Source organism: Euprymna scolopes, chromosome 19, assembly GCF_053919585.1.
Source record: "Euprymna scolopes isolate OS-2025 chromosome 19, ASM5391958v1, whole genome shotgun sequence".
Lineage (NCBI taxonomy): Eukaryota > Metazoa > Mollusca > Cephalopoda > Sepiida > Sepiolidae > Euprymna > Euprymna scolopes.
Genome location: NC_136500.1, coordinates 14,431,800 through 14,503,888, shown reverse-complemented (window position 1 = coordinate 14,503,888; position 72,089 = coordinate 14,431,800). Strand labels below are relative to the sequence as shown.

Here is a 72,089-nt window from a genome sequence, read left to right as displayed (position 1 = left end):
AAAAATAAATAAAAACAATTATGAGTTGGTTTTCTTCATGGACTAGCAAAATATCATTGTGAACCCCCAGTTTGTTATATTTTGTCTGTGGACCCCCAAAAATATTCCATGGATTACTAGGGTTCATGTGGACCCCTGTTGAGAACCCCTGCTCTAGGCTATATTGAAAATGTTGACTCCCAAATATTGGTGTCTTTTATTTTTGTCGTTTCGTATTGTCTTCTTAACAGTGATGAGGTAAAGACGTTTCCTAAAAATTGAAATCATAGGTTTTTTTATGTTTTTGAAGGCAATTAATTTTTCTTTTTTTTAGATATTGTTCAGGAACCCACCCGTGTGCCCGACAATGACGGCCAGTATGCGAGCCTACTAGACCTTTTTCTCACAACTTGCCCTGAACTATGTTCAGTTTCTGTTCTGTCGCCTCTTGGATCTTCCGACCACTCTGTTGTATCAATTAAGATAAAAATGAAATGTAATATGTCCCCAGACGTACCTCTCCATCGTACAGTATATCGATACACTAAGGCTGACTGGGATAGCTTCCGTACATTTATATCTGATCTACCTCTGCATTCCATGTTTAAAAAGGATGTGTCCTCTATAGTATTAGACCTGACTGAATGGTTAATTGTAGGTATTGACCGTTTCATACCCTCGAAAAAGTTTCAGCAAAAACCTAACAGCCAGCCATGGTTCTCTCCAGAATGTGCTGCTGCCATTGCACACAGAAATCACGTTTTCCACTGCTTTAAACGTAATAGATGTATGGAAACTAAAGCCGCTTTCAGGACTGCCAGCAACCATTGTAAGAAAGTAATAAAGAACGCAAGAGAGTTGTATGCTCAATCTGTTAAGTCCAAAGTAGCTGAGCAGCGGCTTGGTTCCCACCAGTTTTGGCAAATAGCAAACAGAATCCTGAACAGAAGCGTGTGCTCCATCCCAACTATTATCAATGGACCTGAGGTAATCTCGTCAGCATCAGACAAAGCCAAACTCTTTGTCAAGAACTTTGCAGCTAATTCTACCCTTTGCGACCAAGGCCGCCAACCCCCAATATTTCCTCCTGTATCAGAAAACACGCTATGTGATATACATATATCTGTACGTGATGTTGCCAAGCTAATCAAAAATCTTGATTCCAGTGAAGCAACTGGCCCTGACGGTATTCCAATTATAGTACTCAAAAAACTTCAACCTGAACTAGCACCCATACTTACAAAACTGTTTAAACGTTGTCTTAAGGAGAATAGTTTCCCATCTCCCTGGAAAATTTCATCAGTATGCCCTGTATTTAAGAATTCAGGCGATCGCTCATCCTCCTCTCAGTACAGGCCAATAAGTCTCCTGTTCGTCATGAGTAAGTTGCTAGAATCTGTGTTAAATACAGAAGTAATCAACCATCTCAACAAAAATAACCTTCTTAGTGACACTCAATATGGTTTCCGTTCTGCTAGATCTACAGCAGATGTGCTTACAGTTATATCTCATAGGATTAGCAAATCTCTCGACGGAGGCAATCTTTCTAGGGCAATTGCTCTTGGCATATCTAAGGCCTTTGATAGGGTATGGCATAAAGGTTTACTTCATAAGATCTCTAGCTATGGTATAGCTGGAAATGTCTTCTCAATTATTAAATCATTTCTTTCTGATAGGTTCATAAGAGTAGTAGTTGAGGGACAAAAATCAGAAGCTCACAGTATTAATGCCGGGCCCAACTCTTTTCCTGATCTACATTAATGATCTTCCAAATCACATCCTTACATCATTTGTAGACATTTATGCTGACGACACTACCATTTATGGTAGCACATCTAAGACAGTAAAGGACCAAGTTCTCTCCAATTCTCTCTCCTCTGATCTTGATCACGTAGTACAATGGGGAAAGGAGTGGCTGGTTACTTTTAATGCATCTAAAACTAAGCTTCTCTCTTTACATCATCAACATTCTGATCCACATCTGGCATCAATTGAAATGAATGGCTCTCGTCTTCAGGAGGCCTCAAGTTTTGACAAGCTTCTGGGCTTGACCGTTACTCCTGATCTTAAATGGAATACGTACATCAAATCTGTTGCCAAGGCCGCTGGAAAAATGGTGGGATCTTTCTATCGATCCAGTAAATATCTCACTGCTGATGCTATTCTCTATCTATATAAGAGCCAGGTACATCCAAGGATGGAATACTGTTGCCACATTTGGGCAGGAGCTGCTAGAAAGGACTTGTCCTGCCTTGATAGAGTTCAAAATAGACTTTGTAGCCTCGTAGGAGATGTCCTTTTCTCCTCCTTGCAACCTCTATCTCACAGAAGAGATGTTGCGAGTTTGTCTCTGATGTATCGTTATTTTCATGGAAAGTGTTCGACTGAGCTTCAATCTATGGTCCCCCCTCGCCAAATTTTCGCAAGAAACACTCGTCTAGCTGTAAAACTATCAATAATTCCCCCCACTCTTTATCTGTGCCTAAACCTAAACATAGATTCCATGAACAAAGCTTCTTTCTTAGAACTGCACGCCTGTGGAATTGTCTTCCGTTTTCCTGCTTTCCGGCTGACTACAATATGGTTGTGTTCAAGTCTAACGTAAATAAGTTCTTGATGAGCCGTTCCATATAAGTTATCAAATTTACCAAATTTTCATTACTAATGATTACTGTACACTCTTTAACCCTTATCCTTGAGTGTCCTCTTGGCCTTGATAATGTGGTGATGCCTATGTAAAAAAAAAACAAAAAAAAAAAAAAACAAACACTTTCGCTAAGAATTTCTACTGTTTTTATATTTTTTAAAGTGAGTCCTCTCAGCTAATACTCCCTCCAATATAGGATTAATTGGGGGGGGGGTAATTACGCGTTGGATAAAAGAAAGCAATTATTTCAGAATTTAGAGTGTGTGTTAGGGCTGTTTTTTAATATATAAAACTAATTTTTAAAAAAGGTCTAATACAATTTTTCAAGGCCAAACTACCTCAAAAACTGGACAAATTTGCGAAATTTAGCTTTAAAAAGGCAAAAAAAAAAAAATTGGAAATCTATTTTCATTAATAATTAATTTCCTACCTTATCGTTTTCCATAATTTTTGGATATGTTGCAAATTTGCATATGACGATTAAGTAGATACCATTAGTTTTAATTGGAATTCAATATTTCTATTCTTGAATTCTGAAGAAGCGCCAAAAAGGTTTTGTAAAATAATTAGACTTTCAAAATAAATTACAACAAGCATTTTTGTATTTATATGAAAATGCATGACTAAAAGAAAACAAGCTTTTTTGGAAATGGACTTTTTGAGGAGCAGTCCGAATAAAAGTGGTCATTATATGAACATGTGGTAAACACACATATTAACCTATTCGATCGTAGCCTGCCTAAATAGAAGGCCGTTTCACTAAAGTCATACAACCTGCACCAAATTTGAATGCGATGTTCGTTTTCAGCATACCCGAAAACTTGTAAAAGTCGTCATTCTAAAGGTGAGTGTTCAGGTTGAAAGAAAGTAAAAAAATTACCAAATTTAATGCGAAATGATTTCTTATTTCCAAGCCATTCTATCTTTATAAGGCAATTAACTAAAAAATTAACTATTAACCCAAAGTCCTAAGTCGTAAGTCACTTACGTAATACGTAATGGACGCCAAAAAAGTCAATCGCACCCTCCCCACCTCACCCCCCCCCAAAAAAAAACGAAAGAACGCGCAGGATTTACCCTCCCCCCCCCACACACACACACAACCACACCAGTAATTTGTTGGTGCTTGTTAAGATACAGTCGACAGATCGTTTTTATTTTGATTTGTCGTTTTAAGCAAAAACATTACAGACTTAATTGTTATGCTGAAAATAGTAATATATCCAAAAGTTACGAAAAATCATCGAGTAGAAAGTTATTTATAGTTAAAAGTTATTTTTATAGAAAATTGGGTAAAAATTGCATTTTTCTTAGACGTTATAAAGTAGACAGTACGAGTCTCCACGCAGGAGACATAACTCCGAAACGAATATTTTTATTACTTGTTCAATGGCTGTAATATTTGTTGTCTATAATGTCAGATAAATTCAAGGCAAAAATAACGACCTGGAAAAAATAAAGCTTAAATAAAAGGGCAGTGGGTAAAGAATAAAATATAAAGGTCTTGTTTCAAAACGAAGAAGAGATTTTATTTACAATAAAATTAGTTGCAAATTTTTCCCTTTGCGGGCATTAAATTCAAAGAACGCCAAAGTAACCACATATAATGAAAAAAATACACTGGTTCTTATATTGAAAATGTCGTATCAATGAACGAACACAATATTAAGATTCAAAATAGTAGTTCCTAATCACACTCTCATATGTAATAAATTTTAGGAACGTATTCACAAATTGAAAGCCAGTCAGGCACATGCTTTTTTCTTTTTTTTTCTCAATTTAAAGTCCTTTTAACAAATTATACTCCTTCCAATTACATGCAGACCGAAGCCACATGAATAGTCTTCAGAAGTACGCCTCGTCGCATGTCCTATGTATTCTTGCCGGGTTTTCTTCTTTGAAGGAGGCTCGTCAAAATTCCATATTCTGCGCTGGGCAATGAAACCACGTCCAGTATCCTCGTCACCGAAATTTCAAAAGAGGCCTAATTTCATGCTGGGCTCATGACGTAATCAAGGAGCTAGCATTTCCCTTTTCTTCAAATTAAAGGGAGTTTCATACAAACCCAAAATATACGAAACTAAGAATCATAAGATACGAAATACAGAAAATCAAATATAAGAACCAGAATAAAAATAATAAATGTATAAACAGGGGGGATGCACTATTATTGGTATAAATAATTCCAACGATAGCGATATACTTTGGTATTTTTTTTTTTTTTTACAACATAACCCAGCTTCGTTTAACCCCTAAAAATCGAAAATCTACTTTTTTTTAATATGTATAAACGGCCTGTAAAAATAATATGAAAGAAGAAATTTTGAAAAAAAAAAAAATTTAATTTTAGAGTGAGGGTCCCTTTCCTATATAAATTTAATGTAAAATGAGCACCCAGTTCTTGGCCATCTAGCATGTAACGAGATATGTTACCCTTAGCATTTTTTTAAATTTGGTGATTGATAAGGGCGGCAAAACATAACAAATTCAAATTTGGGGGTGTGGGGGAGAGGATTACATTTGAAACATAGAATAACAATTAATTTAATTAAATTTGAGGGGGATTAAATTTGAAACATAAAATCTATATTCCTATAAATTTGGGTTTTTTGTGTATTGATATTCATGGGTCGCAGAATTTCATTCATCTGCAAAAGATCTAGCTAATTTGCATATTCTTTTAAACATTAATTTTAATAAATTCCCTATATTAGTTTTTTGTGTGGGGCGATTATTTTTAGTTAACTATTATGTGTAATTATGTTTATGCAGATATTCTACATGATTTGCGTAATATTTGTGTAAAAAGGTTATAGTAAATACAAACCTCTTTCTATATATATTTATGTATGCGTATATATATTTGTTTAAAAAATTTTGCCTACCAAACTCCTCTGTCAGTTTTTGGTCTACAGGCATGAAACTTAATATTTAAACCCATGCAAAACTTTATATTTGGGCTTTAGCTGGGAAAAATTGGTGCAAAAGTGGGAAAATTAAAAAAAAAAGGAATTTGCTAGGTGAAGATCGAACAACGGCATTACAAATATGTATGCGTAACGTAATAACTATTAGTTCATGTTTTTAATTTTATTCTCACATAATTTAGAACTCTAGCAGAGCAAAAAATAGACATGATATCGAAAAGGGCACTTACTCGCTTTATTAAGGCAGGTCGTCTCATCTTCTCAATTGCAAAATTATGTTGCGTCATTTTGCTGCTCAGCTGAGCTTGGAAGTTAAGACTTCTTAAGAAGTGGTAGGAAAAAATCTTCTGTGAAGATTATCATTATTCCATGGTTTTAGATCGATTTAAACGATGTTCCAATAGAAAAATCAGATAATTCTGTCAAGAAGGTAAAACCAAAATCAACATTCTTAGCTGATTAGAAAGACAATATTATGTCAAGAAAAGAACACCTAACTTAACAGGTTAAATTGTTTCAAAGGTACTATTAGAATATTAGATGCCAAAGCCTTTTAAATTACTGAGATTATTAAAAATGAGTCCATCATGCATGCAAGATTTACTCAGACTGAAGTTTTCAGCTTAAACATGCCACGCTTGCAGGTTGAAAATTCAAATCAACCAATGAAAAAGGCTGTAATTAAAATGATATGTTAAACCAATAAACCAATGAAGTGACACGATTCAAGTCTTGTAATTTCTCACACACTGCCAAATGGAACAAAGAAAAAGTAATGGATATTGATTACTTTTTTCCAATTATTGAATCCAAGGATACCTAACTTATATTAGACTGTCAATTAAGTGACAAGTAAATAATTCTGGTGATAATGTCCTTTTTAATCACTTCGAGGAGTGTAACTTTTTAGTAGATATATAACCTACTAAAAAACTGATTAACATTGACTACCCATGCAGGATCTCAGAAATACCTGGTTTAGGACACAGGCACGAGGTGAACCCTCTCAGTGCTGATGGACCCACATATCTTCCCAGGTCATCCGTCTAGGAGAAGGAAAATTCTGAAGCTAAACCTAGGGGAGGGAGTCCTCTTCAGTCCCAGATGACAACTTTCCTAGAGCTGGTGATTCAAACAAATTACCGGTTGGCAAACCTAAACTGCTTAAGGAGGAGATAGGCTCTGTCTATTGCCCAGCTTTCATACTCCTTCTTTGCCTATCACAGGGACTCAACAGAATCACCCAGTGGTCGACCTTATTTCCTGACTAGGGCAATGAACGCCGTTTTCCCCACTCCCACCACATCTCATACCCCTAAACTGGACACTGTGGGGATACTTCAGTACTAATGCCAGTACAGTTGGACTGGGATGACTTTTGTCTGATGGGTTGAGGGTACCGGATTGACAGTTCCTGGCGGCTGTTTCCGACTGATAGTACAGGCGCCCTAACTCTTTGGTAGCACTTAGAGCGCCTACTCTATAAACACTTGTATAATATCGGGATGTTTGTAGTGCCATGTTGTGCATGGAAAGGGACTTGCACTCATCCCCAGTGGTCTTTCTTGAGACCACAATCCTGTAAGTGAGGAGACAGCTGATGCATGTCTGATATTCTGTGCAATCACTTGTCCAGCACCCCTCACTCACTCTAACTGAAACTTTTAAATGAAATGACAGTTCAATCAAAAATTACGTTTAAACCATGAGACAACTTAAAGAAAACCAACCTGCCTCCTCCCTCAACGCTTGCATTTACAAATATCCGCGGGTTTAGAACTAACTTAGATGATGTTGAATCATTTCTCCTAGTAAACACCCCTTAGCATTAGGTGAAACTAACCTTCACTCCTCCATTCCCTCTAACCATTTTAACAGGCCTGGTTATCTCCCACTCTGTTGTAAGGACTGAGACAGATATATGCATGGGTTTGGAGTCTATATTCGTAACACCTTCCCCCTGAAACAAAACTAGAATCAGGCGACCAGGTCTTTACGTGGTTCAGATTAAACATGCAACATAATATTAGCTATTTGTATTTTTTCTACTGCTTTCCCTCAACCCAGGACTGTGCCCTAATAAACAAAGTCTCTGACAGCATAGATATAGCACTCTCCCTCGATACTAGTGCACAAGTACATGTATTTGGTGACTTCAATGTCCACCACAGTAACTGGCTTGGATTCTCTACTTACACAGACGTAGCTGGTAGCACAACACATAGCTTCTCTATGTCTTATTCTCTATCACAGACGGTTACATTTCCAACACGTTTCCAAGACCAGCAAGATCAACATGCCTCACTTCTAAGATCTGTTTCTGACCACAGTTCCCAATGATTTTATAACGAATGCCCACACCCCACTAGGGCATGCTGATTACGTTGTGATAATGGTAGAAATTATCCTAAATTCTCGACCCAAAACTGAAGACCCACTGCTCAAAATAACGAGGTATTACAAAAAGGCTGACTGGGAAGTCATCAGGGATCTCATCAGAGATGCCCCATCAGGAAATATCTTTTCTCTTCCAGCTGAGCAGTGTGCAAATGAGACTACTGACTAGTTCAAAACTGCAATTGAAGCACATGTTCCTTTACAGAAATTCTATAGCAAGCCCCACCCTCCCTACTTGGTTTACTTCTACTTGTGCAGCTACAATTGCTCAAAGGCAGCATGCATATCGCATATTAAGCCTACATAAGTCCAGTTCAAATAGACAGAAGTATATAGAAACTAGAAGTAATTGTATGAGAGAAATAGCGACAGTTAAGACAGAATACACTGAAACCACCAGAAAATGCATCAAAGCACAAAAATTAGGAATCTCGGATTTTTGGAAAATCTACAACAGTGTAGTAAATAATGGGCAGTCAACGATTACTCCACTATCACACAATCATGAGGTTGTTTGCACAGCAACCAAGAAGGCTAACCTGCTTGCCAGTCGGTTTGCCTCAAACTCCACATTGGACCCGGCACACCACTCCCTCCCTGACTTTCCTTTGCGGACAGATGCCACATTAGATGATTTGAAAATCACCCCCTCTCAGGTACATGTTATCATAAAAAACCTAAACACCTCAAAAGCATGTGGACCCGATCTCATCCCGGCTGTGCTATTAAAAAAATGCTCTGCTGAAGTTGCTCCAATTCTCTCCAAAGTTTACAAATGCTTTAATGAATCTTGCTTTCCTGACTGCTTGAAAACCGCTTCTGTGGTACCAGTTTTCAAGAATTTTGGTGAAAGAACTGACCAATTAAATTATCGCCCCATTAGCCTTCTCCCGCTTTTCGCCAAAATATTTGAGTCCATAATTAATCAAGCTCAGCAGAAATATAATAATACGTTATTATAAATTTATAATTGCAAATTGGCGATGTTTTATTGTGAAATACAAGATTTCCATTGAACCTATAACAATATCCAAACAAAACACAATTTTCATCAGCAGGAGTGAAGACACCCAAACACCAGGAGCAGCCACTGATATGACAACAGCTAAGGTATTTATTTACAAATTTATCAGCAATTCTTTTACTATAACACTGTCAAACATTCTTTAAAGTTCTCCAATATGCTTTAAAAAATAATGTGTGAACTGTAGAATGTATTATTAATGTTCCTTAGAACAAATGTATTTATCTAAAAAAATTAATTTCTCCCAAAAGCATAGATAAAAAATTAATTTCTCCCAAAAGCATAGATAAAAAATTAATTTCTCCCAAAAGCATAGATAAAAAATTAATTTCTCCCAAAAGCATAGATAAAAAATTAATTTCTCCCAAAAGCATAGATAAAAAATTAATTTCTCCCAAAAGCATAGATAAAAAATTAATTTCTCCCAAAAGCATAGATAAAAAATTAATTTCTCCCAAAAGCATAGATAAAAAATTAATTTCTCCCAAAAGCATAGATAAAAAATTAATTTCTCCCAAAAGCATAGATAAAAAATTAATTTCTCCCAAAAGCATAGATAAAAAATTAATTTCTCCCAAAAGCATAGATAAAAAATTAATTTCTCCCAAAAGCATAGATAAAAAATTAATTTCTCCCAAAAGCATAGATAAAAAATTAATTTCTCCCAAAAGCATAGATAAAAAATTAATTTCTCCCAAAAGCATAGATAAAAAATTAATTTCTCCCAAAAGCATAGATAAAAAATTAATTTCTCCCAAAAGCATAGATAAAAAATTAATTTCTCCCAAAAGCATAGATAAAAAATTAATTTCTCCCAAAAGCATAGATAAAAAGCCCATAATTTCGATTTCATAGGGAACATCTTAAATTTACTCTTATGAAAGCAATAAAAATTAATTTAAAAACACAAATATTTGGAAGCTAACATCATCAGTATGGCCCCGTTAACATCTTCAATAATACCCCTTTTTACTTTACTAGCAGTTCCGCCCGGCTTTGCTCTGGCCTTATGTACTGTTCATACCTTTACATGCATATGTATATATTAAAAAGTGTGAATATGTACGGTAATGCCTCTCTATATAATAGTTTTCCTTAGCTACTATAGAGAAAGTTGGTAGAGACCACAGACGTCAATCTTTTTTTAATTTTGACCCCAATTTTGACCCCTTAGTATTTATTGTTTTAGGCTCAAATAGAATTATAAAGTTAGATCCCTGTCCAAGTAATCTATATAAAAAATTTCAAGTGTTTAGACCCAAAATTGGCGGAGGAGTTGGGTAGAGTTCTCAAAGGTCAAATCATTGAACTTTGACCCCTTAACAGCAAAATTTCTGGTTGAAAACCAATTAAAAAGATTTTCCCAAATCTCAATACCCCTTATGCCAAATTTCGAGTCTGTAGATCGAAAATTGACAGAGTTATTTGATAGGAAAACGTAAACAGATACACAGATAGACACTTTCACTTTTATAGATACGAGCATGGAATCCCGGCATTGCCCGGGTGTTTGGAGGTGTGTGTTGAGCAAAAAAAAAAAGTGGTATTAGGAAGGCAGGCTCGAACCCATACCGCGAAGAAGGAAAAGAACGGTGGAAAAAAGTGCTGTCTTTGCTGTTACGACCACCGCCAAACCGGAAGTGACATAGGTTTAAATTAAGGCTCGACAATCGAAAAGAGGGGATGACTTTCGAAAATATCGGCGAAAAAAAGCGACCTCTCCCTGTAGAAAAGTACTCAGTTGAGGGTGAAGAAATTAATGTTTTTAGCCAATTTTTTGGTATTTGTCATCTGAAGCGTCGAGCTTCAGTACGATACTGATCTTGCGAAAATCGGTCGTCTTTATCGAAAGTGTTAGGCAGATTTGAAGCATACATACATACATTTATATATTGGTAGCTCAAATTTTTGACCCAAACCGATTAAAAAGCTTGCCCTATCTCTGAATACCCTTTATGTAAATTTCAAATGTTTAGACCAGAAATTGTCTGAGTAATTTGGCAGACTGCAGAAGTCAATTTTTTTTTTAACTTTGACTCCAATTATGGCCCCTTAACATTTATCATTTTGGGCTCAAATCAAGCTATATCTACTTCAGTGTTTTCTTTAAAGTTCTGTTTCTGAGCGTTTATCGAGATTCCCGGGAGGCTCATGTTGAACATTTTTTTTGTTCTAATGTTACGCTTGACACTCTTTTTTTAAAAACTAAATAAACGTTTTAAAATAAGTTGAACCATTAAAAACTTACAAAGCTAGGTAGAAAATGAACACTTTGAAAATCGGTTTTATATATTTTAAAACAACAGTAAACAAGTAAATATATTTTTAAAAAATATGATGGGGTGTAGTCCTTTTTAAAAACAATACCCTCTTTAAGAACGGTCCTAAAAAGTGTTTTCAATCAATATGTATTCAATAATGGAGTGTTTTCCTACTTATTAAAAACGGACGAGTCTTTTTAAATGTTACACTGTATCCAATTTACAATTAATTTTAAATATAATCTTTGTTAAGTTTAGCTATTTAAATTTAATACGGACAGTGAGTAAAACTTTGTTTCATCTAAAGGTAAATTTATTTGTTTATTATTATTATTAGAAGCAAAGTTTATTATCTGTTTTGAGACTACACCACCTTTTCTGTCCTCGTTTAGTTGGGGATATATCCTTTTTGACTTGTTTTTCTTACTAAATAAACACTTTAAAATAAGTTAAACTATGGCGTTACCATAAATTTTAACGACGTTTGAAAAAGGGTCACCATTTTGGTCGGTCCCCTTTTTGGGGCACTTCCGACATAAGAGAACGAACAAGAGCGCTGAAAAAGAACGGTTGTGGAAAAGAAAACATCGGTTACAATTAAGTGCGATGAGACTTTAGGATTGATGATGTTTTATAAAGGGGTACATTTTCTTCAATAAAAGTCTTTACCCAGGGAAACTGGTCCGTCACGTGTTGATGCTTCTATTATTTCCGCATGTCTGAGAGAGATTTCTTCTTTGTATATCCCTCCGAGAGAGTCCTCAATTCCGATTGGCTGAAACCTCTGGTGACGTTGAGAGAAGAAAGGAAGGGAAAAATAGAAGAGTAGGGAGAAAGAGAGAAATAAGGGAAGCATACCGTAGCAGCATCATAGTAGTAGTTCACTACAAAACCGCTAACAACTTAGCAAGCTAGGCAAAAAAAATCGATGTTGCCTCTTTTTAAACAATAGTAAATAAGTATATATATTTAAAAAATATTGTGCGGTCTGTAGTTTCGTTTTTGAACTGAATAAACGCTTTAAAATAAGTTGAACCACTAACAACTTAGCCAGCGAGGTAGAAAACGAACACTTAGAACAACCATTTTACCTTTTTTAAAACAACAGTAATTAACTAAAGATATTCTTTAAAAATATTAGGGGCGGGGTAGTCTCTTTTAAAAACAATATACCCTTCAAGAGTGATCCTAAAATGTGCGTATGCATTTTTGGTACCACGCTACTCGACAATAGTGTTTTCATGTGCAATTCAAGTTTTAACGATATCTGGTTTTTATTCAACTAGTATTTCAGCCTGGTGTTGCCCGGGTGTTTGGAGGTGTATGTTGAGCAAAAAAAAAAAAAGCGGTCAATTTTTTTAACTTTGACCCTTATTATGACCTCTTAACATTTAGTTTTGGGCTCAAATCAAGTTAATAAGTTAGATCCTTGTCCAAGGAACCTATATCTAAAATTTCAATTGTTTAAACCCAAAATTGTCGGAGGAGTTTGGTAGAGTTCTCAAAGGTCAAATCGTTGAACTTTGACCCCTTAACAACCAAATTTCTAGCCGAAAATTGATCACAAAGATTTTCCTAAATCTTAGTATCCTGTATATCAAATTTCGAGTCTGTAAACTAAAAATTGACAGAGTTATTGCGTAGGAAAATGTACAACGCCACACAGACACACAGACACGTTCACTTTTATAGATATACTAGCATTTCAGCCCGGCGTTGCCCGGGTGTTTGGATGTGTCTGTTAAGCAAAAAAAAAGAAAAAAAAAAAGTGGTAGTAGGAAGGCAGGCTCGAGCCCGTACCGCGAAAAAGGAAAAGAACAGGGAAAAAACCTGACGTCTATGCTGTTACAACCACCGCCAAACCGGAAGTGACATTTTTTAAAATTAAGGCTAGACACTCGAAAGGAGAGGATGACTTTCAAAAATATCGGTGAAAAAAGCGACCCCCACCCCTGTAGAAAAGTTCCCAGTTGAAGGTGAAAATATTAATTTTTTTAGCCAATTTTTTGATATTTGTCGTCTGAAAGGTCGGACTTTAAAACGCTACTGATCTTGGTAAAATCCGTCGCCTCTGTCAAAAGTTTTAGGCAGACATGCAAACATACATACATACATTTATATATTGGTAACTAAAAATTTTCGACCCAAACTGATTAAAAAGCTTGCCCTAGCTCTGAATACCCTTTATGTAAAATTTCAAATGTTTAGACCAGAAATTTTCTGAGTAATTTGGTAGAGACCGCAGAGGTCAATTGCATCAGTAGTGAGATATCTTCTGGAGCGGTAGAAGGATCCCACCATTTTCCCAGCGTCCTTGGCAACACACCTGATGTACGTGTTCCATTTCAGATCAGAAGTAAAGGTCAAACCCAGAAGCTTGTCAAAACATGGAGCTTCCCCAAGATGAGAGCCATCCATTTCAATTGATGCCAGATGGGGATCAGAGCATTGATGATGTAAAGATAGAAGCTTGGTTTTGGATGCAGTAAAAGTAACCAGCCACCTCTTCCCCCACTGAACCACGCGCTCAAGATCAGAAGAGAGAGAATCAGAGAGAACTTTGTCATTTACGGCCTTTGATGTGTTGCCATAGATGGTCGTGTCATCAGCATAGATGTCAACGAATGATTTAAGTTTTGGGAGATCATTGATGTAGATCAGGAAGAGAGTTGGGCCCAGGATGGATCCCTGAGGGACTCCAGCATTAATACTATGGGCCTCTGATTTCTGACCATCAATCACTACTCTTATGAACCTATCGGAGAGAAATGATTTAATAATTGAGAAAACATTTCCAGTGATACCGTAGCTGAAAATCTTGTGAAGTAGGCCCTTATGCCATACCTTATCAGAGGCCTTCGATATGTCAAGAGCAATTGCCCTGGAAAGGAAGCTTTGCGGAGCGGAAACCATATTGCATGTCACTAAGAAGGTTGTTTCTGCTGAGGGGGTTGACTACTTCTTTATTTAATATGGATTCCAACACCTTACTCATGACACACAGGAGCTTATTGGTCTGTACTGAGAGGGAGATGACTTTTTGCCTGAATTCTTAAATACAGGGCATACTGATGAGGTTTCCAGGGTGTTGGAAAGCACTTCACCTTAAGGCAACGCTTAAACAGTTTTGTAAGTATGGGGGCAAGTTCTGGTTGAAGCTTTTTCAGCACTATAACTGGAATGTCATCAGGGCCAGTTGCTTTACTGGAATCAAGGTTCTTGATTAGCTTGGCAACCTCACGCACAGACATTTGTATGTTGCAATGCGTGTTTTCTGTTATAGAAGGAAATACGGGGAGTTGATGGCCTTCGTCGCGTAGGGTAGAATTAGCTGCAAAGTTCTTGGCAAATAGTCTGGCCTTGTCTGATGCTGACAAGATGACCTCAGGTCCATTGATGATGGTTGGGATAGAATGCGTGCTTCTGTTCAGGATCCTGTTTGCTATTTGCCAAAACTGGTGGGAACCAAGCCGCTGCTCAGCTACTTTGGATTTAACAGACTGAGCATATAGCTCTCTTGCATTTTTTATTACTCTTTTACAGTGGTTGCTGGCAGTCCTGAAAGCAGCTTTAGTCTCAGTACATCTATTATGTTGGTAGCTATGGAAAAAGTGATTTGTGTGTGCAATGGCAGCAGCACATTCTGGGGAGAACCATGGCTGGCTGTTAGGTTTTTGTTGGAACTTTTGGATGATATGAATCGGTCTATGCCTACAATTAACCATTTGATCAGGTCTGATACTATAGGGTACACATCCTTTTTAAACATGGAATGCAGAGGTAGATCAGATATGAATGTATGGAAGCTATCCCAGTCAACCATAGAGTATCGATATACAGTAGGGTGGAGCGGTATGTCTGAAGACTTATTACATTTCATTTTTATCTTAACTGATACAACCGAGTGGTCGGAGGATCCCAAAGGAGATCGAACGGAATATGAACATAGTTCAGGGGAAATTGTGAGGAAAAGGTCTAGAAGGCTTGCATACTGACCGGTAGTATCGGGCACATGGGTGGGTTCGTGAACAATCTAAGTGAGGTCATAGGCAATGGCAAAATCATGACAGAACCTCCCCTTGTCATCGGTCTTATTTGAGTGGGTCAGCCATTCCACATTATGCACATTGAAGTCACTGCAAATGTGAATGTTAGCCGAAGGATGAGCAGACAATATGTGGTCAATTTTCTCAGAGATACTCTTAAAGATAGTAACCCCACTGTTGTGGGGGTGATAGAAGGAAAATATAAATGCAGTGGTGTAAGCTAGTGCAACCCATATAAGGTAAATTAGTGTTTTCTCTGGAGATATCCCTACCACATGGAAAGCCATCTTTAATGTAGGCACACACTCCATGCCCATGGCGATCTTGGGTGTCAGATTTAGACGTTAAGTTAGAGTATACTTTGATTATGAACTCATCTAGGGAAGTGGTCGGCCCTATGCCAGTTTCGCTTAGAAAGAATATGTTCGGTTTCGTCTCCTGTAATTGTGTTTCAACCTCTGGAAGGTTGGAACGTAGACCCCTGATGTTAAAGATGGAGACATGGTAGTAGGGGTCTACGTTGGAGGATGGGGTTCTAGGTTTATTCGTGTTTTTTTTTTTCTGGAGATTTGTCATGTTGAGGTTTGGGATTTGTGGAACAGGTCGATAGACTTGGTTGGAGCAGGACAGATAGGGAAAGTAAGAGAGAAAAGGACAGGAATTTTTTTTTTTTTTTTGTGGTACATGATAAGGTAAAGCCGTAACAATTATTCACTAGTATGGTATCGAGAGGCCCTACCAGAAACTACTGCATGGTCCAGAATCCATTCACCAAATGGCAATACAGCAGCCCTGGTACTTTGCACATGCTGATAGGACAGCCTCCTTAGTGGTTAATCCAAGGTTTGGGTCCCTGACTTTCAGGCGGATAAGGTCAGCCCAGATGAAACGTTTACCTCCAGCACCCTTACTAGTGATATGACCACAAGGATAAACATAGAAACAGAAAATTTCCCACATCTCAGGCTACTGTTCACGAAGTACTACCGACCTGGAAAACAGCTTTTTCTTCACTCTTTGTCAGAAAAATCACTCATTGGAAATGAGGACTAAAGGACAAAAAAGGAGAAGCAAGAGTTACTGGAGCTGCCGATAACACATCCACAAGTATTATCTACTCTCCATTTAAAAAAAAAAAAATGGGTGAGAGGACTTATTAATATCTACTTAGTATAAGTCCGTTGCCCCATTTCCAGTTTAGGATAGTACTTGAAGATAGTCTCCCTTCCCATGTTAATGCATGGATACTTTTGCCTTTATCTACCTCGAGCCAGAATGTTCAAGCATTCCAGCTCCACCCCATAATAAATATGCTATAATAGAACTTTTATCAAATTGGAAAGTCTGGTTATATTTCATTATTTTACATTTGAAGAACTCGTTTAAAAAACTGGTTAAGAGTAATACCTTTAGGGTTACGTATTAAGTTTAGACTAGCTAAAGGTAATGCATACTGTAGAGAAAAAAAAATAAAAAGCAGCGTATTTCTGAATTCAGATAATAGTGCAGCTATAATTTGGTAAATGTTCATTTTCATGGGAGACTTTTTTTTTCGTTTTAAATATAAGAAAAAGTATTGTTTAATAATATATTTGACAAAAAAGATTTAGGAAAAAAAAAGATAAATAGATAAAAAGAAAACAAGACAAGTATACTTAAAACGTTCAGGATTAAAGTCAAAGCTGGAATAAGGAAAAATAAAACAATAAGTTTGAAATACACAGATGTTAGTGAATTTTAGGATAGTAGACTTCAAAAGTTACGGATAGAAACATTTCTTAGCTTTGGGTCCGTGGAGTTTGACTTTGCCTTCTTGAGTTCATAACGTAAAAGTAGATGCTAGCCAACTAGTCTGGTTTTATTCCGGTACTTAAAGGGTATGTGGGGTTGCGGTGGTGGTGGTGGGAGAATCCTGGTGGGTTCTGTATTTTTATTTATTTTTTAATTCAACATTTTTATTTATATCATGCCAGAATGTTCGAGCATTCCAGCTCCACCCCATAATAAATATGCTATAATAGAACTTTTATCAAATTGGAAAGTCTGGTTATTTTTTATTATTTTACATTTGAAGAACTTGTTTAAAAAACTGGTTAAGAGTAATACCTTTAAGGTTACGTATTAAGTTTAGACTAGCTAAAGGTAATGCATACTGTAGGAAAAAAAAAGCCATGTATTTCTGAGTTCAGATAATAGTGCAGGTATAATTTGGTAAATGTTCATTTTCATGGGCGACTTTTTTTTTCGTTTTAAATATAAGAAAAAGTATTGGTTAATAATATATTTGACAAAAAAGATTTAGGAAAACTATAACTGGAATGCCGTCAGGGCCAGTTACTTTACTGGAATGCCATCAGGGCCAGTTGCTTTGCTGGAATCAAGGTTCTTGATTAGCTTGGCGACCTCATGCACAGATATTTGTATGTTGCATAGCGTGTTGTATGTTATAGGAGAAAATATGGGAAGTTGATGGCCTTCATTGCTTAGGGTAGAATTAGCTGCAAAGTTCTTGGCAAATAGTTTGGCCTTCTCTGATGCTGATGAGATGACCTCAGGTCTATTGATGATGGTTGGGACAGAACGCACACTTCTGTTCAGGATTCTGTTTGTTATTTGCCAAAACTGATGAGAACCAAGCCACTGCTCAGCTACTTTGGATTTAACGAACTGAGCATATAGCTCTAGGGTGAAGCAGAGCGATCCCTCACAGGGTCAGGACTAGGATATATATGTCCTAATCCTCTACAGTCTGTGGTGTGTAAATGGACAAGACGTCAATGTATGAGTGGACGTAAGTTCCCTGGTGACTGGCGTGCTCCTGGAACATGACACTATTGTTTTTGAAGATGCATGTTGGCTGCAATCCACGAGCGACATGCAGCATATTAACTTGGCTGAACTGGATGTGGCATTGAAGGGCATCAACCTTGCATTACACTGGAAGTGCAAATGTATACACTTAAAAACGGACTCAGTAAGAGTGTATCACTGGTTAGTGGATATGCTCACTGAAAAACTAGAGTACGCACAAAAGCTACAAGCAAAATGTTACTCCAACAACGATTGGACACAATAAAATCACTGGTAGAAGAGTACGAACTTTCAATAGACGTTTCTCTGGTCCCGTCATGTCAGAACTTGGCAGACCCCATGACATGTGTTCCACAAAGGTGGTTCGATAGAATGAAATCTACGACAGAGCCTGTACCTCTGACCTGTGCTGCAAAGAGTAACGCAATGACTAGTAGTCAGATCATGGAACTGAATAAAAGCAGTAAGCATCCAGGCATCCGTTCAGCATATTTCATTCAGTGGGTTTGCCTAGCAATTACCAAAGCTGATGTGAGGTCAGCTATCGGAAATGTGAGGAATGTCGGATGATTGATCCGTCCCCAGTTAATTGGATGTCAGGAAAATTGGTGGTACAAGCTAATTGGCAAAGGCTGGGGATGGCTATAACACACTTTAACGGCAAATATTTCCTGATGCTCACTGATTGCGGTCCAGCACGTTTTACCATTTGGTGGATGTTGTCACAGCAGGACTTCAGACACATCATTCAGCATCTTGAGCCGATATTTTTGGAGCGTGGCCCACCGCAGGAACTGCTTACTGACAATGACACTGCATTTACCAGTAAGGAATTCAAGGAGTTTTCCGTTGGTTGGGGAGTACGCCAGTGGTTTTGGTGTGCATATGTGCCAGCAGGCAATGGCCTTGCAGAACAATGTCACTGCAGTATTAAGTGGATTGCAGCCAGAACGAGATGCACTGTTCAGGAAGCAGTGTATTAGTACAATATCACGCCCAAGGACAATACATCATCATGCACTGCACCTGCCAACAGGATCTATAGATATGAAGTTAGGGCGAAGAACATCGATCCAGTGCCCACATTACCAACCTCTGCACCTCTGCACAAACCCAATACCATGTGGGTGACCCTGTATGGGTAAAACCGCCAGGTTATCGATGCACATCCAAGTTCGAAGAAGGAACAGTAATGGAAGTGATCAGCCTGCAAGACATTGGTGTTGATGGTGTCCCTTGCTATGTGAAGGATATATGACCCCAGACGTATACCTTCCCCTCTGGTAATGCAGATGATAAGATTTCAGATGACACTGCATGTATTACACTGCCTGACTGACAACCAACCCAAAATGGAGAACCCTCTGAAAACCGATCAGATGCCATTCCACCTGGCAGAGCATATGAGACTTCAGATGATATTGAGGGTATGACACTGCCTGGTCCACAGACAACACAGAATGGAGAGACCCCAGAACCACCCTTGCGGCGAAGTACACGCCGAAGATTACCAGCGCGACCTTGCATATGCTGTGATCAGGGATCAGGGAGGAGTATAGACAATGTATGACGAGCCGGTCGCTGTTATGCCCAATGCACAAATGACACTGTGTCTGCGGTTGGTACTGATTTGTATGAGTTGGTGCCACTTTTGTGTGTAGGCGGCATTCTTTCATTTGCTTGGTGAAAGAGATTTCGTGCTGTTCGTCTCAGTTACGCGAATCGAGAACAGGAAGAAGGGAACAGTGATAACTGCAAATAGAGCATGCTGATTCAGGATAGTAACATTAAATGCTAGTAAGACTAAGCTGCTTTCCTTTAACAATTACAAGGCACCTTTCCAATGACTGAAATCAATAACACCTTACCTGAGAATTTTTCCTTCAAACTCCTTGGCCTAACATTTGTGGGCAATATGAACTAGAACAAATGCATTGAGGACGTTGTGAAGGCTGCTGCATGGAAGATGGGTTCTGTTATATAATAACACAAGCGTATGGAAGCAAGGAGAACAAACGATGTAATTCAGTTCAAACCTTTATTGAGGGTCAAGGTGAATTGGTATACACGGTCTACTAGGCGTCAGGAAGGCCGGAATAGGGATCCAGGTGTTATGGTAGGTTGGAGTCCTCTGGTGGTAGGCCTCAGGGAACAAACAGTGATAGGTGACTAAGCACTTTTGAATCAACTGCTGTCGCGGAGAAGGGAGCTGCTGAAGAGAGGTGGAGTCCTCTGGTGGTAGGCCTCAGGGAACAAACAGTGATAGGTGACCAAGCACTTTGAATCAACTGCTGTCGCCGAGAGGGGAGCTGCCGCTGCTGCTGCTGGAAAGAGTTGAGGGGATCGGCTGTGGCTGCTGCTGCTGCAAAGAGTTGAGGGGATCGGCTGTGGCTGCTGCTGCTGCTGGAAAGAGCTGAGGGGAACGGCTGTGGTTGCTGCTGCTGCTGCTGCTGCTGGAAAGAGCTGAGGGGAACGGCTGTGGCTGCTGCTGCCACTGCAAGAAAGAGCTAAGGGGAACGGCTGTGGCTGCTGCTGCTGCTGCTGCTGCTGCTGGAAAGAGCTGAGGGGAACGGCTGTGGCTGCTGCTGCTGCTGCTGCTGGAAAGAGCTGAGGGGAACGGCTGTGGCTGCTGCTGCTGGAAAGGGCTGAAGAGAACTGGCGTGGCTGCTGCTGCTGCTGATACCGTTAGCAAGGCGATCCGCTCTGGTTGGCAATCTGCCGGTAACTGACTTTTTTCTCTGATGGTCGGCTTATTTATACAGCGAGCGCGGACGTAGTAGGGGACATAGCGGCTCCGAGGCAAAAATTGCTGTCGTATTTTTTATCTGTGTTAGTTTTTCGTAATTAACCACACATCAGGGATTCACTTATTTGGAGGTATATTCATTTGTATATATCCCATCAAAGCTGTAAACATTGCGAATCAGCTTATGTAGGAATTACGTCGCGACCGTACTCCGTGACCTAACTATTTATGTTTGAAGTGCATGTGAGAGGAGTTGTCAGGTGTATTATTAATATTTCTACTCCTAATTTAGTTGATGCCGTTAATGTGTTTTCCACCCGGATGATTTGCGGGTTATGCTGTTGATGTGGGTGTGGGAGTGGATGTGTTTTGACACCCCGATGTGTGTTTAATATGGCTCTGAACATTTTGCCGACAAACAACATTTGTCTCCGCGCCGCCATTGTTGTTCCATAGTTCCTTCTCGTCCCGTGCTTCGTTTATGTAACTGTGTGGGGATCTTGCGATATAACAGTTCCCTTTATTGAGCTAGAAGATTACTCACACCTGAGAATATCCCATACCTCTACAAGGCCACCATTCGCCCATGCATGGAATATTATTGCCACATCTGGGCTGGTACATCTGCCACTAGTCTCTTTCTCTCTCTCTCTCTTGAAGGGGGTCTAAAAAAGAGTCTTAAATTTAATAAGTCCCACTTTGTTAACTAAGCTCCAACCCCTATCTCATCGCTGTGATGTTGCATCTCTGTGCCAGTTTTACAAGTATTTTAATGGAATGTGCTCTGATGAACCTGTGGCACTGTGCCCCCTCGACTTACATATCTCTCGACAAACCTGCTTAGCAACAAAATTACGCTCCTTCACTGTTGAGGTCCCTAAATGCCAAAAAGCTTTCTACTCCAATAGTTTCTTCCATTGAACAGCTAGATTTTGGAATTCCTTTCCTGCTACCGACTTCCCTGACTGTACTGATGCACAGAAGTTTAAATGTAACGTAAACCAATATCTTAATCTTTCCTATGCATGATTCCATATAGTAACCTCTTACATCCTGGTGGCGATATGCTTTGTAAGAGATGTGTAGTGAACTACTACTATGATGCTGCTACGGTATGCTTCCCTTATTTCTTTCTTTCTCCCTACTCTTCTACTTTTCCCTTCCTTTCTTCTCTCAACATCACTAGAGGTTTCAGCTAATTGGAATAGAGGACTGTCCTGGAGGGAGATACAAAGAAGAAACCTGTCTCAGACATGCGGGAACGATAGAAGCATCAACATGCGATGGACCATTTTCCCTGGGTAAAGACTTTTATCAAAGAAAATGTACCATCCTATTTGTACCCCTAAATCTTGGAAACTTTTATAAAACATCATCAATCCTAAAGTCTTGTCACACTTAATTATAACCCGATGTTTTCTTTTCCATAACCGTTCTTTTTCAGAACTCTTGTTCTCTCTCTAATTTCGGAGGTGCCCCAAAAAGGGAACCAACCAAAATGGTGACCCTTTTTCAAGCGTTGTTAAAATTCATGGTAACCGCCATAGATGAACGTGAGTAGGAAAAAAATTCTTTTCAAATATAGTTTTGTAAAATAGTAAACAAAGTCAAACTACCAAAAGGTTATGCAATATTTGAAGACTGAACTGCTTTAAAAATTGTAACTTTTTCTTTAGATATCAAATAAAATAAATATTTTGGTAAAATAATCCGAAAAAAAGCCAAAGTTAAAACCAAATTTTTAAAAAGGCCAAATACAATTTTTGAAAGCCAAAATTCAAATTTCAAAAAGGCCAAATTCGCGGAAGTTGGCTTTTAAAAAGCCAATCTGACAATTGTGGTACGTAAGTACGGCTATTTAATTTCTTAAATGCTAGCTTTGTCCTAGTTATGACATCATACAGTTGTGTTTTTCTGTTTCCGTCTTCCTAAAATCAGATAGAAAAAAAAAACATTGAACTTTTTTTACCTTTTCGATTACAAAAATTAAATTCTCATTCATTGTTTACATTTAAAAAACAAACAACAATTCTATCTTAAATATTGTATTTTACATAATCATTGCTGTCATCATGTCGAATATGGAAAGTATCCTTTTTTTCTGCTTTAAATTGCCTCGATTGTTTATTTTTTGATCGTTTGTCACAGCCACAGTTGATGTACATTTTGTTTTGGTTTTTATTGTCGTTTAGAAAAATTTGTTTTAATTATTACGCCAATATATTTTTAGGGTGATTATTATTTGGGGTCATTATTATTATTATTATTATTATTGTCTAAAAAAAAAGAAAAAAAAACAACTAAATATTTCATTTTTAAACAGAATTTAAAATTTAATTATAAAAAAATGTTGAGATTTATTAAAAGCGTTTTAAATTTTAAATAAAATCACTAATAAAACATGGTTTCTTTTCTTCTATCCGTGACACGCGATACTAATTAATACCTTTATTTTCAATCATATTATTCATTTTAATTCACGACTTATCAATAATAATAATAATAAAGGCAGTTAGTCAGTGAGTCACGCCATGGCCATTGCCCGGGATTGAATCAAGGATCTTATATCCTTTTTCGTGCACCTTATTTATCTCAATATTATAAAATTTGGTGTTTACTGTATCTACCCTGCTATTTTTTTTTTTTTTTTTTAATTGTATTTTCAACTTAAATTCAGTTTTTACGATATTTTTGTTTATTAATTTGTTAGGTGAAAGTATAGAATAGTTACAAAACAGCCTCCCATGTTAAGAATGGATTTCTAAATATATATATATATATATATATATATATATATTAGTTATGAAGATCTATTAAAGATAAACATGTAAATTTAAAAGTACCCACCCCCCAGTAAAAACTGTTTTTTACTACTTTTATTTCCAGTAATAGTTATAATAATAATAATAATAATAATAACTTCTTCAATCTTAAGTAGGATTTTGTCAAAAAAAAAATCCGATTTAGAAAGAAATAAGGGGGTGTCCGTCCCCACACCTTCCTAAAAATTGTATTTGAAGTTATTATTATTTTTTTGTGTGTGTATGTGTTTACATAAATCGGCTCCCTCTTTAGTCTTTACCATTGTTGTGTACGTTTGGTAAATTATTATTATTTTTTTTTTTAACCCTAAACTAATCCATACTTAAGGTTTTGGTTCGACTTAGTTCGACAAAAGTCGATTCGGCTCAAATTCTACAGAAGCACGAAATCCGGTAACAACTACAAAAAATGAAAACGAGATTCCTGAAACAGAAAAATTATTTTGGTGTTTGTTAAGATACTCAACAAAAGCAAAAACAATATTACGTACTTAATTTTCATGTCGAAAACAGTACTATATCCAAAAATTACGAAAATTTATCAAGTAAAATTGCCAAAACTTTATATAATGTATTTTTTTTTAATGCAAATATAAAAAGTTTCATGGGTTTGTTTTACTGGACACATAGATTCGAAAAAGTTGTCACAAAACAAATATATAACAAATAAATGTTATCAAAGTCAAGATAAGTTACTTTTCTACCTAACTAGATATGTTTTAGTGTTTATATTTAATGTAACATGTTTATTCAGCTCGAAAAACATACAGTGTTTATCGATGTATTGAAAAATTTTAAGGCGGTAAGTTTGGAAAAATGAGTTATAAATAAAAAAAAAAAAACAGACAAAATATTGTTAGAAACTCGCTCAATATATGTTGCCGTGGCATAGGCTGGCATTTATTCACTCTTTACTCGAACTTTTATAACAAAATTATAACCTTTATAATAAAAATGTTTATGAACTTTTTTTCCAGCAAGATTTTGTTTAAAAAATATCTATGAACTTATATATATACTGTTTTTTCCCCCAATAGTAAAATAAATGAGTTTTTTTGTTTTTTTTCACACATATGTAAACAACTTTTAGTGTGAGTTCCAATCAAAGACAATTATTTTGGAAATATTCTTTAGTGTGAGTTCCAATCAAAGACAATTATTTTGGAAATATTCTTTATTGCATATGTTTTTTTGGTTTTTTAAAAAAAAATTTTTATTAAAAAAAACTCATTTCATAAATATACTTTCATTATAAAAGTTCTATTTTTTATGTTTTATTATTTATAAAAATTACCAACACCTGATGTTTGAAAAACAGTTCATAATATATATTTCATTATAAAAGTTCTATTATGTCTGATTAAAAAAAAACGTTCATAAAATATTATTGAAAAAAAAAAGTTTATAAAATATTATTTAAAAAAACAGTTCGTAAATATATTAAAATAAAAGTTCATAGATATTTTGTTTATAACAGTTATATTTCTATGTTTGATATAAAAAAAAATAAATACCAACAGCTCTGATGTTAAAAAAAAGTCCATAATATATTTTTATTATAAAAGAAAAAAAGGCAGTTCATAAATATTTAAAATAAAAAACAGTCTATAAGCATATTTTGTTATAAAAGTTCAAATAAAGACTGAATAAAATTTCTATTTTTATATTTGCTTTAAAAATATATACAATGTTGGTCATCTGTACCTAAAAATTTGTCTGGCGTCACTTTCGCTGAATTGCTTTGTAAACAAAAGAGTGTGATACTTAACTAAAGCCATGTTTTTAGTAAAATAAAGTTATAGACAACAAATATTGCAGCCATGTGAGAAATTTATTCTCACATAGCTTAGAACTCTGGCAGAGTGGAAACTAACACAACATTGAAAAGTGCACTTACCTGGTGGATTAATAACAAGTTGTTTCATTTCTCATTTCAAAATTGTTACATAATTTTACTGCTTCTGCTGAGCCTGGTAGGGTAGACTTTGTGAAGAAGTGGTAGTAAAAAAATCTTCTGTGAAGAGTATCGTTAGTCCTTGGCTTGTGGTTTATTTAAAACAATATTCGAATTGAAAAAGACGGATAATTCCGACAAAGTGGTAAAAACCAAATTCAACATTCTCTGCAGGTTAGAAAGATAATATTATGTCTAGAAAGAACATCGACGAAACGTTGTATCCCTCTGCCTGTTCTACAAATACTTTAATGGTGAATGCTCTGACGAATTGCAAGCACTTGTGCCCCCTCGACGTAAATACCCCCGACAAGCAGCTAAATCCCACCCCTACACAGTAAGAGAGCCTTCTACTCCAGTAGTTTCTTCCCCAGGACAGCTAGACTTTGGAATTCCCTTCCGGGTCCCTGCTTCCCCAACTGTACTGACATGCAGAAGTTCAAATGTAACGTGAACCAACAGCTTGCTGCCCAACTCCCTACACAGTACCCCTGATGCCTATGTCCCTGACCCTGATAGTAGCCCCCTACAACAAAGTGGCAATGTGCCTTGTTTGGGGTGAAAAAAAATTTAAAAAAAAAACATCTAACTTAGTTAAATTGTTTCAAAGGTACCAAGACAATACAAAGGGCCCTTAAATTAATAAGAAAATTAATATGAATCCATCTTGGACTGACGGTTTCTGTTGAAACATGCCCGCGTTCAGAGTAAAATTAAAATAAACCAATGAGAAAGGCTGTAATTAAAAACAATGCGTTAAACCAATCAACCAATGAAGTGACACGATTCAAATCATTAATTTTTCACATGAACAAGTAATCTAAAATATTCGTTCCGAGTTGTGTCCCCTGTGTGTCTGTGTCTACTTTGTAATGTCTATAATGCAATTTTACCCAATTTTTCGTAAAAATTGCTTTTAACTATAAATAACTTTCTACGTAATGAATTTTCGTAATTTTGGGATATATTACTATTGTTGGCATGATAATTAATTGCATAATAATGTCTTTTCTTAAAACAACATATTTTTAAAAAATCGATCTGTTGAATCTTTCTTATAAAGCACCTTTATTTTTTTTACTGTGGTGCTTGTCCTGAATTTCTCCAATAAAAATAGATAAAATAAGAATAAGGTATCTTCAAGTTCAGCATTCTCATGTTGATTTTGTTGGCTGGATCGTGAAGACCATAAAAAATCCCAAGTTTTTTGTTAGTCAAAGATTTTTATTTCTCACGTTGAAATGTTGTTGTTTTTTTTTACTAAAAGCAAAGAAACAAAAATATTTTTTAAAAGTAGTTTACATAAAAAATAGTCTTTATTTTGAACTGTAATTCTTTTAATCCAACACCATAAAAAAGTGAGGTATTGTTTAAATTTTTTAAATCAAACACCATAAAAAAGCGAAGTATTGTTTAATTTTTTTTTTTTTAAATCAAACATAAAAAAGCATGGCGTTGTTAAATTTTTTAAAATCTAACATCGTAAAAAGCAAAGTATTGTTTAATTTTTTTAATTCAAACATCATAAAAAAGCGAGACGTTGTTTAATTTGTGTAAATCAAAAATCATAAAAAATAGTTTTGAACTTTCATAGTAAAAGTATATGGTGCTTATTCAGAATTACACTGATTAAAATAAAAAGAAATACTGAAAATCTTTATGATGTACATACTCGTCACGAAACAAAGATGTCATATTGCAAAAATTAGGTAAATTGATCAAGTAATTTATTTTTTTAATTAAGAAGATCAAAATTTATGATGTTTAGTGATTTTACTAGTAAACTGTATTGAACATAAACTAATTTTAATTTCAACACTTTGAATTGTCTCCTTATTTATTTCATTGGATTTCATCGTGGCTGACGAAAACACTATGACTTGCTTAGTCTTTGATTTTCTTGAAAAAAAAAAAAAAAAAAAAACTACTTGATCAAATTACATGATTAAAAAATTTTTTTTTTTTTAATCAATCTTCATTCTGTAACTGGTACATACATCATACAGACTTTTCAGTATTTTCTTTACTTTTAATTGCCGCCATACATGCAATTCTGAATATGGATCAAATAGATTTATGAAACAAGGTGTTAACTTTTTTCTTTTAATTAAACATCATAAAAAAAATGTATCCAGTACACAGTATTCCTAAAATAGTTGTCGTTGAGAGGGACTAGTGATGCAAACTTTGATAGTCATCTGCAAGAATTCTTCTGGAAACAGTGAATCAAACACAACTACTTTGGGTATATTCTGTATTAGATAGGTTTTGTTTTTTTTATGATGTTTAATTTAAAAAAAAAAAATTTTAATGTAACAAAATATTTTTATTATAAAAGTTCAAATATTGATACACCATCTTCAGCTAGAACAAAATAATGAGAAAAATTTTTAAAGTGAAAATGCTAGAAAATAAGTGTAATAAGTTTATTATATATTGTAAGAAGTCAGAGGTGACCTCAGATTGAAGTTGTAAAATCATCGAATTTCCGAGTGAAGATTTTCTATCTCTTGTCTGATGATACTTTAAACAGGGAAGACGTGTCAATATGGCTGTGTGTAACAAGATGATCTCTCTCTCTCTCTAACACAAAAGTAATCATTTTCTCTGATGTTTTCTGTAAATTCTTTTTTAAATAAACTTTTTATAAATCAGCATCAACGTCCAAGTGGGTTTTGTATCTGCAAGCAAGAATTTGGGTTCACAATGACAAGTTATAACAGTATGTGAGAATCCAACAATCCACTTGTTCTTGTGAAAGCTTAATGTTCTGAAGAACTCCAGTAGACTGTAAAAACTAAATTGTTTTCTTCCTAACCTTACCATCTTTTGACTTGATGTTTAAATGTTACTCTACAAATTGTTTGAAATCTTTTTCTTTTCCTTGACCATTTTGCTTGAAGAGCATTTATTTAATTTGAAATTTGCGGCCAAAGATTTGGAACGGCAAGCAAAGAAATCAGAAAAATCAGAAAAGGAGGAAAAAGTCAAATTGAAAAAGGTAAGTTCTTTTTCTTCATTCTAAGCAAGATATAAATGCCAGATTTATAGGGAGGAACTTGGGTGAGGAGTTGGGCAGTAAGATGTTTGTTCACATTACATTTAAATTTTTGCATGTTGATACAGTCAGGGAAATTGGGTGCAAGAAGGCAAGGAACGAAGCTATCAAAATAGAAAATCTTCCAGTATCTATGCACCTCTAGAGTGAAGGGGTGAGATTTTGCTACTAGTTAGGTGGATCAAGAGTAGTTATATTTGGTTGGAGAAGGTATCGGTGTACTAAGTTCATTGGAGCATATTTTGTGAAAGTATTTGTAAAACAATTTCTTTCAGAGAGTTTTCATTTTGTAATTTGCACTTTTGTCTGTCTATTGAAAAAAAAATGGCAGTACATTTTTAGCAAGAATATATCAGTGGTGAGACTGCATAACTTTGACAATATAAGGACGGTCCAAAGTTTTATCTGAGCCTTACTTTTCCATATTGTATGAAGTATTCTCAAAGTTATGCGTAACTCAATAAATCTTTATCTGATTGGGCTGAAATTTTACACGCGGGTTATTGTTATGAAAGAGCATCAGATCTATCGAAAAATCAAAAGTTGAAATTCCGTCAAGATGAACAAATTTATTAACGGTCATATAAAATTCAAGACCATGATGAACAAAACCAGAATTATAGCTAAAAGTGCAACTTTGACTTCAACTTAGATGTTCAAAAATAAAATCAGTTCTAAGTTAAACATTGGCAAATATTTGGACCAAGTTTGGTGATGATTAGTCAAGCAGTGTAGATGCTAGACTGTACACAAACGGTGACAAACCAACAAACAAACTCACTTGAATAAATAACCTCCTTATAGAGGTTCTTATTCATATAAATGGATTAATCACGTTGACACACCGGTTCTCATCAGAACACCAAAGTTAAGAAATGGCGAGCCTGGTTAGAACCAGATGGGTGACCATTTGGGAATTCTAGGTGCTGTATGTGCTCTCTGGTTATCTCTGCATTTGTTTCTAGTCATCTTGTATACTTCGCTTGCCACTGGTATTGAACAATGTCAACTCAGGAGAGGTGTGGTTGGAGATTGCGTACCTCCTGTCAATAAGACTTTCACGCGCAGGCACCCCTTCATGGGTAACCATAGTCTGTCAAAGACTGAGGGAGCCTTTATTCATATAAACATATTGATGCTTTTTATTAAAAACAAAACATGAAATATTACTGTTACTACTTGTTCCCCGAGTTCAGGGGTTAGATATTTAGGTTGTTGACTTGGTCGAATGGCTTCTCTTCACTTAATTTGATCCATTTCCAATGCTTATGGTAACCTATAATGTTTCAAGTTCTGCTTGATGTTATCAGTTTCTTGGACAGGCTCCAAGGACATCAAAGTTAATGATTCTTCTTGGCCATGTGTCAACTGCCATATAGTATATATATATATTGATAGTTTATTAATTTTTTGATGTAATCAAAAATGGAACAAATAACAGTAATGGTTGTGATTGCAAAGGTCACACACAGGTACGTCTAGCATACTACTGAAACTCTTTTGATCTTGCTTCTCTGTCTGTCCCTATGCACACTGGCCGATGATATTGTTCATTTATTAAAGCAGGTGAGGATGACCATGAACAATGGATAATGTTATCCATCAAACCATAAAGAGAAAGAATGAATAATATTTTATTTAGATGACTAGTTATTTGCTAAAATTGTTCGAATTGAATATTTCTCTCTTTTCTATATGTTTACATATAATTCCCTTTCCTAGTGTTATTTTTTCTTTTTCTTTACTTGATGGCAGGCTATTCAAAAAGGAAATAATGAAGGGGCCAAGATCCATGCTGAAAATGCTATCCGACAGAAGAATCAAGCTTTGAATTTTAGACGTATGAGCGCCCGGATAGATGCTGTGTCATCAAGAGTTCAAACTGCAATAACGACTAAGAAGGTTTACTTTTTTACAAAAAAAAAATTTTTTTTTTTGTTTTTGTTTTTCATCAATTCCTTTTCTCTTGTTTTTCTTTTTAAGTTTTTGTTGCACCCAGAAATGCAGATTTGCATTTTAAAATCAATGTCCTGTCACACTAACAATTAGCCCCCCTCCTCTTGCATTCACTAACACTTGCTATATCTGATTCAAGCATAAGCAACAACAAATTACCATTCCTCATGTTCATGTGATACATCAGAGAAATATAACATCTCAACTCCTTTTTTGAAGCAGCATAGCACACCTTACAATTTTGTTTAGCTTAACTAATTTTCAGTGGTGTACTGAGATATATTTTGCAATATTTTTCTTTCACCCAGTTACAGCATAATGACAAATCCATGATTAGATGGATCTGTAATGTGAAATATGACTAAACCTGACATCTTAGGCTGGAAATTTGTTGAAGGCACTACGTTTATCCAGCATAGATGTTCTAAGGATGAATCAATTATACTGGTACAGTCAAGTGAAACATTCATCGTCCTGAATAAACCATTGGAAAAATAGTGAAGGTCTTGAATTGAAGAAAGGTTGGCCAGCCAAGGAAGATGTGGAAGTAAATTATTGGGCAAGACTGTACAGTGATATTTGCAGGTAGTTGAACAGTGAGGACTGAGAAGTGAGTTTGTGAAATCCCAAAACCATTTAACTCCTGGACAAAAAGGAGGAGAAATTGATGTCAATTGAAGAGAAAGAGAATTAAAAGCTTTCTTTTTTATTATTATTATTATTTAAAATGTTTTAATTTAAAAAATATATTAAAAGTAAATATAAAAAAATTAAATATTCTTGCACATGACAAAGAATGAAACTTTGTTCCTTGGAAGGCTTATTTTCAAAGTATTCTCTTGATACCAAAGCCAATACTTTTTATCGATGAGAAAAAAAAAATTATTGGACAACATGAACTGGATAAAATTGCAAACGAACGGAAGAAACTGAAAATTTTCCATGTTCTCTTACCATTTTCCTTCTCCTTGCAGTAAAAGACAGACTTTAAATATCAAAATACATGCATCATCCTTGTCATCACTTCTAAACGTGAACTTCTTTGTGTGTGTTCATTACACGGGCCGTGATTGTCTGCTCGTTGTCTTTCAGTGTTTGATTTCAACACTGGTCATACTCTCAATAATATGGTTTTAGTTATTGCTGGGATAAATGAATTTTTTTTCCAAATAAAATTACAACTCAGTTTTACAACAATGTTTTATTTTGAGAGGTTTAAAATGACATGTGATTTCTCTACCAAATGACAGGCCTGTAATCAGAATGACAATCACTTTCAACCAAATACAAAATAAATTCTGACTAAACTAAAATGCAAAATGCATCAACACAAACAGTCCTTTAATTTACCAGCAGAGACCAACCACCTCTTTCTGTTTGTTCTGCTGGAGTATATATAGATATCCACTAAGGGTTTACCATATAGCAGGGGGTCAGCAACTTTTTGGAGCATGAGGGCCAAAACCTATGCTGATAATAGGAGGAGGGCCAAACAGCTTTGGCTAGATTGTCATGGAGGACAACAATATGTAAATAAATTTTCTGTGTTTGAATAAAACAAGTATTAAATATTATGATTATATTTAACCGATATTACTGGAATATCAAAATGAACAAAATTTACAATCGTATTCTATAAATTTTTTTTATTTATGTTGTGCTCTAAGTAAGATGACAAGCCAAACAAAATTCACTCGATGGCAGAAAGTTACAAACTCTTGACATACAGCAAGATATTTAAGAATTATCAGCTGTTTGATTACTGGGCATAAAACTGTTTAACTAGGTGACTCATTATTTGGAGTGAACTTCTATAGTAGTTTGAGTTGTCTGCTTTCTTAGCATAAATCCTTGTTTTCAAGAAACCATTTTATTTTATTTTTACCCCAAACAAGGCATATTGCCACTTGGAACATAAAGGGCTACTATTTGAGAATGTGTTTAACAGGGGACTGTGGGAAGTTAGCAGCGATATGTTCAAATTACATTTAAACTTCTGCAGGTTAGTATAGTCAGGGAAGCAGAAAACAAGGAGAGAATTCCAAAATATAGCAGTCCGAGGGAAGAAGCTATTAGAGTAGAAGGCTTTTCGGCATCAACAGTGAAGCGGTGTAATTCTGTTGCTTGTTGGATTAGTTGGAAGTATGTACATTGATGAGGCACAAGTGCTATGAGTTCATCGGAACATGTTTCATTAAAGTACTTGTAAAACTTACACATTGCAGCGATGTTTTTTTTGTTTTTTTTTCTCAAAGTGGCTAACCAATTTCTTGGGTGGTTTCTTCTTTTCGCCCCATTGCAAGCCTGCCGTTTGTAACATGTATCTATGTATTCCCACCCTACTAAGCGTGCAGCATTATATATGTTTACGTAATTATAAAATTAATTTTTATCATATTAACTTTTTGTGGCAGCTAACCTATAAAAAACCATGCCTCACTTAATTATAAAAGTAAATTTGTCAAACTTCAGTCTGTGTCAGTTTAAATGTTGGAAACCAGTGTAGAACGTCAAGAGATAGTATTGCATTTCTTGAGAGAAGACATATTGACCTGTTGCATAAAGAAACATAATGGAAAGATGTCAGAATGTGGGAAAAATTGCAAAATATGTTTATTTTGAATTAGAATTGAAAAGAGAATAGTTTTGGTATTTTTGTTGCAGAAAAATCTGGGTAGATAAAGTGATTAATGTTAATGCTGTGATTGAATCATACCGTTGAAGTGATGATTGGTGAGAGCATTTTTATAGTTGATGTGCCATTATGTAGTTTGAATGAAGATGTAGAAGATGATGTTTTATGACAGGTTTATTACAGTAACTAGTAAAGTTATTGGAAATACATACTGGAACAACCTCTTTTTTATTTTAATTTTTTTTTGTTAGGCAAGACGGGTTTTTGTAGAGAGTTTACGAAGATCATGTGTCAAGATTGTCTAGTCTGCGTGAAGTCTTCTTCGTTGGTCACAGCTATTTATTGACTTGCAGGTGTTTGCCTTCAATCAACAAGATTCAGTGGTTGCATACAAAGTCTGAAGAATTGTTCTAGAAAATGCAAAGGAATGGTTTCACTCAATTGATTTGTAGTTCAGTGCCTGACATATCTTTATGACATATGCAAATGTTGAGGGGAAAACTAGAGCATGATGGAATCTGATGCTGACTCCTTCTGCATTTTCATCAGAGCTCTGTTAGTCAGGTTGCTCTAACACTAGCATGTTATTACTGTTCTTACCATGATAAGGTAAGATTGAACTTTGGGGGGGGGTATGAAGACTTTTTGTAGTTTTGAGGGTGTTCATCACATGTCATTATGTAAAACATATTAAACTAATGATGATGACTTAAAAAAAAAAAAAATTATTATTTTTTTAATCAAATTTTTTTTTCCATCAAAATAAAAAAAATTTGCCCAAGAGAGATTTAAAAAAAATTTTTTCACCAAATAATAGCTATATGATGAGATTGTATCCTTCAAATCTGATTGAAATTGAAACATTTATCAAGGCAGGAATCAACTTTGAATGCATGTGTACAATATAATAGCCTGTGTTCATCATCATTAGATTCTCATTCTAAGAGAAGTATGGCTTAATGATGGCATTTTGTCCAATGACACCCCATTGTCACTTTCTGTTGACTAAGAAGACAATGAGTAAGTTCAGAAGCACATATTCTGCTTGTTGCTATGCCTACCCAAGTGACAGTGAGCCTCACTACTAAATAAAATAAAATCCAAAAAGGCAGGGTCATATTCAATCCTTTGACTGATCCTATCTCAAAATGCATTTTGTTCTGCTTTAGTGTGATTGGTTTTCCGCTGCAAGATCTGAATTTTGTAAGAGATTACGGTCATCATGAAGGATTCTCAAAACTGGTGTTCTCAAAATGCCAGTTTCTTGTAAGAGATAGCATGTTGATTTTTGTGTGAGATTCTTCAAGACATTCCCAGAAAATCTAAATATTGTCAGGAATTATGGCTGAACGATGTTGACCACTGTGGTCTTTGTGGGTATCTGCCACATTTCCTGTCTCCCGAAATTTGGCCACCAAACATTGAAATGGCCTTCTATCAAGTATGTTGTTCCTGCAAAAATCTTTCCTGTATTGTTGTTGAATCAAAAGAACAAATTTTGGGTCGGATGATTTTTATCTGCTGCTGTGTAGTGTGGAATCTATATTGGTATCAAAAGAATCTCATAAGATTCCTGTCTACACAACCTTGGAATGAAAAATAAAATAGGACACTTTTTCTTTCTTTTTGTTTTTTTGTTTTTTTTTATCATTCTCTATTTAACTTGAAACTTCATTGTAATAAAGGACCGTTGGTGCTTCTCTATTATAATAACGAAAAAAATATTGAATTTCAAGTAAACAACAAATGGTATCTACATAATTGTCATATCACAAATAGTGACATATCTAAAAATCACGGAAAACGCTAAGGTAGAAAAATAAATATTAATGAAAAACAGTTTTCGATAAAGTTTGGATGGGGAATAAAATTTGTCCAACAGTTTGAATAACATTCATTACATGGCGTAAGAAACAGAACTTAATTAACTCCCCTGTCAACTTACCTCTTTAGTAAGCATAATACAGTGATTTCACAAATTTCTTTTTTAATTAATTAATATTTTTCTACCTTATTTTTATTTTTTATTTTTTTGATATTTTACTATTTGAGACCTGACAATTACATAGGTACCATTTGTTTCACTTGAAATTCAATATTTTTCCATTATAATATAGAAGTGTCAAATCAGTACTTGTACAGTTTAATCAAGACATAAAAAATAAAAATATTGAAAAAAAGTTAGATTGTATGTACTCGTTATGAATAAGGTTTTCATTAAAAAAAATCACTTAATTTGATCAAGTAGTTTTTTTTTGTTTTTTTAGAGAGGAAAATCAAATTTTAATGAGATCGATCGATTGTATCGTTACCATTTGCCTATTTCTAGGGGCGAGTCGGGATGTGCCTTTAAACGAAAAAGTGATTAGCAAAAGACTAAATGAAAATGGATTTAAAAAAGGACATAGAAACTCTGTAAAATAAGTTAAAAAAAAACTAAAATATTTATCTACTATTTTTTCTATCCATGTTTCAAAATAATCTCAAGTTTTGACAAACTTTAAGCAGTGATTGGAGTTATCTCCCCTGGCACTCCCCTCCTCATCCACGAAAAACAAGATAGCTACAACACAATCGATCTCATTAAAGTTTGATTTTCCCCTGTAAAAAAAAAAAAAAAATAGAAAAAGACTACTTGATCAAATTAAGTGATTTTTTTTTTTTGTGTGTGAAAACTTTATTCCATAACGAGTATGTATACAACATAACTGTTTTTCAATATTTTCATTTTCTAATGTCTTCATTAAACTGTACAAGTACTGTCAAACCTTTTTAATTGATTCTTAATTGGTTTGAAAAAAAAGCGATAAAACCTCTTTCAAAAATTTAACTTGAATAGACATTAAAATGTCAAGAAATTCAACATTCGTCTTTTTAGGGGCATTTGAAAAACTGCATAAGTAAATCGATTTAAACATATTTGATCTTTGACAATTGTTTTGAATAATCTTGAATTATTATTTTGTTATGCTTTTAGTTATTTCAATAACATTGAATTCATTCAGTATTTTGCTTACTTTTTTGCAGGTTACTCAATCAATGGGTGGAGTTGTCAAGTCAATGGAATCTGCAATGAAGTCAATGAATCTAGAAAAGGTTACTATTTACTTTGAGAATAATTCCCATCTTTTTTCTCGGCTTAATATTATAGGGTGTTGAACTTTTGCGTATTTCGATAAAAATTATTCATTAAAATTTTATAATTGTAAAAAAAAATCGGTTTAGCTAAATAATTGAAACTTGTTTTTAATTTACTTGTTCCAAATTGATGGTTGAATATGAAAAAATTTAATAATATATTTATTGCAGACTATTATCCTCATCTTTTTTTAATTGTTGTTTCATAATGTTTCAGCCAACTATTCCTCTGCCTTTCATCAGGTGGTAACCACGACAGGATAGGAACTCCGAATCTCCTAACTGCATCCTTAGCAATTACAGTCTTCCATAGTTGCTGTCATCTAACGTTTTGGCCAAATAAGCCTCTGGCCAGCTTTGGGTAGGATTGAAACCGCTATCTTCAGACAATACTCACCTGGAACTGTAGAGATTCAATGTCTCTATCCACTCCACAAAGGGGCCCGTGGCGCAGTGGATAGAGACGTTGAAGATGAGGATAATAGTCCGCAATAAATAAATTAATAAATAATACTTATCTGAATAATGATTTCCCATTAATGATATATATGGAAAAATTTGTGCTCATTTTTGCATTAAATCCCTCTTAATTTCTAACTCTGCATCAAATGGATACCATAGTACTTAGTCCGCTGTACCTTATCATTGTAAAGGTCCATGCAAACTTTCAACCAGGTGGACCCAATAGTTTCAGAGAAAAAATAAAATGGACAAACTGACAAAGAGAAATGATATAATATTTTTGACTCGTGCATGAGGATAAGAAAAAAGTTGTCGTAAAATATGAATATAGATTTTTTTATTGTGTAAACTTATAAGTATCAGACAAAAGGAAAGGGTAATTAAGATGTCTGGTGCAAGATATGATCCATATAATGTAAAAACAAAAAACTGAAGCATGCACATTTATATAAAATTCTTATCAAATCCTTTTTGTAAACTAAATGTGTGCATAGTGAATTATTATAGACGGTAAAATTTTGTTTTTTTAGCCACATATCCAGAATTCTTCTTCTTGAAAAAACAAAAATAAAGAAAAATTTGTATGATGTACATACCTATAACGGAAAGAAACTATTGTACGCCAAAGATCACATATATTGATCTAGTAGGGTTTTTTTTGCTCCCCTGACAAAAAGGAGATTGAGCCTAGTAATTCACTTCCGTTCATCCGTTCACACTTTTTTCAATAACTATGCTTTGGAGTTTTTTTTTTATTTTGTACAAACATTAGTCATGGTGATTGTAAATTTTTCCCTCGTCGAGGGGGACCCCGTATGCTCAGCTTGTTAAATCGGAAAATCAAATTTTATGGCTTAAGAATGTGCGACCATCTTGAAAACAGGTTAAAGAAACAAGAGAGATTACTCCAAATAATTCAAACGTATGGGATTTTAGAAAGCCATTCTTAATGTAGGGAGGAGGGCATTGGAAAAGCTCGGATTTGCTTAGAAATGATTTTCTTTATAAAAATAAAATTACTTGATAAATTTACGTGATTTTTGGTATATAATATTTTCTTTCCGTTTGTACATACATCATACAAATTTTTCTTTATTTTTTTCCATGAGGGGAAATTCTGAACAAGTGCCGTTTTTCTATAAAAAAATACAGCAACTCAAAATAAACTGAATTTACTTAAATTAAATTTTATCAAATCATACTCCAAATGTAAATATTTGGATTCTTAAGATTGTCCAACTTCTGTATAGAGCACATAAAGATCATGACTCAGGGTTGTCTGGTCTGCATGAAGTCCTTCTTGTTGATTGCAGATATATGCTGACTTGCAAGATTTCAGTTTTTAGCCCCCAAGAACAGCAAGGCTCAGCAGTTGCATGCAAAGTAGAAGATTTGGTCCAAAACACATAGAAATGTTGCAGATTTGCAACTTTCACTTGATTAATTTGCGATTCTGTATTTGACACATCTTTGCTTGCCTCATGCAGAGGCAGAGACAACCAGAGGACAATGAATCCTGATAGCAACTCCTTTTAGCTTTTCACCAGAACCATGTTAGGCCAGATAGCTCTGACACTACCATGTTGCTACTGTCTCTACCACAATGAGGAAGGGTTAGACTGGGAGGGGGTGGGGGAGATTCCTGTTGTTGAGCACACAGATATTGGTTGAGATGGGTATATTGCTGAATGTTCTAGGACTAGTATCTGCTGTTGGTCCTCAGAACTTCATACCTCATGCATGACTGGCCTATAATATAGAACATCAATGCATGAAATGCATGTTAAAAGATCTTGAAATTGATCAATTGAATTTAAACATTGGTAGTTACCTTTCCTCCCCCCTCCAAACAATGTAGGGGTAGATGCAAACTTTATTTAGCATCATCAGTTGTTGTTAATGTTGATCAGCTTTGATCTTTTTCGTAATTTTAGATTTCCCAATTGATGGATCGCTTTGAAAAAGAATTTGAAAATTTGGATGTTCAATCACAAGTGATGGAGGGTACAATGTGCAACACGTCTACATTGACCACCCCACAGAATGAAGTGGACAATTTAATGCTACAAGTTGCAGACGAAGCCGGGTAAGTCACTTGCAAATTGCTTTTCACATTTGATTTATATAAATCCTGTAACGCAATGGATAAAAGTGCTAAGTGATGATCAGTTTTAAGTGACAATTTTATGGAGGTTGAAAATCCAACCCTCAGTAAGAGTGAAACTAAGAATATAAATTACTAAAGACATACCTAGTCATGGCTAACCAAACGAGCAGTTTACTTAAACCTTCTGTGGATCAAAGATAGGATTCCAGTCAAAATTTTGTACAGATTCCTGACCTTAACATCTGAAGGTGGTTGGAGATTACATTTGCCAAAATATTGTGAGAAATACATCCAAGATGAGAATACTAGTCTGAATAATCTAAATAACAAATATCCAAATGAATAATAAATCTTAGTGAAACACTTTTGACAACTACTCTTATCTGTCTTTTAATTGACTGCACTTATCAAGAGGTAAAGGCCACTTGAGGATAAAAGTTAATGAGTGTACAGTAATCACTGAAACAACAGCATAGTGATCATTAGTAGGTCCCTATTCATTTTACCTTCTCACAAGAGCAAAATTAAATTTTTTAAATGCAGAGAAAAATCCACTTCCCCAAAAAGTGGCACTCTGGGTTGGGGCAAAAGTAAAAATTGCCTCACTCTAGAATAATCTCTGTGATCAAATACAGAACAGGTACAGATACAATATTTTGATTCTAGTCCAAAGATTGTTTTAAATTGTACTTCACTGAAAAAGAGTTTTCAAGAAACAATATCGCCAAGTTGAAACATAAAAGGGTTTCATGATTTTAATTGTTCATTTTATATCCAAATTCTTTTGTTCAAAAATATGACTACATCTCAAAATAGGAGATCTGAAAAAAAAAAAATCACTTCCAGTACTTATAGGAGACACAAAAGATACAATTAAATAACTTTCCAGAACTTATCAAATTATTATTTTACTAGTAGGATCAAATGAGAAATGTATTTAATAAACAAATATATTTTTCTGGATAATGAAAAAAATTATGTTTTGGACAAAAAAAAAAACTAAATTGTATTTCTATGAAAATAGTGTCCTTTGTATTTTAAATATAGAACTGATCCAAATTAAATAAATTAATAAGTACTAATAAATATTCAGCAAGTAATATTGTGCTACATAGTTCATTACAAATAATAAAATCACATTGTAAGAGACAATCTTTAATTTACTCCTCCAGTTATGGCAATGTTTTGTTTTTTTTGTTGTTTCTTTTGGATGTTTTTTTTTATTTCTTACATAACATTTTGCTGACTTCTTTCTTCTGTGAAGAACCGCTGCATGGCGAAATTATGAGTTTCCTTATCACACCATTGCAACAATGATCATATAATATGATAGCGATATTCAGCAATGAGATTACATTAAAGGGTTGCCAGATTGATCTTTCTGAAGCCAAATTTTATAAACTTTGCCCTTTTTTTAAGCAGCTTGGCCTTTAGAAATTGTATTTGACTTTTTTCAAAGCATAATATATGCACTAAGGAAGGAACAAGCAGAATATTATGTAGATAAATAAATTGTATTGCATAAAATGATGCCAAACAAGAGTTCGAATGCGCCATAAAATAAAAACAAGTGTAAAACTTATTTGCATCTTGTCACTCTCAAAAATATCTATTTCATAAAATGTCACTCAAAAATATCTATTTCATACAATGTCACTCTGAAAAATATCTATTTCATAAAATGTCACACTCAAAAATATCTATTTCATAAAATGTCACACTCAAAAATATCTATTTCATAAAATGTCACTCTCAAAAATATCTATTGCATAAAATCTCACTCTTAAAAATAAATATTTCATAAAATGTCACTTTTAAAAATAAATATTTCATAAAATGTCACTTTTAAAAATAAATATTTCATAAAATGTCACTTTTAAAAATGTTTCATAAAATATCACTCTTAAAAATGAATATTTCATGAAATGTTGCTAAAAAATCATTTTCATGAAATATCGCTTTTAAAAATATCTATTTCATGAAATATCGCTTTTAAAAATATCTATTTCATGAAATGTCGCTCTTAAAAATATCTTTCATGAAATGTCGCTCTTAAAAATATTTATTTCATGAAATGTCCTTTTTTTAATTGTTTATTGTAATGTATCTATTTTAATTACATATTTTTAGTCATTATTCAATTTTATTGTCCACATCAACTAAATTACATTAATTTTTTTTTTTTTAAATTATTATTGTTTCTTTAGTTGTTAAAAGAAAAAATTAGTTCTATTGTCCTCGATTTCATTTAATATGAATGAATACGAATGTTGGGCCCATTTTTGTACTTGCAACAAAACTAAAGTTAAAATGCTCTATTTCAAGTTTATTCAACTTAAAACAATAAATGCACCATATTTTATGTATGGCTTATGTATATGTGATATCATTTGTTATGTTAACTAAATTGCATATTGGTTTTGAAAAAAAAAATAGGCATATTATTAACTATTATTGGTTATTGTTTTTTTTTTTTAATACAATGATTATTACCTCAGTCATTCACTTTGACTTTTAATATAACAAATAGTTCTGCTTTGCAATATTTTATTTCTTAGACAAATGTTTAACATGTTCTTTAGATAGACCAACTTGATTTTCAACAAGTTGCAATCTATTTCTAAATGGCAATTGAAAAAGCAAATTGATTTCTTGCTTTTCTTTTTAGTCACATTTTAATTATCAATAAATTTGTATTGAAATTCCCAAAATGTTAATGTTTATCTATGAATAAATGAGAAAGAACTTATAAGCATGCGAAGCCAGCTAGTATAACATAAATTGCTTAAATCTAAAAAGAAATTTCTGCAAATTTGCATAAAAAGGTAACAATGGTTCCTAATTTGAATGTTTTGTCCACTTTTCTTGCCACGAATAAAATCTCTCTTCATTTTCTGTGTTCTTTCAGCTTAGAGTTGAATATGGATTTGCCATCTGCCCAGGGTTCAACAATTGGTTCTGCGAGTCAATCAACACAAGCTTCACAGGAACAGGTCAGTCAGACAGTAAAACAGTTTTTGTATTTTCTTATTTTTTATATTGTCTAGTAAATCATTTTAATGGGAATTTTTTTCGTTGAATGATAAGAAAGACAGCATTTTGGGGAACTTTCAGATGATATTAATGAGAAATATCTTGTAGGTGTGTGTTTTTTGTCTCTAACAGACATTTTGTTTTTATTTACTATAATGAAGTGAAACTTTGGGTTTACTTTTGGCATCCTTGTAACTCTCACTTCCTTTATTCTGTCCTTCAGTACTCACATTCTATCAGCAATGTTTCTGACAAAGTAGGCAGGATTGCTGTTTTCTGGATTGGGATCTATCCGGATAACATTTATAGTTGGTTAGTTTTTGTCGAAATAGTATTTTTGTGGTTCTTGTCGAGCATTCCCCCATATTAAAAACAAAAATAAAAATCTGTGTTCAATGTACATACTCATCAAAAAATGAAAATATCATATTCCAAAAATCATATAAATTGCAACAATTTGTTTTATTTCATGCTATTCATTATTCAAATTTTTTTATGGAAAATCACTTCAGACAAGACAAACGAGTTATTTTTAATTAAGAAAATCAAATTTTATAAATTTGAGAGGAGCGGTTGTTTTGCATTGCCATCTTGAAGATAATCTCAAACAAAAGAGATACTAAACAATAATTCAAACATGCAAGATTTTTGTTGTATCTACAAATTTCCATTAATTGCTTAAAAGATTTTCTTTATAAAAATACTACTTGATCAGTTAACATGGTTTTTAGAGTGTAATGATTTCGTTTTTCACTAGTACATACATCATACAGATTTTTTTTGATTTTTTTTTTTTTTAAGTGGTGAATTCTGGACAAGCAACTTTTTTTCTTAGCTCCTTTATGTCTTGTCTGAAGTGATTTTCCATAAAAAAATTTGGATAATAAATAGCATGAAATAAAACAAATTGTTTTAAATTCTATTATCTACTAAATTAAATCCACCATCATGCATTTTTCATTTTAAATAAGTTATTTTAATCTTTTGACAGTTAAAAAAAAAAGAATGAATTATTGAATGACCCTTCAAAATTTTAAAGGAATTTGTAAGCAATTAAACTGCCAAAATTTACCTTTAAGATTCTTAGCAAATCCTTGTATATTAAATGATCGAAAATGGAAGCTATTTACATCCAGTCATTTTATAGATTGCTTTAAGAAAATTCAAGACTCTTAGTACTTAGCATTGTTTCCTAACTAGGAAAATGAATGCCATCCCTTCCCTCTCTACTTTTCAATCTGGACAACTTGGGGACAACTTTTTGTCATATAGTTTCACATGAGTAGTCTGAGCCATTCTTATTGTAGCAGGTTAAGGATACAGGTTTGACTGCTTCTCTGGTTACTGTTTCCAACTGGTAGTACAGGAGCCCTAATTCTTAGGTAATGCTAAGAGATACTGTTCTATTAATAGATGTATATTATCAGGATAACTGTAGTACCATGTCATACACAGGAAGGAAGCCTGCACTTCTCTGACAGTCTTTCCCAAACCTACGACCTCCATAGATGAAGAGTCAATTGTCTATTTGTGTGTTTGTTGGCATCAAATAATCATCAACTTTGCCCAATCTATCCCTTCTCCACAAAAATGACATTACAAATAAAAATAAAAATAGTCTCAAACTAGACGCCCATCTAAAAGTAACCAATTTGCTGTTTCTTCAGGCTAGTGTTCAAAACTATCTGAGGGCTTAGAACTAACTTTGATGATATAGAATCCTTTCGATTCAACTCCTCAAATATCTTAATGTATCATAAAACTAACCTACTCTCTTCAATCCCCTTAAATTACTTTGTCATGACTAGATATCTTTCACTCTACTTTAAGAACTCTGACATGACAACATATGTACGGACTCAGTCTTCCCATTAACTAGAGAACGTAAACTAGAATAAGATGAACAGGCTTACATGTGCTTTAAAATTAACCTTACAACACAGCTTAGTTACTACCGTTCTCGTTTGATTCAGAACTGTATCCTGCTCAACTGTTTCTAATAGTATTGATGCCGTACTCTTTAGATCTTAATGCCCAAATACATATATTTAATGATTTTAATGTCCACCACAGAAATTGTCTTGGGTGTTAGAGCTAAACAGATGCAGCTAGTAACAGCATGCATAGTTTCTCAATTGCACATTATTGTGAATATCAGTAAGCTTAACTTCTCAACTTATTCTTAAATATACTACCCAAGGCCTATGTGATGGATGCCCATAGCCTACTAGGGAAAGCTGATTCCTTTGTGATGATGGTTAATATTAGCCTACACTTTCGACCCCAAATGAAGAACAATTACTCAAAATGACGAGATACTACAAATGGGTTGATTTATAATCCATCAGAGAGACTCCATGAAGTAAAACATTTTCTATCCCTGCTTATCAGTATGCAAATGAGATAACTGCAGGGGTCAAAACAGGTATAGAAGCACATGTCAGAAATTCTATAGCAAGCTCCACTTACCTCAATCGTTCACTTTGACTTGTGCAGCTGCTATTACGCATAGGTAGCAAATATTCTATAGATTCAACTTCCATATGTCAAATACAAAAAATTATAGCATCAAGAAACCATTGTAATAGTGTGTATAACCACAGTTAAGTGTAGGTATATCAAAATGAAAATGTGTCAAGTCATAGAAATTAGAAACTCACGATTTCTGTAAAATCTATGATAGTGTGGTGAATAATAGGCAATTAACGATTACCTCATTATCCAAGCACCATGGCAACTGAAAAGGCCGAACTTTTTGCCCAGCAGTTCGCTTTGGATTCCACAAACCACTCCCTCCTAAATTTCCCACTGCAAACAAAAGCCATACTCTATGATCTGATGATCATCCTTTCCCATGTCCTGATATCATAAAAAAAAAGCTTTGACACCTCTAAGCTTGTTTTTATCCTTGCTATACTAATAAAAAAAGCTCTGTTGAGTCGGCTCCTGTCCTCTCCAAATTCTACAACAAATGCCTTGCTAAATATTGTTTTCCTGATAGCTCGAAAATTGCTTCTGTGGTATCGGTGTTCAAGAATTCTGATGAAAAAAACTGACCCACAAAATTATCGCCCCATCTCTCCACTAAAATATTTGAATCATTAATTAATCTAGCAATAGTCCACCACCTTGTTAATGCTAAAATTTTGTTCTGGCCAACATTATTTATTTAGACAAGCTTATTCTACTATCGATATCCTAACATTCATCTCTGAATGCCTATACTATACACTAGACAATGCAGATGAAGCTAAAATGATAGCACTTGATTTATCCAAACTTTTTAAGGTCTGGCATGAAATTTAATTTGTATAGTGCTAGTAAAAGAATATTATTAATCAAATCCTTCTTAGCCCAAAGACAGATCCAGGTTTGCGTCTCCAGGGACTTTCAGTGCTAAAAACGCCTCTTTTTTCATATTTCTCAACAAAAACTTGATATGTCTGACTATATAGTGGTTTTTCACGGTGGTCAACTCAAATATACATGTGTTAAGGCCTGAAACTGCACCGTTATCCATTTACACTGGGATTCGGCATCCCCAGGGGCTCAAAAGAGATAAAAAATGGCCAAAAATACACTTTTTGCCCCATAGCATTTGATCCAACCATTAGATTTTCCTGAAACTTGGCCAAAATGTGGAGGCTATTTTTCTTAATATAAATTCAGTATGGGTGACCCTGGTAAAATTCTGGTTTGCATCCCTCTGGGACTTTTAGGGCTAAAAAAACATGCCTTTTTGTAGCTCTTTTTTTCATATTACGCAAAAACTTGATATGTATACCTAGCTAGTAGTTTTCCATGGTGCTGAATTCAAATATACATGTCTTAAGGCGTGGAACTGCATCGTTTGTCCATTTTCACAGGGATTCTGCATTCCCAGGAGCTCAAAAGGGGTCACAAATGCTCCAAAATTGCAAAAAGAATTATACTTTTTACCCCATAACTTTTGCTCCATCCATTAGATGTTTCTGAAACTTGGTGAAAATGTGAAGGCAATGTTGACCCTTCATACTTCTCACATTCATCATTTCTTCACTGTTTTTTGTGGTGTCATCTCACATGCAGCACAAGAGGGGGACCACGCATGTGCGGCTTGTTATTAATGTTATCAACTTTGTTTCCAATTCCTCTACAGTTATCATTGCATTTTCATTGTTACACTAAAAAAGAAGTTGCCGCATCTCTAAAAGTTTCATCCTTTGTATTTTTTTTAAGGCTAAAGATTATTTTTAAAAAACCTTACCATAACATTTACCTTTTAATTAAAAAGAAAAAATTAAATTATGCAAATATCGTTTGTTGGTTTTAGCATCATAAATTATAATGTGAAAACAGAAATGATTCTCTTAACAATCGTGTAAAGACTATATTTTGTATTATTAATGTTATCAACTTTGTTAAATTAAAAATAATCGTCGCAGCTTTCTTTTTTTTTTAATATTTTAAAAAAATATTGCGTCCTAAATTATGAGATGAAAAAAATGAACACATCTTTTAGTAAACGAGAGTTATCACCCTCTGCACAATGACAAACTGTAAAACAGCGTTAATAATTATAGATAGAGATGCATATCACACCAACAGGTATACATATCAACACCAAATCACAATATCAAAAATGTTTACATTCATTAGAAAATTAAATCATTAGTTTTTTGGGATCGGTTTCCATTATTTGTATCAAGTCTGAATTCAAAACAGCCATGCCATGAAATTTATTTTTATGTTGCTTACAAAATTAGGTATTTTTGCCAAATATTTCATTCAGCTGCCGTGTAAGCACCACAAACTAAGAGGTATAAAAAAATTATAAAACGTTTGACTTATCAGTGTACTTTTTCTAATTTGTTTAAAAAAATATTTATCTTTTTGAAAAGTTTAATACTTTTATGGATTTTATTTTGATTTTATTAATCCAAATATGTTTTCTTTTATAAACAGATGAAATACAATAAATTTTCTTTGAATACAAATTTATATTTGGATAAACTTTCAATAACCAACAACCTTTTTTTTGTTTGTTTTTTGCAGGACGAATTATCTCAAAGATTAGCTCGATTAAGACAGATTTGAAATGCATAAAGAGGATCATCAACAAAAATCAAACTGTCTGCCCTGTTCAATATTTAAAGCATTTTTTTCTGATTTGTTTTTTTTTACCAATTTATATACAAATGCTTTTTCTATGATTGAATTGAATTATTGTTTCTGGTCAAAATCAGCAAATGGTACTACTCTTCAACAGTTCAATTTTCTATTCTGACCAGCAAACAAAAATGTAAAATATTTTGTCATCTATGATTATTGCTATATCACTTGGCTATAATGCTTGAAACACTATTCTTTTCTTCTTCCCACCAAAGAAGATGGAAGGTGACACACATTCACATTGAGAGAAACAAATACAGAACTAGACACAAATTTGTCTTGTGTGTATGATATATAAAATATAAAATTATCTTTTAAAAAAAATGCTGTCTTCAACTATTCCACTGTCTTTTATTTGTCTTTTTTTTTTTCTTTTTTTTTTTTTTTTTACTAAAATAGATCCTGCTGAAATTAACCGTTATAATTGGGAGTCACTATTTCCCCCACCCCACACCCGCATGAGTGAATGGTTAAAATGTTTTGCTATAACTAGGGATTTTATAACTACAGTTTGTTCACATAATTACTGTCCTAATATAAAAATAAAAAATTTTTTTAAAATCATCCAAACATTATTTTTGATGGTCAGATAATGAACAAACAAAACTTTGAATTTTCCCAAGAAACTATTTTATAATAATTTTACCTTCCCCTCTCACCGAAAAAAAGAAAATAAAACAATCTAATTAAACGAAAAATTGAATTTTTTTTCTTAAAAAAAATAGAATGAAATCAAATTTTTTCTAATTTAATTCAATGATTCAAAATTTAGAAATATTGTTTTACACTTAATACATTTTACACTGATATATTTAAAGAAATTGGAAAAAAAAAACCATTGAAACTGGTAATTTAAAGTAAACAGCTACACCCACAGAATCTTAAAGTTCTTGTTTTTATTATTTAAAAAATTTTTTAAAATAATAATAATTTGCTTTCCAGCATATATAGTTATCGTGTTAGATCTAAATAGAATTGAAGTTAAGTGATTTTTCATTTGTTATACCATGTTATTGGCATTATAATAATGTACTTCATTGCAGTTTATATATAGTTTTTTTTTGTCTAGACAACTGGTAAAATGGAAACTTTTTTAATTATGACCGAAAAATTCAAATCAAAGGAAATAACTTATCTTTTTATGGAAGAATATAGAGAGTAGACTTGCTTATAACAATTTTTTTTTATATATATGTTTTCAAAAATGGGCAAAAAAACAATCTTAATTGAATTCACTGTATCCTGAGCAATGCCAGGTAGATACAGCTAGTAAAGTTAAGAACAATCAAATCTTACTTGAGATTCCATTTTGAAGGAATTCATTTCAACTGAAACACATGAAAAATTCTATTTCCCAATTGCGTGATTCTATTTCTGCACAATTTTTATTTTTCTTGTCTAACATTTGTGAAAAGGGTTACTCAGACAAAATGTTGAAGTTGTCCAACAAAAGAATTGTTCTCATTTGTGAACATGTCATAATCTTTTATGGAAATAGATTAGCTCATTTTTAATTAATAAGTTGTAAAAGGTACTTGAACAATATGTTAGCCAAAGATATGGAATTGAATTCTTGGTAGGATTAACATGACCAATCTATTGTGCTTCTTATTTTTTTAGATGAGGATTGATAATTTGTATTATTTGAATTGTTCGGACTGCTGTTCTCATCTGGAGTGTTATTTTCATAGTGTCTCAATGATGTAACTTCTGACCTTCTTCAATTGTATCTTGTTAAACTCGGAAATCTTTCTGTCGAACTTGGGAATCTGCACAAATTTTGAACAAATATTTAATCCACGCGAATTCTATTAATCATGACCGGGTAGAAGTAATTCACAATTGTATTTTTTATGTCGCCTGTATTTGCTGACAGAATGAGAACATACTATCCCCGTGGATTAAATAAAGGGTTTCATTCAAAATTCTGTGCTAATTCCCAAGTTCAACAAAAAAATTCACAAGTTTGACAAGATATACCTGAAGAAGATCAGAGGTTACGTTGGCCAAAATGCCATGAAAATAATGCTCAAGATGAGAACAGTGGTCTGAACAATGTAAATTATATGAAATATCCATGTCATTGTAAAATAGATGTTGTAGATGCTATGAAGTTGCTCATGAGTGATGAATCAGCTTTGTGCAGATTATAGATTTCAAGTGATCAGATCCATTTCACCAGCAACCAAAAGATTTCTCAAAACAAAAATGATTCTTCCTCAAATACCAAATTGTATTATACAAAGCACATATAAACACTACAAACTAAATCGTCTGACAGAAAAATTAGTTATTTGAAAAATAGAGCAATACTTAACAAATATGTAAAAACAATATATTGACTTTATTATTAATTTCTAAAAATATTGCTTTGAAAATGTTTACTTTGAACATAATGTTGACATTTCTATAGTAGTTTGAGAGTGTTGAATGGAAACTGGGTACCAAATATGTACATTAGGAGAAATGCTCATTGACCCAAAAAGAAAAATGAGATTCTACATTTTTTTTAGGCAATTACATATAAACAGCCATAAGAAGTTAGTAAAAATGAAAACAAAAAATTATTTTAGTGTTTTGCATATAAATTTAATGTAAAATGATCACCCACTTACAAACTGGATAGCATTTATACGAACATGTAACCAATTTTTTTTTTTTTTCTTTTATATAAATCTTGGCCATTTTTCTTTTTTCTTGGTGAAGGGATACTCTTCTTTTTTCTTTCTTTTCTAATGAAAATATACATGTTATAAATAAAATTATTACTTTTTTTGTGTTTGTCGTATGATTGCATATATGGACAACTTCTATGCCCAACCCTCATTGCTCAGCCAGAATAACTGCCAATCTAGCCCCTGTTTTCTATGCTAGCTTCTACAGGTCATGCATTTTTGCCTTTTATATAAAATCATTCCTGGATTATCAATGAGCAGTCATTTATCAGTTTGCTATCAGTCACTTCAAAATTTATCTTAAAAACAAATATTTGGATAAACTTTCTGACGCAATATTGTACACTAAAGCATTATCTGATCTGAAAATGCCTGGTCATTATAGTTCTAAATTGTAAAATGTTTTTTCTTTAATTATTTTTTATTACTAACTTTTCAGTCTGTTTACATGTAAACACTTAAAAAAAAAAAAAAAGTAGGATCTCATCATTGACATAGTAAGTAAGTTACCAGTTTTACCAAACAATTTCTTTTCATCTATCAATTAGACTTGGTGAATTTTGTTAATACTTATGAAATCTTCAATAGCTGAATGAAATTAATGAGTTATATTTTTACGTGAAAAATAAAAATAACTAATTCTCATCTCTTAACGCCAATTAATTGACCTTGACACAATTTCGGGCCACTTTGATTTTCACCTGTGCCTTTACACTGATGTCTGTTTCACTTGCTATCAAGCTTTTGTTTTGTTGGCATTTGAAACTCCTTTCTCAGCAATTGAAGAATTTTTTAATTGCAATCATTAATTTTTATTTTCTTATTTAAATTATAATTTTCCAGGGTTTGTTTTTTTAAAAAGGGGGAGGGGATTCCCAAAGTTTCTGCTTTTAAAATGGAATAAGAAAAACAGTTATTAATGAAATATTGATAAAATCTACAAAGATTTCATAATTTTATTTTAGGCTTTTCATGCGCACAAAATATATACGAAACTCTTTATTTAAAAAAGAAATATGCATCTGAACAAGAAAATTTCTTATTTTTCATTAGGGAATATTCTTTCTTTGGTTATGGTATTTAGAGTGCTTTGAGTGTCCCGGACTTCCAGGTAGGCAACATCCCACACTGTCTCTGTGCAGACTGATTCAAAACGGCTGACATCAATCATATTGCATGCAGTCATATCATTTCTTACTTCTCCAGACATGTTATGAAGTTCATAGTTGAAATGTTAAATGAACACGACATCCGTAATCACATTAATACCAAGATTATTGTGAAACATGATTGAGGGGATCCTTTTTTCCAATTTGCAACTGCTCATTCACCTGAACATGATATTTATGGAAAGGAATTATTTTATAATTTTGCTTTGATGACTTTATTAAATTTACTTTTTAATTATAACGACAAACTCTATGAATCAAATGAAACCTTTTTCTTTTCAATTGAAAGATTTAAAAAAAAAAAAATTTACATTTTAAGTTTTGAAGTAAATTGGCAATCTGCCATATATCGAGACATTTTATTCTTACATTACTTCCTCTGTTTTCTAAACGATGATAGCTGATTTGGTGTCCCCGATGAAACATCTTCCAACAGATATTTTAACTGAAGAAATTTATCACATTCTTAGACAAATTATTTTTAGTATTTGCATTGTTATAAGAATTATGGCATAAAAATGAGACTTTTCTGTAAAAAAAAAAATGTTTATTTACTTTTAAGAATGTTTCAAGATGTATGCTCGAATGCCATTAATTAAGTTTTAAGTATTATTATTGTGATCATTATTTTATAAAACATTGTTACATTAAATAAAGTAGTTGAAAAAATCATTTCATAATTGTGTAATATTTGTTTTTTATAATTGTTAACTTCTTTTTTATGTGAAACATTCTTAAAAGTAAATATTTTTTTTTTACAGAAAGTATCATTCTTATGCCAAACTTCTTATAATAAAACAAATACTAATACTACAAATACTACTAATAATTGTCTAAGAATGTGATAAATTCCTTGAGTTAAAATATCTATTAGATGTTTCGTTGGAGACGTCAAATCAACTATCATCATCTAGAAAACAAGGGAAGTATCAAATTTGATTTTCTTAATTAAAGAAGAAAAAAAACTATGCAAACAATTTACGTAATTTTTGGAATATGACATCTTTGTTTTGTGACGAGTACATACAAAGATTTTTCTGTATTTTGTTGTTTTTTTTTTTTTTAATTCTAAATAAACACCAACATTTTTAGCGACTTACCAAATGAACAATAGACAAATTAAAGAAAAAAAATTTGTAATTTTATTTTCTAAAATAAAAATATTTGGCACAAGTGCATATTAACTTGATAGAAGTATTTTTTTGTTTTCATTTTTTGGAAAGGTTATACTAGTGAAAAGGGAAGACAATCCAAAATTAATGCTCATTTTCTAACAAAACTTTTCTGGTACTTGAAAACAAGTTCAGTAAAGTAACAAAGTATCACAACAGAAAACATTGATTTATTAAAAATTAGCCATAATATTGATAATATATTGATAATATAATATTTAAAATTTAAATTACATTTAAAATTTACAAATAAAATGTAATATTTCAAAATAAATGTTTTTATAATGCACAAATAAAATAAGATTCGTTTTGTTTGTTTTTTTTTTTCTTTCAAAAATTCTTTAAAAAATAAAGAAATTTTTATTATATGAATTGTAAGAGCTATTTTAGAATGTTTTTTTTTTTTTTTTTAACCAAGTATTAATTTTCAATAGTCTTCCCTTTCTGCTATTATAACTCTTCTGAAAATGAAAACAAAAAGATACTTCTGGTGAGTTCCGGTATTCTATGTATGTTATGGCAGATAAATTTTAGAAAAAAAAAATCATTTTAACAAACACAAAATAAAAATGTTATTCTATTTAAGTTTATTGTCAATAAAATAATAATTTTGAAATACAAGATGGACTTTTGAAAACTTAGAAAAATTTTCAATTGAAAGATTTTTTTTTTTTTTTTTTTTTTTTTTTTGTGTAAAAAAAAAAATCTTTAAGTAAATCTTTTGTTTTTCATAATATGACACAACTTGGTTTGAAAGGTCTTTCAAAATGAAGAACCAACATAGCATTCCGGTGAATGGAACTGTTTGAAAATTTATAAATTTGAAATTTCAATCTTGGGATTACCGAAAACTGTTTACAAAACAAGATGAAAAAACATTTTGAAGAACCACATTACTGTCATCTGGTTATTAATTTGGAAGGGACTTTTGTTAAAATCAGCCGATGTGACATGAAGAAGCTACTTTGTTGCTTCTTTTGTGTAGAACTTTTTTTTTTCTTCTTTTTTTTATTTAATTCTCACAACATTGTAAGAATATGAAATTATTTTGTGTAAATGAAGAGACAGAAATGTTTGTGATCGATAATAAATTTTTGCTTTTATTATGGAATTTCTTTTGTTTTCCTTTCTCAGTCTGTTCTTAGTTATTGCTGTATAGGCAACTAAACCATTAAATTTGCTTTCTGTTTTTAAGTGCAGAATATGTTTCTATGAAAAGTTCACGGCAATGGAATAGCATAAGAAAATAATCTGTTTAGGTATTAAAAGTAGTTTTGTTGGTTTTACTATATATTACTAAATGCATCCATTTGTAGTGTTGGTATTTCAGTCGTGTTAAAATGTTAACGTAGAATTTTAGCTAATTGCTGTTTTGAGTTTTTCAAAACATTCCTTGTGGTGTTCTTCCCAAAGAAAGGGTGCATCCTTCTTTAATAGTCCTCTTAAAGTATGTGTCTTGTTAGCAAGGCTAGGAATAAATGGTGACAAGTATGTGATAAGGCCTAAGAATTCTTGTAGCTCTTTCTTACAGGTTGGGTGTGGCATGTTTTGTAGATCTTTGAGCTTTTCTGGATCTGGACTGACACCATTTTCACTATAGATCATCCCCAAAGAAGGATATGTTTTTTGATTTGATTTCACATTTTGTTGAATTGAACACGAGACCCTTATTAGCAGCTACTTGCATGAACTTTTGTAGAATCTGGTTGTGTTCTTCATCCGTTTTACTATAGACAACAATATCGTCAGCGATTCCCACTGCACCATCAACTTGTTCAAGTATCTGATCCATCTTCATTTGGAAAATATCTTGCGATACACTCAATCCAAATGGTAATCTCTGAAAACAGTACCTACTATAAGGAGATTGGAATGCTGTTAGTGGTTGAGACTCACTGTCCAGGTGTATCGACCAATAACCAACTTTAGCGTCCAGTTTAGAAAATAGCTTGGCACCTGCAAAATGGTGTGTTAGCTCTTCCACTGTAGGAATGGCATCATGTGATCTTTTGTGTGCTGTATTCAGGTGCCTTGGGCCTAAACATATTCTCAGGCTCCCATCTTTATGTGAGTATGCTAAACTCGAAACCCAGTCTGTTCTGATAATATTGTTTTCGGCCATGTTATCAAGTTCCTGCTTTATCTTGTCTTTTAGAGCAATTGGTGTTTTTCTAGATGCATCGATGTGCGGTGATATTCTTTTGTTGAGTGATAGTCGCACAAACCTTGGCATGGAACCAATTTTATCAAACTGATCTGGATGCATCTGCATCAGGTCTTTTATTGTATTGACTGGTGTTGCAGCAGGAGGCGGACTGATGTCTATCCTCTTTCCTGATTGTGCAGTGAAGATTGATTAATTTGAGCTGTTCTAGTGAGGTTGGTTGGTTGTTTTTGTTTTACGGCATATCAACCCTTTTCAGGTTATTTAATGCCAAATCCAAAGATTTTGAAGAAAATTTTTTTAATAGAATATATTTGTTGTTTTCAAATCAGTTTCTATTTAACCCATAGTTGGGACCCTAACAGGTACTACCACTCCGGGTCAGAGTGGACCTGGGAGCAATGGCAATTAAAGGGTGGCTCCACATTCCCCAAAGTCCGCAAATTTTCTATCCTGTACTTTAAAGAACCTCAAAATCTATTAAACTGTAGACGGGAAATAGCAAACAACTGTGTTCACAAAATAAAACTTACTCTAGGATAGCGATACAAAATAGCTTTAAAACTAACAATAACAATAGAAAACAAACAAATAAATAAATTAAATAAACATGAATATACATAAACGATCACACACATATATGTATATATATGTGCATTATTGTGTACACATAGGTATATTTATATGTATATATAAAAAAAAAAAAAAAGAAGGAGAACGGCCACCTAAAACCACTAACCTAGCTCTAAAACAGATCCTTTGTTTGATAAAATGCATGCCGATTGGCTGATAGGAAGGGGTGCGGTGGATACTAGAAAGCTGATTGGCCAACTAGAAATCCTCAACATATATAAAAACAAGAAGCAACGACAGAATTCGCGCATAAGCCTGACGAATCCTATAGTTGGATGAAACGCAGAATATTCAGTGTAGCTTAATCGCCATATATATTTTATAAATTACTATATATATATATATATATATTGCCTAGGCAGCCTTGTCAACATTCCTTGGTAGGGGCGCCTCAGGCGATTAGCAATAAACTAACTCTTTCTCAAAGAGAGAAAGTAAAACATGGAGGGGGAAACCTACTAGAATTGCACAGAATCAAACTCATACTGCAGTCAACAGAAAAAAAAAGACATTTTAATAATGGTGTTGGCTTTGAATAATGTATTTTATTTCGCAAACAAAAAGCTCACAAGGCCAATTAAAAAAGTGGGGAGGAGGATCTATAGTCAGCTTCCTCACTTTACCTTTGATTGGTCTATGCTAATTCTAACTAGAGTCCTCATTCACCATAGATTTTTTTAATAATAACATTTAGAAACACATTCTAAAAATGTCTAGGGCGAGAGAGCTTTGTTCAGTGCCTTTATTCATGTTCATTTTTTTTTTTTTTTGTTTTTTTTAACAGTCTTAAATACATAAGAAAAAAAACTTTTTGGAGATAGGGATGATTCTATAAAAATTAGTTTTTATGAAGGTAATGTTTCCGTCCTACTTATCATCAAATAAATTATAGAATAATCATCAAAATCATTAGCTGTATCCAGAGTTGTCTTCTCTTGTCAATTAATCATCAAAATCTATATAAATAAAACAGTACATGTATGTGTGTGTGTAAATATTGTCATAGGACATATTTTCCTCTTATGATATGAAGAAATTATGATTTATTACACAAAAGATAATAATAATTATCCAAATAATAACATAATAAAAATAAAATATAAAAATTATTAATATAATTAATAATTATAACAAAATGAAAACACTTAAAATATTATATAATAATATAAAAAATAATAAATTACTTAATTAAAAAGAAATAACAATAAAAGATTATATAAAATAATATAAAAGTATTGCTTAAAAATTTGAATGTAAAACTTTTTTAGCGTCTCTGGAGATTTTCAAAAAGATGAAACAGAAAAGTATTCTTTTTCTGTTTTCTCTAGAACATTCTCTTGCGACAACTATAAATAGTGAAAGATTGCTATTTATAGTCAGTTATAATACAGAACTGGGACGCGTTCATAGGCGACCAGACTTATGACTGACTGAAGAAATCACAAACAAAATTCGATTCGTTAAATAACAGATGAACTGGACAACAAGATACAGAGAAAAAATATCTTTCATCAATAACTGGTAAATATAAATTTTTCTGAATTATATTTGACCGAAAGCATTTATATCTAAAATATTAAAACAAACATCACTATTAAAAACAATTCCTTAAATCTAAAGGGAAATAACTAGAAAAGAGTTATTCCCCTTTGCACTGTTACGATTGTAAAAAGCTTATTAGTAATTCGTTTCCTTTCTATTTTTTATTTATTTATTTTTTTTTAATTCAATTTTCACCCCAAACAAGGCACAGTGCCACTTTGAAGCAGGGGGCTACTATCAGGGACTTAATTAGCGGGGTCATTTTGAAGGGAGATGAGTAGAAAGATGTTTGTTAACATTACACTTGAACTTCTGCATATCATTGCAGTTGGGAAAGCAGAATCCTGGAAGGGAGTTCCAAAGACCCGCAGTTCTGGGGAAGAAACTATTGGAGTAAAAGGCTTTCTTGCACCTAGGGATCTCTACTGTAAAGGGATGAGACTTAGTAGCTTGTCGGGTTTGTCGAGGGTAGTTACGTCGGGGAGGTACAAGTGTTTGCAGTTCGTCAGAGCATTCACCATTAAAGTATTTGTAGAACAGGCAAAGGGATGCAACATCTCGTCGATGGGACAGAGGCTGAAGCCTAGATGACAGTTCAGGACCTATCAGGTGGGCGACTCTCTTTTGAACCCTGTCCAGGAGCAAGAGACAAGCAGCAGATGCTCCAGCCCAGATGTGACAACAGTACTCCATACATGGGCGAATGGTTGCCTTATAGAGGTATAGGATACTGTCAGGCGTAAGTAGTTTTCTAGCATGGTAGAGGGAGCCAACCTTCCTTGCAGTAGCCTTGGCAATGCTCTCAATGTATCCATTCCAGTTCATATTCCCTGTAAACGTTAGGCCGAGGAGTTTAAAAGAAGTACTTTCAGGTAATGTGTTCTTGGGCATTGCTATTGGTGGTAGAGAAGGTTTCTTGTAGTTATTGAAGGAAACAAGCTTAGTCTTAGCAGCATTGAATGTGACCAACCATTTTTGTTCCCATTCCACTACGGATTGGAGGTCATCCTCTAGTGTTTCTGCCATTTCCTTGGATATGTGTTCATTTGTTTTCCCCTCATATCTGTTATAGAGAGTAGTGTCATCGGCAAATATACCCATCTCCGAAACAATTTTATCAGGGAGGTCATTTATGAATATCAGGAATAATAGAGGTCCAAGGATAGACCCCTGAGGTACTCCCGCATTTATGTCATATTGTTTGGATGTACGACCGTCGAGGACAACTTTGATTTTTCTATTACTTAAGAAGGATTTAATTACATTATGAATTCTTCCAGTGATTCCATATGATCTAATTTTCCTTAGAAGACCATCGTGCCATACCCTGTCAAAAGCCTTAGATATATCGAGGGCCACCGCTCTACCCTCCCCTGTTTTATCCAATGAACGGTATATACGTTCAGAAACTACAGTTAAGATATCTGCTGTTGAATGGGCTTGCCTGAATCCATATTGTTTGTCAGTCCGGAGTTTAGCAGCTGTTAGGTGCTGGACTAGGGCTTGATTAACTAAGGACTCAAATATTTTGGCGAAAAGCGGGAGGAGGCTAATGGGGCGATAATTTAGTGGGTCAGTTCTTTCATCAGAATTCTTGAAGACTGGTACCACAGAGGCGGTTTTCCAGCAGTCGGGAAAACAAGATTCGTCAAGGCATTTATTGTAAAGTTTGGACAGAACTGGAGCAACCTCGGCAGAGCATTTTTTTAATAGCACAGCCGGGATGAGATCTGGTCCACATGCTTTTGAGGTGTCTAGGTTTTTTATAATAGCATGTACCTGAGAAGGGGTGATTTTCAAATCGTCTAGTGTGGCGTCTGTTCGCAGAGGAAAATCAGGAAGTGAGTGGTGTACCGAGTTCAGTGTGGAGTTTGAGGCAAACCGACTGGCAAGCAGATTAGCCTTGTCAGTTGCCGTGCAAGCAACCTCATGATTGTTTGATAGTGGGGGAATAGTTGACTGTCCATTATTTACTATGCTGTTGTAGATTTTCCAAAAATCCCGGGTTCCTAATTTCTATGCTTCGATGCGTTTTCTGGTGGTTTCAGAGTAATCTGTCTTAGCTGTCTCTATCACTCTCTTACAATTATTTCTAGCTTCTATAAACTTCTGTTTATTTGAGCTGGACTTATGTCGGTTGAATCTGTGGAACGCATGCTGCCTTTGGCAAATGGCAGCTGCACAAGCAGAAGTAAACCATTGGGGAGAGTGAGGCTTGCTACAGAATTTCCGTGCTCGAAGATGTGCTTTAATAGCAGCTTTAAACCATTCAGTGGTCTCATTTGCACACTGTTCCGCTGGAAGAGTAAAGATATTTTGCCATGGGGCATCTCTGATGAGCTCCCTGATGGCTTCCCAGTCAGCCTTTTTGTAATACCTCATTGTTTTGAGTAGTGGGTCTTCAGTTTTAGGGCGAGAATTTAGGCTGATTTCTACCATTATCACAGCGTGATCAGCATTCCCGAGTGGGCTGTGGGCATTTGTTGTACAGTCATTGGGAACCGTTGTCAGAAAGAGATCTAGAAGTGAGGCATGTTGATCTTACTGGTCTGGGAAACGTGTTGGAAATGTAACCAACTGAGATAGGGAATGGGATATTTTGTTTTTGTTTTCTTTTCTTTGTAATAAAATTTCTTTCTTCAAATTAACTTTTTTTTTCACTTTTTTTAAATTTTTAATCAATATGTTTGCGGCGTTCCGTTACCCCTAGATTAGGACACAAAAACTGTAACCATATATAACAGGTAAACTCTTAAACTACTAGTCACATAACACTGAAATTTTCAGGAAATAATATTCATTAACCAAGGATAGTTTAAAGCGAATAATATTTTTGTTTACATGCATGAATAACGCATACAGATATCAGCAAATTTACATGTAAAATGTACATTGACACCGAGCAGACATTTTTTGCTGTCATACACATACGCACACTTAATAGAGAACACATTAGGCTGTAATGCTAGATGTTTTGATTTTAAATTCTAGCTGATAACACCAACTCTTTTTTTTTTTTTTGTATTAATAAAAAAAGAATGAAATAATACGTAAACTTTTTGCTGAATTTGTAAGCCTATAGATTTTTTATTTTATGATCTTATATTTATTTCATATATATTTTTAAGATGGAAGGGGTGGAAAATAATATACGGAAGATGAACCGTGCTGAAATAATAACATTTAGAAAGTCATTCTTAATGTGGGGAGGGAAAGGTGTTTTTTAAACTATTCTGTACTTTCAATTAACAATTTATTAAATAAGAAACTGAAATTCGAACCGTGCTAAAATAGTAGCGTTATTATTTAGAAAGCCATTCTTAATATGGGTAGGGTAGGGAATGTTTTTTACTAGTCTTTACTTTCTCCTAAGAATTTAAAATAATTCTCTCAATCATGAAGACCAAGCAACCAAGTTGTTTTCACCAAGCATTATATCTTCCTTAAAAACAAATGGCGAGTGAGATGAGGTCGCTGAAATGCTGCACCAGAACAGATACTACACTCTGATCTTAGCAAAAAGGCCAAGTAAACGTAATATAGTTTCCTACTAGGCATTATCTCCTTAAAAACACAAAAAGCAAAGATACAAAATAATTGACACAGAATATATTTTAAGAATGGGGGGGGGGGGTATGTAGTTAATCCAAAAAATGGCTGAAGCAGTTTACGATCTCAAAAATACTTTATTTTATATATATTTTAAAGGAAGGGGGGAGTGGGGATACAGAGTCAGGGCCGGAAACAGCTGAAGCAGTTTATGATCTCAAAATTACTTTATTTTACATATTTATAAGAGACAGGGAGGATATGAAGTCAGCCTCATAAATAACGGAGATTACGCCTTTATTCCATATTTATTTTTAAGAGAGGGGAAGGGGGTGATATACAGCCAGTCCCGGAAATGGCTGAAGCAGTTTATGATCTTAAAGTTTCCTTATTTCATATCTATTTTCAAGTGATCGGGTGATATGGCATCAGTCCGGGAAATGGTTGAAGCAATTTACAATTTCATACTTACTTTATTTCATATATATTTTTTAAAGAGTGGGGAGGGAAACTGACATTCAGAATACGAACCGTGCTGAAATAATAGTGTTATTAATCAGAAAGCCATTATTAATATGGGAAGCGTATGTTTTTAACTACTCTGTACTTTCATCTAACAATTTAAAAATTGAAAAATAGCACACAGGATACAGACCGTGCTGCTATTATTTAGAAAGCTTTCTTAATATGGATAAAGGAAGGTACCTAACAATTTTATAAATTAAAAAACTGATATACAGAATAAGGACCGTGCTGAAATGTTAACGTTATTTATAAAGCCAATCTTAATATGGGGAGGGGAGGTTTTTAAAACTATTTTGTACTTTCACCTAACAATTTATTAAATAAGAAACTGACATACAGAATACGGACTGTGCTGGAGTAATGAAGTTATTATTTAGAAAACTATTTTAATATGGCGATGATGTGGGTTAAAATTATGAAAAATGATTGTCAAAATTAGTAACATATCCAGGAATTATGAAAAATTATGAAATGTGAGTTGATTGACGTTTTTTTTTAGAAATAAATCCAGACAATATTACAAAGTTCTTATTTTCGTAAGGGGTGGCCATAATGTGGGTTAAAATTAGGAAAAATAATTGTCGAAATTGGTAATACATCCAAGAATTATGAAAAATGATGAAATGTGAATTAATCGATTGGTGTGTTTGTGATGAAATAATCAGCCCAGACAGTATACCAAAGTTATTCTTTTCGTAAGGGAGGAGGCGATAATATGGGTTAAAATTATGAAAAAAAAATGGTTGTCGAAATTAGTAACATACCCAAGAATTATAAAAAATGATGAAATGTGAGTTAATTGATTGGTCTGTGTGTAATGAATATACAATAAACAATACAGACAATATATCAAAGTTATTATTTTAGTAAAGGGGTAGGCGATAACGTGGGTTACAAATATCCAAAATGATTGTCGAAATTAGTAACATATGCAAGAATTATCAAAATGATGAAATGTGAATTAATCGATTGGTGTGTTTGTAATGAAATAATCGGCCCAGACAATATATCAAAGTTATTATTTTCGTAAGGCACTGATCACATTGATCCATTTGAGGTGGTTTCCTCAATCCCTTCCTCAGTCAAACACATATAGAGAAAAAACTTCAGTTGTCCTTCAATGCTTGTGGTACAAATCACTTATTTTGTGTTGTTTATTAAATTGTTAGGTGAAAGTACATACTAGTTAGAAAAAACACCCTCTCCTCTAAATGCTAAGAAACGGGTTCCCAACAAGTTCTCTGCATAAGTACTATTGTTTTTTTTTATTGTTTTAAATGTCTTTGTTTTATTTTTGTATTGGCTTTGTTTACGTTAACACAGTGATTGTTTACAAATGATTTATTTCTAGTTTGTGCAGACCGTTCTGTTTTACGTTGAATACCCAGAAAAAGTCCTTTCTGATTGATGTTTACCAGTTTTAAAATAAACAAATGAACTTGGCTGTTTTTCAGAATAACAGTATATCTTTTTATTTGGTAAATATTAATCAGAAAGGACTTTTTCATGGCATATATGTGAAGCAGAATCATTCGCACAAACCGGAATTTTTTAATAAGAGATGTGTTCATTATTTTTTTTTCATACGAGAATTTGCAACACTATAAAATTCCTACCTTAACAACTTATCGTTGGGAATTTGTTCAAGAAATTGTCCAGTTACTGAATCCATTTGAAGAAATCACCAAAGAAGAAAGTCACAGAACGTCAACCATATCAATGATAATACCTACAATTTAAGCTGGTCAATATAATTCTGATATTTCTGACATTAGCGGAATCCTTACTTGAATTGTTGGCATCCTTGCATCTAGATAGATGATGGAGAATCACGCCTGAAGATTTTCATGTTGAGTGGTGGCAGCTGTTGCTGTGACTGAGCAGACCGATGTGGGAGCAGCAGATTCTGTTGCCCTTCCTATAGTATAGTAGTAGAAGTCAGAAAAATATGCCAAAAAGAGTCTGGGCAAGAACACAGCCCTGTTTCACACCATTGAGGATGGAGAAAAGATTCCGAAAGCGATCCATTGAATTTGATAGAGCCTCCCCTGCTAACCAGGTCAAATGCCTTTGTGAGATCAATAAAAGCAAGGTACAGTGGTTTCCTCTGCTCTAGTTGGTGTAAAGAGAATACCATGTCAACAGTTGACCTTTCTACTCTAAAACCACATTGCTCCTCTGAATAAACTCTCTCTGCAAGTGACTGGAGTCTGTTCCATACTACATGAGCGAAGACTATCCCAAACCCTCCTCCCAGCACTAAAGCAGAAGTTGATAGAGATGATCAAGGAGAACTGTATTTTTGCTGGTCTTGATGATTTCAGGTGGAATACCATCACCCCCTGGAGCTTTATCGCTAGTAAGAGTGTCAATGGCTTCAATGAGAGTTCGTCAGGGGAGGGGGATTATCCAGCTCATCTCATGGCTGACAGGGGTGGGATGCCTTCAATTGCTGCGTTAGTGATGATATTCTCATCTGAGTATAGCTCCTGATAGTATTTGGCCCATCTCTTCATTTGCTTTCCGCAGTTTGTGATGATGTTGCCTTAACTAGACTTGAGCCAAAGGCCACCTTCAGTCTCGCATACATCCCGTGAACGTTTCTGCAGTCAGCAAAAAAGTTGGATGCTGCTACATAGATTCAGCCAGTATTTGTTGGTGCAGCATCTGGCAGTCTTCTGGGCGTCACTTTTGGCCTTCCTGAGTGCAGCGAGTGTCTTCTTGGAAGGGTCTCTTTTATACTCAAGCAGCAAAATGTGTTTAGCTGAGATAACTGGCTCTGGTTCAGTGATCCTCACTTCAAACTAGTCCGGATTCTTTTTCTCCTACTTTCCAAAGATCTCCATAGCAGAGTCGTAGGTGGCCTCACAAATGTATCCCCATCGCTCTTTCACCGTATTCATTGGACAGTCTTTTAAGGCTTCTTGGAGTGAGTCTGAAAAGCATGCGCATGCATTGGAAAAGGAGGTGAAGGCTATATTGATGTGGGGGTCATCCTTTTTGCTTGGCCTTGTGGATTCTTTTAGGTTTTATACAGACTTTAGCTGCAACTAGCGTGTGATCAGTATCGCAGTCTGCAATGTGGTAACTGCAAGTATTCTGGATGTAATTCAGTGAGTTTCTTCTGGTGATGACGAGATCTAGTTAGTGCCAAAGGTGGGACCGAGGGTGCCGCCAGGACACTGTGATATGGCTTTGTTTGGAAGAATGTGTTTATGATGCATAAGTCATTGAATGTACACAGCTTAAAGAATCTTTGTCCATTTTCGTTCATCTTGTTGATGCCAAAATGACCGATGCAATGAGGCCAGGTGTCATGGTTGGCTCCGATACAAGCATTGAAATAACCGAGGAGGTATAGTTTGAAGCAGGAATTGTCTTTATGGTGCTCTCTAGCTCTTCATAGAACTCATCCTTTACCTCAGCACTAGAGTTGAGAGTGGGAATGTAGACACTCAGGATATTCACTCGGCCTGATTTGCTGGAGAGACGCATAGGGAGGATTCTTGGTGTGCTTTTGGATGGAAGTTCAACTGCTCAACAGTAGGCTGTTCTTCACTGCCAGTCCAACACCATGTAAGCATGGCTCCTCTGGTTCCTTGTCAGAAAAAGGTGTAATCCTGTTCTCTGATGCTGCCACTGTCTGTAATTCTTGTCTCTTGTAGGGCTGCAATGTCAATATTGAGCCTGTAACTTGCAGTTGATGATAGCTGTCTTTCTTGCATCACCAATTTGCTGAAGATCATTTGAGAGTCCAGGACACATGGCCCTAATGTTCCAAGTTGCCAATCTCAGCGCTGGCGACATTGAAAATTTTTTTGAAGATTTGGTTTTGGCAGATGGATAGTTTCTGATCTGCTTTTCAGGTTTTGTCCTAGCTCCAGTCACCCAATGAAGCGAACAGACCGTCACGAGTCAGCATCTAATTAACCAGGGGCTGCTTGCCTTAAGGTGGGTAATGGCTGACTAGTTGGGATTTTGATGATCTCTCCCACCGTCAGAGATAACCTGTAGTATCCAAGCTTACACCAATATGCTCAAGAGATAACTCGTAACTGCTGTCTTCTGTGTTGTTTCTGTCGCTGGAGCAGCGGCAATGAAATGACCTCTCCAGGGTGCAAGCTTGGGTAAAGTGTATGAAAATCTTAATCTGCCCAGTACTTAAAACTCCCTCGCTAGTGTGTTCCAAAGGAGAGCAGAGCAGTACGTTTGGCACCAGTTTGTTTTTTTGTTGTTTTTTTTCACAATGGAATTACTACTTATCAAGGTCCAGAGACCACTCGAGGATAAAGATTAAGGGTTGCAGGAGTTGCCAGAGTCAGTTAGCACAGGACGCTGATTCGCCTTCGGGGCTCCACTCCTGATTTGGTAGGTTTACTCCCCTACAATTGGCCATTGGATCATTAATCTCATTCACCCTATAACCGTTTTCTATTTACAGCAGTTCCTCCACCTAGATTAGTGGTGCAGTGTAAACATCACCCCCTCATGTGGTTTTGCCCATCAGCTGAAGTGGTGTACCAGGGTGTGACACTTGGAGTCAGTATGTGAGAGATAAGGAGGTGGATGGGGTCCAGTGGCGCTCATCTGCTCTAACAGGTAGGACGCAGCATGCCAAGCTGCCAAAGGTACTACCACTAACCAGCGTCCCTTACACCCCAGAATTCTTACCACTGTTGAACAATACGATGAATCAATGGAAACAAAATTTTCATCCTATCTAAATAATAAAAACTTGTGTGCCTACTTTCCTCAATCCAAGATTCACATTTAAATTTCAAAAGAATGACATGGAAAACACTACTTCTACTTTCTACTGATGATAATGAAGTAGAATCAGCAGGATACACTTTAAGCTCTGTTGAGCGTTAAGAAAATCAAAGTGAAAGTAAAACAATGTCTTTCAAGCCTGTTTGATAAATTAGCTTCGAGTAAGCCTACAGTAACAAATCAAAACTTAGAGTATGTAGAAGCTGAGTTTAACCTAGAAACTGCAATTACAACAGAAATGCAAGAATCACAATCTAAACTCAAAAGGAGTAAATCCCTTATGCTTTAGTACACAAAAGAACTTGACCATTACATAGCTTTACATCTACTAAGAAGAGGTGATGCGCACCACATTCATCTTGGAAGGTGAGAGGCTCTTTAGTACAGGTGGTAACATGTATGAACCTATGAGGAACAGGTTGAGAATAGATTCTACATTACAACTTAAAAACATTCAACTTTAAATACTGAAGAGACTATGAGAGCAGAGAAGGCAGGCAGCTAGAATTGAAGAGGAAGTAGAGCAGCAGCAAATACAGAACTTCAGCTTATGGTTATTCACTTAAAGAATTACAATTGTACTTTATAGTTGATTTATAATTTCTTTTTCTCATCTAATTGTTTATTTATATTCATTTAAGAATTAGAAATTGTAATTTGATTTAATAAAGACAGAAAGCCATAATAATGGCCAGACACTTAACAAATGTTAGGTTAAATTAACAGTTACTATGTTAATGTGTCAAAGCTATCTGATGGGCCACTTGGCAGTGATGAAATGATTTAAATTTAATAGGAAAGAGAAAAGTAAATAATCGGCTGATTAATCGGTAAAGTGACCGATTATGTCGATTACCGATTACCTGCCAATTAATCGGTACAACCCTATAAGTAATCTTGTTTTGTGTGTGTGTGTGTGTGTGTGTGTGTGTGTGTGTGTGTGTGTGTGTAGAACATTCTCTACCAAACTACTTTGTCAACGTTTGATCTACAGACTTGGAAGTTGAATTATGAGGGATTTAAACGTGTGGAACAAATTCAATTTGGTTTTTAGCCGGGAAAAAATAGCTGCTATGAGGTCAAAATTGAAAATTTGAAACTCGGAAAGCACAAAACAACTTGAAGTGCTCCTCTATGTATGAGCAAATATACATGTATATGTTTAAATTAGTTAATTTATAAACTTTTGATATCATGGGGACTTAGCTCAGATGTTAGCAAATAAAACTGGACAAGTAAATGTTTTGGTTTCGATTCCAGATGATGACGTTATTTTTTGTTAACTTGAAATCACTTCTATATATTAGGTACAATATGATCAGTAGAGAATTGCTTTATGATAATAAATACGAAATCTGCATGAATTAAAATATATTTAAGTGTATTTTAGAACCGCGTAACACTGGGCAGCCTACTAGTAAAATATAAAATCAGTAAGTTTTCAACATTAATAACAAAAGATATAAGCTTTAATATTACAAGAAAAGAAAATGTGACAATAATTGCAGAGGAACTGTAATCACATTTTCCTTCTTTTTTGTAATGTTAGAACTTATATTTTTTGTTATTAATGTTATAAAACTTTGTTACGTTAAATAAACATTCCTTACAATTACTGGAATGTTTTGTTTAAGAAATATTAAAATATCACATTTTGTACTTTTTGTTATTGTTATAAAACTTTGTTACATTAAATGAAGAAGTCGAAAAAAATAATTTTTTCTTACAATTTTTAGTAAAATATAGTTACCTCCCTTAGAATAATGAGTTGTTATTTTGAATTGCCCATCTTTCTGTTTTGCAATTCCTTGAATGTTTTTGTTCCACTCACTAACTGTTAGTGCTAAATGCACGGATATTATAACCAGGGAACCCAGAAACGGAGCCTACACGACCCTGAATATCAAACCATCTGAAATGCAGAATACACCATACTCTCCACATAAAAATCGATTCTATGGCATTCGGCAACACACTCCCACTGAGAACCTTCTAACAGATGTATGGAACATCACGAAAAGTCCTCTCCATTCTACGACCCTACCCACATGTAAAACTCACCTCATGCAGAGGCGACTGAATTTGATGTCTTGGAACTATCAGTTTTCTATGTTAGTATAGGGACTCAGAATTGACAAATACAGCATTTTATGTTGTAGAAGTATCAGGCCATGCAGTCATATGGCTTCCAACATTTGAAAAGCTGAAGCTAATAGCCATATATGTGGACACCTTTAAAAAAAGTGTTTAAATATGCTTATCTCTTATTAGCCAACTTATGTTACAATACCACAAGCAGATGCAAAGCCCTTCATTAACCTTCCACACAAATGCAGCATCTACCTAAAAGAAAACTTGGAGAAAATTAACAGGTTTCTTGAAGAAAATGTGCTCTGGAAAGTTGAGAAACACAGACTGGTGCTCCAGTTTGGCATATAGCATAAAGATGGGTCCCTCCGAATATGCATGCACCCACAGAAACTCAACTCCAGCCTCAAAAGATGTCTGCACAAAATACAGACAGTGGAAGAATTAAACTTAGCCTTTGAGAAACCAAAGTGTTCATGAAACTTGATGCCAAGTCGATCCACTTGGATGAGGAATTACAACTGTTGATAATCTGCAGGAAACCATTTAGATAAAATATGCTGGTAGCATCTACCATTTGGCCTCAATATCTCACAAGATATCTTCCAAGCAAAAATAGACCAAATCCTTGGAGACCTAAATAGTGTGGCCAGCATTGCCAACGATGTAGCCATATTTGGCCAAAACAATGAGGACCATGACAAAAACTTGCACAACCTCCTGGCTCGAGCAGCCAAAACTGGACTTGTATTCAACAGCAAGAAGTGTTTTATAAAGTAGCCCAGTACATCTTTTTGGGGAAACGTATACACCTCTACTGGACTTAAACCAGATAAGGTGCACAACATCAAGCAAAAGCCAAACTCACAAAACAAAGGAGAACTACAATGTTTTCTAAGTATGCTAAATTACCTTTACTCATATATTCCAAACTATACCGAAAAGGCTCACCCACTGCATTATCTTAAATCCCAATCACCATAAATTTGGAATCCTAACCATCAAAACTGTTACAACCAGTTCAAGAAAATGATTACCGATGACACATACCATGATCAGACTAAACACACATGACTGGAGGTGGATGCCTTGCAGAAGGGCCTTGAAGTAGTATTGATCCAAGATGGCAAACAAGTTGCATTTTAGTCCAAAACATTAACTGATACACAAACCAGATACAGCAACATTTAATGAGAGATGTTGGCAATTGTGTATCGTATTCAATGATACCACACCTACCTTTTTTGTTTTTTTATAACATTTTCACCCCAAACAAGGCACATCGCCACTTTGATGTAGGGGGCTACTATCAGGAACATAAGCTACAGGGGTACTATGTAGGGAGTTGGGCAGCAAGATGTCGGTTCACGTTACACTTCAATACAGATAATAACACCACATTGTAAGAGACAATCTTTAGTTTATTCCTTCAGTTTAGATCAAGTAACAACAAGTCCAAATCTATATAATTATATTATTTATAGTTATTTATTTGTTAGCAAGTCATAATAAAAACATGCTTTATTTTTGTTTGTTCTTTTTGAATTTCCAAAAAGAGATTCCAAATAAAATAATATTTGAAGTGTTGATAAAACTTAATTTCGTATATTTATTAGTTGTTAACAAGTTATGATAATAAAAAATGATTTAATTAATCAAAAACGATTCAAAGTAAAATATTTATGCAAAATTAACTTATACCAGCGCTTTAAAATATGGTGTGACAAGTTTGTTAGAAGTTAATTTCGCTTAATATATTAAATATGTATTAAAAATCATATATAATTATGGAATTAAAAAAAAAAAAAAAAAAGCATATTTATTAGCGGCTTGGTGGCCACTTGCATGCAAGGTTTTACCACCGGCGATGTATGTGCGAGTTTCATCGTGCGACAATTACAGATTCATGATGTCATTTGTAAACGGTGTGACATACGTTATAAGTATGAGATATTATTTAGTTAAGTTATAATCAGACGGTGAAAAATATTATATATATATATATTTTTTTTTTTACATAGGCATCACCACTTATCAAGGCCAAGAGGCCACTCGAGGATAAGGGTTAAAGAGGGTACAGTAGAAATTGGACAATATAGTAATCGTTAGTAATGGAAATTTGGTAAATTTGTTAACACGTGGAACGGCTCATCAAGAACTTGTTTACGTTAGACTTGAAGACAACCATATTGTAGTCAGCTGGAAAGCAGGAAAACGGAAGACAATTCCACAGGCGTGCGGTTCTAAGAAAGAAGCTTTATTCATGGAATCTACGTTTAGGTTTAGGCACAGATAAAGAGATATTGATATAAAAAGTCTGTAGCGAAAAGAGATGCAAGTCGATCGAACGCCAGTGACCAAATAGCGAACATCTTTATTTCCCTTGATCATTTAGGTGCCCTCTGCTCTTCAGTTTCCAAATAAAGCAAGAATTTTCAAAAATGCATGTTCACATTTTTCAACCAGTAAAAATAATTCGTGTTTTAAATAACACAGGTATGAACACATCATTTTTCACACATCCCGTTTTTAAGTATCCTCATGCCAGATTCTTCTGGCAAACCCATGTACAGAGAAACTTTAAACACTCGAGGATAGTGTCTAGTAGGCATTTCAGTTCTCTCCACACTGAACGAATTATTTATTACCAGATATATGACGTTGAATATGATTTTGAATTATTGAAATAAAGAGCTTTCAGTTAATGACAATTTATTTGAGAGAAATTATAGGATGATGTTATACAAAATTACAACTGAAGTAACAAATATTGATTGCAAATTATAGGATAGTGTTGGCTTGTTGGCCCTTGATCAAATATGCAAAATTACAACTGAAGTGTGGAGAATGATGATTTTAATGTCACACGATCTCATGTAAAAATGATTACAGGTAAACTTCGATAACTAAATTAACTAAGTTATCTCCCTTGCATTAATGATCAAAACTTAACAGTAGTAGCTTAAAAAGACTTGCTGTCGCTTGATCTCTATTGATTATAACTAAATACAACTTTTGTAAAATAAAATAAAAATGAACGAAAGAGTTTTTTTTTTTTAAAATAACTTAAGATGTATATATCAAAGTTCAAATAAAAGTATTACAAATGTTTATAGATTGATTCGTTCGTTTGGCAGAACAAGGAAAAAGAATCAACAGATCAAATACACACAACATATCTATCTTATTAAATGAAATGGATTTGTATATTTATATGTTGATTGACCTATTGAATATCATCGTGGCCTGTGAATCGGCGATATAGATATGTCCTGATCGTTTACTCACTAACACTGTTGGTAAAGGCATTAACCAACAACTTCGGACATTTTTTACTATAGACAACAAAACGGAAATGTTGTCAAAAAACAAGTATATTACAAATAAATGTTAACATGACAGTTATTGGGTTGCTTTCTGCCAGTATTCTATTTGAATTCACTGCTTCTATTTCTGTTGTCTATGAGTAAAAAAGGATTATATTGTTTCAAATTAGAAAATGTTCTATTTATATTGTTTATAATATAAAAAAAAGTCTGTATATATTATTTAAAATAAACAATTGTTTTTATTATTTTAAAAAAAAAATCTCTTTCTATTGTTTCTGCTTATTTAAAACTGTCACCTTCTGTAATACCGATATTGTTTACATGGAAACGTACCGGTGACTACAGCAATTTAGTTCTTTTGTGATAGAGGATTTAAGAGTATCTTTCCACCTAAACTCCAGTCTTGCCGAAAAATAACCTATCTGCCTTTGATAATATTTGCTTGTTACTTTTACTACTTTTTCGCTTTGTTATTTCAAGTAAAAATTTTTTTTTCAATTTACTACCGCTTTAAATGACTTATAATATTGCTAAAATAATCCGTTTATTTACATAGTTTTTTTTTCTCAAACAAGATTTATTTGCAACGTTGTTATTCGTCATTTACGAATTTTTGTTTTGCGATTCAATCATCTTGTTCTCAAGCAACCGATTGGTTTATCAATCAACTTCTGAAACTATTTTAAATTAAAAAGATATAGAAATGATCATTTATAATTATAATATCATGTCGATTATAAGTTTGGATTGTCACGTTTGCTACTGCAGACAGGTAATGTGGAAAGGTTAAGGTCATGTTGGAACACGACAAAAGATCTGTGTAAACAGAATAAACGAAAAGTGATGGGAATAAAGCATATATTAAATCTACTTAACGTGTGGAAAAGAACGGATGCAAAAGAAAACATATTTTATAAATAATCACGAAAGTCAGAAATAAAAAAAATCGCATTAAGTAAGATTGACAAAAAACATTTCGGGAAAATGTGAGTGGCTCTGAAAAGAGCCGTTTGTGTCATGTCAAGTAAATAAGAGAATTTACTTGGCGGCTTTCTGGGTCTTCTTTGGGAGAAGAACAGCTTGAATGCTAGGAAGGACACCACTTTGGGCATTGGTCACTCCGGCCAAGAATTTGTTTAATTCTTCGTCATTACGGATGGCCAATTGCAAATGACTGGGGATGATTCTGGATTTCTTGTTGTCTCTTGCAGCATTTCCAGCCAACTCGAGAACCTCAGCGGTCAAATATTCCATGACGGCAACCAAATAGACGGGAGCACCGGCACCAATTCTCTCCAAATAGTTACCCTTACGGAGGA

General features: G+C 34.0%; 3 protein-coding genes across 3 annotated transcripts in view; 2 read left to right on the top strand and 1 right to left on the bottom strand.

Annotated features, from left to right (window-relative positions):
* The first annotated feature begins 18,658 nt into the window (after positions 1-18,658).
* LOC145240088 (uncharacterized) lies at positions 18,659-19,075 on the top strand. Its single transcript, XM_080103708.1, has one exon. It carries the CDS (start codon positions 18,659-18,661, stop codon positions 19,073-19,075), a length of 417 nt encoding a protein of 138 aa, XP_079959834.1.
* Positions 19,076-22,706: 3,631 nt separating this feature from the next.
* Positions 22,707-47,495, top strand: LOC145303441 (charged multivesicular body protein 1B2-like). Its single transcript, XM_080144771.1, has 7 exons — positions 22,707-22,926; positions 28,518-28,615; positions 30,428-30,574; positions 36,291-36,359; positions 38,798-38,949; positions 41,879-41,963; positions 47,038-47,495. Exons 1-7 carry the CDS (start codon positions 22,911-22,913, stop codon positions 47,077-47,079), a joined length of 609 nt encoding a protein of 202 aa, XP_080000897.1. The 5' UTR covers positions 22,707-22,910; the 3' UTR covers positions 47,080-47,495.
* Positions 47,496-71,808: 24,313 nt separating this feature from the next.
* The window catches only part of LOC145240086 (histone H2A-like), a 756-nt gene continuing 475 nt past the window's right edge, over positions 71,809-72,089 (bottom strand). Inside the window, exon 2 of the mRNA XM_080103707.1 lies at positions 71,809-72,089. This exon is cut by the window's right edge and continues 77 nt beyond it. Within this exon, the coding sequence (XP_079959833.1) occupies positions 71,809-72,089 (281 nt within the window).

Excerpts from the sequence above, each read along its gene's own strand:
- LOC145240088 (XM_080103708.1), top strand. The coding sequence starts at position 18,659 with ATGATTGATCCGTCCCCAGTTAATTGGATGTCAGGAAAATTGGTGGTA.
- LOC145303441 (XM_080144771.1), top strand. Across the intron at positions 30,575-36,290 it reads CTGCAATAACGACTAAGAAG|GTTACTCAATCAATGGGTGG; the intron begins GTTTACTTTTTT and ends ACTTTTTTGCAG. Across the intron at positions 36,360-38,797 it reads AGTCAATGAATCTAGAAAAG|ATTTCCCAATTGATGGATCG; the intron begins GTTACTATTTAC and ends TCGTAATTTTAG.